Raw genomic sequence first — 72,089 nt, 5'->3', positions numbered from 1 at the left:
CTCTGTCCCTAGATGGCAATACACTGTATGCGGTGCTGGAGGCAGTGGAACGTATAGGCACTTCTTTGGAGCAAGCTCGAACCTCGTTTGAGGGTAAAATTGACAAGGTGGCCAGTGATCTCACCCTTTTGCATGCGGATCACCACAAGCTAGCGGAGAGAACACATAGCCTCGTATGGAGAAGCAGACTTAACTAATTCCAGCGGCGCAGGGAGTTCCTCCCCTGGGACGTGCACTGCGCTCGGGTCATCCCACCACCCAGTGGTGACACCTCAGACAGCTGATGAACTACTCTGGCTTTACCCAACTATTTCACAATTTACTTCTTAGCAACTAGCTGTAAAGTTCCACGTTAACTGTATTATTCGAATAGCTATCGCTGACATACCACATAACTCAATATTGCGTGTGACTGAATGTGCGTTTGACGCTGCTGATCATGCTGTTATGAATGGCGAGCCACGGGCCACTGAGTGACGCCCCCCCCACATGTCCCCTACCATACATGCTGTATGCTGTAGCTGTTTACCCTCAGCGCTCATGCTGGACTAGGGGTGACGCCCAGGCTATCACTACATATCCAGTAACTTACCTACCCCACATTCCCACTAAGGGGGGGCCTTTTTTCTAGAACTGCTTGTGCTGCATAAGTGCACTATTTAGTTTGGGCAGACACCAGTTGTCCCTCTGCTCTAATGGCATTCACTTACGTTACTAATGGGCCTGTTACTGGTCCTCAGTTGTTTCTGTCACTTTATGTATGGAGCCTATGTTTGCCCTGCCTGCTCCCTCCTCGGGACCTGACCGTTGACCCGCTGAGTTTCCCTGTCCCTGGGGTAGAACCACTGGAATGCTGTTCATTCACTGATCCAACATGAATCTCTTTAATCTCCTTACATGGAATGTGCGTGGCATACACACGCCAGCACGCAGATATTCCATATATTCATATCTTAAAAGGCATTCAATACACGTGGTGTTCCTGCAGGAGACTCACCTTGCGCGGCCTGAGGTGGCTAGGCTGCAGCGGCGCTGGCGTGGACAGCTTTATGCGACAGGATTCTCCTCTTATGCCAGGGGGGCACTTCTCTGGATTAAGCCGGGCACCCCTTTTGTAGATGATGATTCTATTGTAGACGACCAGGGGCATTACGTCCTGGTGTGCGGACGTCTTGCTGGCTGGACCGTGATGCTGGGGTCTATATATGCTCCGAATACAGACCAGGCCTCTTTCTTACACACGCTTTCCAACCTCTTGTCTCACTGGAGCGACCTCCCTTGGTTATTGGGGGGGGACTTCAATTGCGTCCTGGATCTCTTGCTGGATCCCTCCTTCTCGTCGATGCCCACTGCCCCTGCGGGTACTGCTGCGCAGGTGCTGCGCAACTGGCTTCAACACTGGCAAATGGTGGATGTGTGGCGTCAACGTCATCCTACTACTAAGGTCTACTCATTCTTCTCTGCACCACACCAGTTAAATGTCCGTCTTGATAGGATGGTATGTACCACTAACTTGTATTCTGCTGTTTAGTGGTCCGACTACTTGGGCCGCACCCACTCGGATCACAATCCACAGCTTCTGCAACTGTGTTGGGACGCATCCCACCCCAGCATCCCCGCCTGGCGACTTCGCCCGGAGCTCCTGGAGGATGCAGCATTTAGGCCCTCGTTGGACAAGGCAATCCCCAAATTCTTTAAGCATAATGCGGGCACGGCATTCTCTGAACTAATTGAATAGGAGACATTTAAGGTCTTTATCAGAGGCCACTGCATGGGCACACAATGGAATTTGCAGAGGTCTCTTGAGAGCGACTTAACCAGGGTGGAGAAATCCCTGATGGGACATGAACGAAGAAAGCCCCACCTCCCACTGGCCTCGCAACAACTAGCAAAGGCCAGGGCAGAACGTATCTCCTTGTTAGAGAGATTGGGCTGTTTAAACTACGCAGCCCACTCGGCTCGCACGCATGCAATGGCAGATCGTTCGGACAGATTGCTGGCTTGGCTCATTTGCCAAGACCAAGAACAAAGTCCTATTATGGTGATCTGTTCGGCAGCTGGGAACAGCCTCCACACTCCCCTGGAGATACACTCTGAGTCACTTTATAGCTCTACGGTGACAGCGGACCTAGAGGAGGACGCCAAATTTTTTTCAGCACTTACCTTGTCCAGACTGTCGGATGACCGACGAGCGGAGCTGGAGGAGCCCCTGACATTGCCTGAGGTGTGTGAAGGTATACGAGCTCTATCAGCAGGACAAAACACTGGGTCAGGACGGTCTCCCGTCCGAGTTTTATATGTCTTTCTCTGCTACACTCGCGCCTCGCCTTCTCTGCCTATATGAACAGGCGCTGCAGGAGGCGACCCTGCTGGCTTCGCAGCGCAAGGCACTGCTGGTGTCGCTCCCTAAGCCAGGTAGGGATCCCTCTGAACTGGGCTCATACAGGCCACTGGCGATGCTCAATACTGACTACAAAATCTTGGCTAAGATCCTGGCTGTTCATTTGGCACACTTGGTCCCGCAACTGGTGCACTCAGACCAAAATGGCTTTGTGCCAGCACGGGACACCTCACACAATATCCGACGCCTATTTAGAGTCATGCACTACTCAACACGAGATTGGCCTTGAGCGGGATGTCTGGTTCTTGACCTGGAGAAGGCCTTTGACTCTCTGGAATGGTCTTACCTATTTGAGTCGCTGTGCCGTCTTGGGATCGGCCCACATTTCCTGCGCATGATCCAGCTGTTGTATACCCGGCTCCGATCTAGGGTTAAGGTTGACACACTTATATCTGATCTGATTGAGGGGGGCAGAGGTACCAGACAGGGCTGCCCCCTCTCTCCCTTGCTGTTTTCTTTAGCGATGGAGCCTCTGGCTGTGGAGTTTTGTAGGGTGGGCAGGCCTGGGGCATCCCATTGGGGGGTGGCCTACACATCATATCTTTATATGCAGACGATCTTCTTTTGCACCTCCGAGATGTGGACAACATCCCTCCTGATGTTGCAGTAATCCTACACCGTTTCGCCGCACTCTCTGGTCTATGTGTCAACTGGGCAAAGTCCTGCCTTTTCCCCTTTGATCCTGGACTTCCAGACCCGGGGGTGCGAATTTCTGGAACAGCTGTCCCCTGGCAGCCCAGGACATTCCGTTATATGGGCATACAGATATTCCACACGGAGAGGGACCTCCACAACGGTAATCTTCGCAGAGCAGTGTCCTCTATACGATCACAGATGACTTTCTGGCAAACTTTACCGCTCTTGGTGGCCAGCAGGATCGCCCTCTTAAAAATGGTAGTACTCCCTCGCCTCCTATACTAATTCTCCAATTTGCCCTACTATATCCCGGCTGGCTTCTTCCGTGAATTGAATGTGGGAATTCATCTGGAATAAAGGCCGTTGTAGAGTGGCATTGAAAACACTTTATCTACCCCTGACCCAGGGTGGCCTCTCGGTTCTGAATATGGAACATTATTACCTGGCTTCCCAGCTTCAGTGGGTGGCACGTTGGCTGGCAGGCCTTCAATTAAACGATACTGCAACTAATTCCCAACCCTGGACACTAACTCGGATATCGCATCTCTTTCACCCACTTACCATGTCGTGGCCTCCTGCGGAGCTGCTACTAAACGTGGCTCACCGCTGTTACCATAGGTCTCTGCGCCTCACAAGTGACACTATTCCTTATGCACCAGCATTGGCCTTACTCGGTGTGCAGCGCGGCGCAACCCTCACAACTACTGGGCCCTTGGCACGCAGCTGACCTGCACACACTGGGTGATCTATATAATGAGGGTGTCTTGTTGCAGTTTGATGAGCTCTTGACGGAGATGGGGCTACCCCCAGGGCAGTTTCTTTTGTATAATTCCTTGCTGAGGGCGCTATCGCGTAGATGGGGGGATATGACCTCCGAACCTCCCACGTATCTGCTAGTGCAATACTTACAAGTTATGGGACAAGGCAGGCACCTGATACAGTGGTTTACTGATGCGCTTCAGACACTTACATTGCATGTCCATACCACTTTGCGAGCCGCTTGGGAGGGTGACCTAGTGAGGCCTTTTACTGACGCCACTTGGTCGGGTGCACTCTCCAGCCATACTAATGTCCCCCGCTATGCCAGATTCCGCCTTATTCAATTTTACATAGTCCACAGAGCTTATCTCACGCCAGCCCGCATTAACAAATATTTTAATCGCACAGACACCGCTTGCCCTCGTTGCAATTTAATCAGAGCGGATTTCCTCCATATGCTCTGGACTTGTCCTTCCTTAAGCACTTACTGGCATGGAGTCACCTCATCCCTATCCACATATACGTCACGTCCGCCGCTGCTAGATTGTGGCCCCTGTCTCTTGGGCCTCTTTCCTAGAACCAAAAAGCAAAAAGAAACCACAAGATTCCTATACTTAGGACTTCTGACAGCCAAGCGTCTCATTACTAAATGGTGGTGTACTGCCATTTGTTGAATTTTGTTTTGACCAATGACTTTGTGTTTCACCACTGCGCATATTAGTTGCTCAATGTTCACCAGTAGCACATGGTATGTTTTGTTCAGTTGAGCCGCCTATGGGCTTTGACATGGCATTAGCCATTACTTTCTGTGTTCAGTTTAGCCGCCTATGGGCTTTGACATGGCATTAGCCATTACTTTCTGTATTCAGTTTAGCCGCCTATGGGCTTTGACATTGCATTAGTCATTACATTCTGTATTCTGCCTATTGGCTTTGTGTAAAGAAATGGCTCCCTGTTGCAGTTACCCCCCACTTTTTGCCTGATACTGATGCTGACTTGACTGAGAAGTGTGCTGGGACCCTGCTAACCAGGCCCCAGCACCAGTGTTCTTTCACCTAAAATGTACCATTGATTCCACAATTGGCACACCCTGGCATCCAGATAAGTCCCTTGTAAATGGTACCTCTGGTACCAAGGGCCCTGATGCCAGGGAAGGTCTCTAAGGGCTGCAGCATGTATTATGCCACCCTAGAGACCCCTCACTCAGCACAGACACACTGCTTACCAGCTTGTGTGTGCTAGTGAGAACAAAATGAGTAAGTCGACATGGCACTCCCCTCTGGGTGCCATGCCAGCCTCTCACTGCCTATGCAGTATAGGTAAGACACCCCTCTAGCAGGCCTTACAGCCCTAAGGCAGGGTGCACTATACCATAGGTGAGGGTACCAGTGCATGAGCACTGTGCCCCTACAGTGTCTAAGCAAAACCTTAGACCTTGTAAGTGCAGGGTAGCCATAAGAGTATATGGTCTGGGAGTCTGTTTTACACGAACTCCACAGCACCATAATGGCTACACTGAAAACTGAGAAGTTTGGTATCAAACTTCTCAGCACAATAAATGCACACTGATGCCAGTGTACATTTTATTGTAAAATACACCACAGAGGGCACCTTAGAGGTGCCCCCTGAAACTTAACCGACTATCTGTGTAGGCTGACTGGTTCCAGCAGCCTGCCACACTAGAGACATGTTGCTGGCCCCATGGGGAGAGTGCCTTTGTCACTCTGAGGCCAGTAACAAAGCCTGCACTGGGTGGAGATGCTAACACCTCCCCCAGGCAGGAGCTGTAACACCTGGCGGTGAGCCTCAAAGGCTCACCCCTTTGTCACAGCACAGCAGGGCACTCCAGCTTAGTGGAGTTGCCCGCCCCCTCTGGCCACGGCCCCCACTTTTGGCGGCAAGGCTGGAGGGAACAAAGAAAGCAACAAGGAGGAGTCACTGGCCAGTCAGGACAGCCCCTAAGGTGTCCTGAGCTGAGGTGACTCTAACTTTTAGAAATCCTCCATCTTGCAGATGGAGGATTCCCCCAATAGGATTAGGGATGTGACCCCCTCCCCTTGGGAGGAGGCACAAAGAGGGTGTACTCACCCTCAGGGCTAGTAGCCATTGGCTACTAACCCCCCAGACCTAAACACGCCCTTAAATTTAGTATTTAAGGGCTCTCCCTGAACCTAGAAATTAGATTCCTGCAACAACAAGAAGAAGGACTGCCTAGCTGAAAACCCCTGCAGAGGAAGACCAGAAGACAACAACTGCCTTGGCTCCAGAAACTCACCGGCCTGTCTCCTGCCTTCCAAAGAACTCTGCTCCAGCGACGCCTTCCAAAGGGACCAGCGACCTCTGAATCCTCTGAGGACTGCCCTGCTTCGACGACGACAAGAAACTCCCGAGGACAGCGGACCTGCTCCAAAAAGACTGCACCTTTATCCAAAGGAGCAGCTTTAAAGACCCCTGCAATCTCCCCGCAAGAAGCGTGAGACTTGCAACACTGCACCCGGCGACCCCGACTCGGCTGGTGGAGAACCAACACCTCAGGGAGGACCCCCGGACTACTCTACGACTGTGAGTACCAAAACCTGTCCCCCCTGAGCCCCCACAGCGCCGCCTGCAGAGGGAATCCCGAGGCTTCCCCTGACCGCGACTCTCTGAAACCTAAGTCCCGACGCCTGGAAAAGACCCTGCACCCGCAGCCCCCAGGACCTGAAGGACCGGACTTTCACTGCAGAAGTGACCCCCAGGAGTCCCTCTCCCTTGCCCAAGTGGAGGTTTCCCCGAGGAAGCCCCCCCTTGCCTGCCTGCAGCGCTGAAGAGATCCCTTGATCTCCCATTGACTTCCATTGCGAACCCGACGCTTGTTCTAACACTGCACCCGGCCGCCCCCACGCCGCTGAGGGTGAAATTTCTGTGTGGGCTTGTGTCCCCCTCGGTGCCCTACAAAACCCTCCTGGTCTGCCCTCCGAAGACGCGGGTACTTACCTGCTGGCAGACTGGAACCGGGGCACCGCCTTCTCTCCATTATAGCCTATGCGTTTTGGGCACCACTTTGAACTCTGCACCTGACCGGCCCTGAGCTGCTGGTGTGGTAACTTTGGGGTTGCTCTGAACCCCCAACGGTGGGCTACCTTGGACCAAGAACTGAACCCTGTAAGTGTCTTACTTACCTGGTAAAACTAACAAAAACTTACCTCCCCCAGGAACTGTGAAAATTGCAGTGTCCACTTTTAAAATAGCTATTTGTGAATAACTTGAAAAGTATACATGCAATTGAAATGATTCAAAGTTCCTAATGTACTTACCTGCAATACCTTTCAAACAAGATATTACATGTTAAATTTGAACCTGTGGTTCTTAAAATAAACTAAGAAAAGATATTTTTCTATACAAAACCTATTGGCTGGATTTGTCTCTGAGTGTGTGTACCTCGTTTATTGTCTATGTGTATGTACAACAAATGCTTAACACTACTCCTTGGATAAGCCTGCTGCTCGACCACACTACCACAAAATAGAGCATTAGTATTATCTCTTTTTACCACTATTTTACCTCTAAGGGGAACCCTTGGACTCTGTGCATGCTATTCCTTACTTTGAAATAGCACATACAGAGCCAACTTCCTACATTGGTGGATCAGCGGTGGGGTACAAGACTTTGCATTTGCTGGACTACTCAGCCAATACCTGATCACACGACAAATTCCAAAATTGTCATTAGAAATTGATTTTTGCAATTTGAAAAGTTTTCTAAATTCTTAAAAGTCCTGCTAGGGCCTTGTGTTAGTCCCTGTTAGCATTTCTTTTAGAGTTTAAAAGTTTGTTAAAAGTTTGAATTAGATTCTAGAACTAGTTTTAGTTTCTTAAAAAGTATTCCAACTTTTAGAAGCATAATGTCTAATACAGATGTGAATGTGGTGGAACTCGACACCACACCTTACCTCCATCTACAAATGAGAGAGCTAAGGCCACTCTGTAAACTAAAGAAAATAGCAATGGGCTCCAAACCTACCAAACTACAGCTCCAGGAGCTGTTGGCAGAGTATGACAGAGCCAACCCCTCTGTGGATGGCAACACAGATGAAGATGATAGTGACTTGGAGGGTGATTCCCCCCCACCAGTCCTATCTAGGGAGAACAGGGCTTCTCAAGCCCTGACTCCAAAAATAATAGTCAGAGATGCTGGTTCCCTCACAGGAGAGACCAACACCTCTGAAATCACTGAGGATAACTCCAGTGAAGAGGACATCCAGTTAGCCAGGATGGCCAAAAGATTGGCTTTGGAAAGACAGATCCTAGCCATAGAAAGGGAAAGACAAGAGATGGGCCTAGGACCCATCAATGGTGGCAGCAACATAAATAGGGTCAGAGATTCTCCTGACATGTTGAAAATCCCCAAAGGGATTGTAACAAAATATGAAGATGGTGATGACATCACCAAATGTTTCACAGCTTTTGAGAGGGCTTGTGTAACCAGAAAAGTGAACAAATCTCACTGGGGTGCTCTCCTTTGGGAAATGTTCACAGGAAAGTGTAGGGATAGACTCCTCACACTCTCTAAAAAAGATGCAGGATCTTATGACCTCATGAAGGGTACCCTGATTGAGGGCTTTGGATTCTCCACTGAGGAGTATAGAATTAGATTCAGGGGGGCTCAAAAATCCTCGAGCCAGACCTGGGTTGATTATGTTGACTACTCAGTGAAAACACTGGATGGTTGGGTAACTGGAAATGAAGTGTATGACTATGTTGGGCTTTATAATTTGTTTATGAAAGAACACATTTTAAGTAACTGCTTCAATGAAAAGTTGCATCAGTATCTGGTAGACCTAGGTCCAATTTCTCCCCAAGAATTGGGAAAGAAGACAGACCACTGGGTCAAGACTAGGGTAACCAAAACTTCCACTGGGGGTGACCAAAAGAAAGGGGTTACAAAGCCTTCCCAGGAGAAAGTGGGTGACACTAGAAACAAAGAAAAAGAGTCCCCTGTAGGCCCCCAAAAACCAGACCAGGTGGGTGGGCCCAGAGACACAACCCAAAACAAAGGTGGGTACCAGGGTAAGAGCTGGGATGCCACTAAGGCATGGTGCCATAACTGTAAACAGACAGGGCACCACACCAAGGACACTTCTTGTCCCAAAAACAAACCCCCTAGCCAAATCCCAGGGGTAACCAGTGTAGCCATTGGAGATGACTCCTCAGATGAGGAGGTCTTCATAGCCTTCAACTGGAAAAAGGGCCCAACAGGTGAGTTGGAGATTCCAGAGGGAAGTAGACACTTCCACCACCTACTGGTGAATGGAATCCCAGCCACTGCCCTGAGAGACACTTGTGCCAGTCACACTATTGTGCATGACAGGCTGGTGTTCTCAAACCAGTACATCCCAGGTGAGATGGCCAGAGTAAGAGTTAGCCCAGACAGGGTCACTGATAGGCCTGTGGCTTTTGTGCCCATAGAAGTGGGTGGGACTTTTAGCTGGAGAAGGGTGGTAGTCAGTACAGACCTCCCCCTTGATTGTCTCCTTGGAAATGACTACCCAGAGGTTAGTCAGAGCCCACGAGAGGAACTGGTCCAGTGCCAGTCCTCTCCCAAGGATTCTGGAGTGCCTGCCTCTGCAGTAAATGCAAGTAGGCCCCAGAAGAAAAAGAAAAGGAAACAGAGTAGGAAAGGTGGACAACCTTTAGCCAAGGTTCCAGCAAGCCAAGGAGATTCTGCTCCAGTAGGGGAGAACTCCAAAAGTGGCTCTGATAAAGTCCAACCTGACCCACAAGAAGTCCTGGGTAGTCAGGCAACTGTTAAGCCTGAGTGGGTGGCTCCTCAGCTAACAGAAAAAAGAGTGGAAGAAGGGTGTTTACTACAAGATATGGTAACCCCCCACTCTAATACAGCAGACAGGCACCCTGAACCCAAAGAAGCCTGTAACTTAGCCCCTTCCCTTGTAGGTGAAGAGCTAAAGGTGTGGTTCTGGGCACTGACAGCTGTCAGTGGCCTCTGCTGGGTGTTAGCCTTTATGGCTGCACTATCCTTGGCATGGTGGTCTGACCCCATGCCAAATAGCAAGTTAGGCCCCCTGACCCTGTTGGTCATGGTGGGGTTACTCCAGCTCTGGGTAACCTCTTTAGGTAAGCTAGGGGTGACCCTGGCTAAGATAAGATTAGCAGAGGTGGATACCTCTAACCCCAAAATAGAGAGAATGGGTGAAGACATAAAAAGCACAGACAAGAGGCAATTCAGACTAGGTCCTATCACTGTGGAAGTGGGTCAGTTCCCCAGAGGGAATGACCTGAGCAGGAGGATGTAAGGCAGAGTAGGCCCTGCAACAAACCAGCCTATTTCCTCTACTCTTCCTCGCCTCCCAGACTAGGAAGACTCTCCCAGCTTTGGCTGAGTCTCCTGGCCTGTGGGCTGGGGGGGGCTTGTGTAAAGAAATGGCTCCCTGTTGCAGTTACCCTCCACTTTTTGCCTGATACTGATGCTGACTTGACTGAGAAGTGTGCTGGGACCCTGCTAACCAGGCCCCAGCACCAGTGTTCTTTCACCTAAAATGTACCATTGATTCCACAATTGGCACACCCTGGCATCCAGATAAGTCCCTTGTAACTGGTACCTCTGGTACCAAGGGCCCTGATGCCAGGGAAGGACTCTAAGGGCTGCAGCATGTATTATGCCACCCTAGAGACCCCTCACTCAGCACAGACACACTGCTTACCAGCTTGTGTGTGCTAGTGAGAACAAAATGAGTAAGTCGACATGGCACTCCCCTCAGGGTGCCATGCCAGCCTCTCACTGCCTATGCAGTATAGGTAAGACACCCCTCTAGCAGGCCTTACAGCCCTAAGGCAGGGTGCACTATACCATAGGTGAGGGTACCAGTGCATGAGCACTGTGCCCCTACAGTGTCTAAGCAAAACCTTAGACCTTGTAAGTGCAGGGTAGCCATAAGAGTATATGGTCTGGGAGTCTGTTTTACACGAACTCCACAGCACCATAATGGCTACACTGAAAACTGAGAAGTTTGGTATCAAACTTCTCAGCACAATAAATGCACACTGATGCCAGTGTACATTTTATTGTAAAATACACCACAGAGGGCACCTTAGCAATCTGTCATGCAAGCAGTCACAGAGCAGTTGGGGAGAGGAAAGTTACCAGGACAGAAATGGCAAATTGATCAGGTTTTAGGGAGAGTGATTGCTGCAAATTACCAAGGAAAAATCGAAATTATGCTGATACCTAGAAAAGAATCTGATTCATTCATACAAATTGGAGACAGAATGGCCCAAATTGACAAAAGTGCAGTGAATGGAGGTTTGGTAAAGAATGAGTCTGCCCCAGCCCTTCTGACAGTGCAAGAAAAGGGAAGCTGTGGCGCAGCAGATAAAAACCTCAGTGCTGATGTGTGGGCTGAAGCCCCAAGTGATCCTCCAGAACCTGCAGGAAATATAACAAAGGGCCTCAAAAACGTCCTGCTGATTATAAAACAGGGAGAGAAAGAGGAAGGGTGCAGTTTAAATGAAAAATGTTATTTGCAAGAAAAGTCATACTTGTTTCTTTTGCAGATGCTACCACGTTTCGCCACTGTCCCTGAGTGTGCTGTGTGGTCCCCCTTCCGGTGTGTGCGTGTGGGGTCGGGGAAGGGACCGAATCCCCAACCTGAACCTGGCTGAGTAAAGTGCCAGCACCATGGATCCATTTTGCGCAAACTGCGCCTTCAGTTCAAGTTCAACTTGTTTGATTGCATTCTTCCACTGGAACTAAGCTGTGTTTTTTTTTTTTTCTTCCCTCTCGTATGGAACTCTGACTTTTGCTTATCTTCCAGCAAACCTTTCAGGTGGACCGTGCCCCTTTACATGAGTAGAACTCATGCCACATCAAATTGCTAACACTGTTGAATTAGAGACTCATTCAGAGAAAAAAAAATTGCTCAGTCTTTTCTATGTAGATGTATCTGATGTGAAAGGTTATGAAATCAATGTGTTAATCCACTTCTATTGCTTTACAGGGATTGCTTTGATCATTCAAATCTGACTTACTGATAATGTTTTTTTTTGTGCTGATGTTTTTTTTTGTTTTTTGTTTTTGTTTGAAACAAGAGATATGTGAAACAAAAATTCATTGGTCAAAGGGCGGAATGTACTGCCATTTGTTGAATTTTGTTTTGACCAATGACTTTGTGTTTCACCACTGCGCATATTAGTTGCTCAATGTTCACCAGTAGCACATGGTATGTTTTGTTCAGTTGAGCCGCCTATGGGCTTTGACATGGCATTAGCCATTACTTTCTGTGTTCAGTTTAGCCGCCTATGGGCTTTGACATGGCATTAGCCATTACTTTCTGTATTCAGTTTAGCCGCCTATGGGCTTTGACATTGCATTAGTCATTACATTCTGTATTCTGCCTATTGGCTTTGACATTGCATTAGCGATTACATTCTGTATTCTGCCTATTGGCTTTGACATGCTGTATCCAGTCTAGCCGCCTATTGGCTTTGACATTGCATTCCTATTGGCTTTGACATGATGTATTTAGTTTAGCTGCCTATTGACTTTGACATGCTATTAGATATTCTGCCTATTGGCTTTGACATGATATTATATATTGCATTTTATATTCAGCTTAACTGCCTATTGGCTTTGACATGATATTATACATTACATTTTATATTCAGCTCCGCTGCCTATTGGCTTTGACATGATATCATATATTACATTTTATATTCAGCTCAGCGGCCTATTGGCTTTGACATGACACTAGACATTGCATTGGATATTTAGGTTAGCTGCCTATTGCCTTTAACATGACATTGCATTTGATATCTAGGTTAGCTGCCTATTGCCTTTAACGTGGAGTTAGACATTGCAGTTGAGAATCCAAGCTGTATTTTTCCAAGCTGTGTTTTTGCACCAGAGAACCAAGATGTTTTTCTCACAGTAGACTAGACATGATAAGAGAGAGTACATGGGTGTTGTTCTCTCTGCTTGAGCTTGGGAACAGGAGTAGTCTTGGAGACCTGGCCAGTCTCCAAAAGGCTTGCTCAGTTTCCCAGGTCTGAGAGGAGGGGGCACACCTTTGTAACGAATGTAACAGGCTGCAGAGGGTCAAATTCGAATCTGCCGGACCTCGTGCTGGAGCTTGGCGCCAGCTGGCAGCAATCCCGTGTGGGTAGATGAATCTCTTTCTCGCGGCTGACAGGGGTCATCAGCTTGCAGACCTTAGAAAGATGAAGCTGTAGATAGTTCCCACACGGTGAAGTATTTGTTTTGCTTTGCATTCAATATCTTATAAATATAACCTGCTGTGTATATTGCAAACTGATATATTTTGTTTGATTAACGCGGACTTGAAAGCTACTAATTCGTCATTCATAAATATTGTGGTTGGGGAAGAATTAACAACAATAAAAGTCTTCTTTGACCTCAGAAGTGCATTTCTGTTGTGTTATGTTAGTGCTTAGAAACTAAATAAGAGGAAAGCACTACAGGTGGCAATCCACCGAACCCCCAATGGTGCTGGCCTGGAGGCGCTCCTTTGTGATATGGGCGGAGGCGGAGGGAGCTGAACAGCGACGTGAGGACGCCCTGGGCATACGCAAGTACCCCCTGTCCAATGGTTGGAATGAAATGTTGGCACAACTGCGCAGGACAGAACACAGCATAGATACTGACGTTGCAGTGCCGCCCAAGGCCGAACTGGTGCAAGCTTGACACTGGTTTATGCCTCATCTATCACCTGGTTGCGTATTGGTGTGCCTTCTCTCATAGGTTCCTGATGCTCCCACTTGATTGTCCCTGGTCCAATGTTCTACAATACCCCAGATACAAGTGGTACCGCAGGGACAATGCCGAATTGAAAGACCACCAGGCTTCGGGACTGGGAGGGGATGGGAATGGGCTCCAAGTTTTGTTGTCAGGTTCACTTGTTTTATGTAATTCTAGCTCTTATCATTGTTGAACTCACATATATAGCATTGGCTGCCTATACAAGGGGCCCCGATTACACCAGAGTTGCATGGATATGGACTTATCTAGTAGTAGTTCACGGACTTTATGTAGTCACAACCGCCAAGAAACTACTTTTCGGTGCACTCTTGGATTTTTGTTACTCTAATACAGCTGTGCAAATGGTTCTTACTGCAATCATCTCATTGTGCCGATCGGATAGCATTGCTTCCTCCTCTAGGACTTCGATTGTGTATACAGTGAAACTACCACCTGTATCTAAACTGTATTAATGTCAATGCATTCTGTATGGTATAAACTGGAGCTATGTTCATTGTACAAAATCTAATTAAAAAATTATATATATAAAAAAAACAAATCAGTGTTTGTGCCTTAAATCACATCAGGTTAAACTATGAACTCAAGTTACAAGATCCTGTTGCTGCTGGTATTTGTCCAGTTGCCCTCTTAGCTTCACAGTAGTGTCCTATTTTGTCCACTTCCGGCTAGCCCTTATATACAGCCCCTCTCCTAAGAAGACGACTGAGCAACATGTTGTGTTGACTTGTAAGTAATATCAGTGACTTTACATGGAATTTTATACAGGTCAATCAATTTAAGAATGTTCATATGTATTTAGAGTGTTATTAGTGGCTGTTGCATTTGATATGAAGGCTATCACATAGTGAAAACATTTCTTGGCAGACTTTTCATCTCAGCGATGCCTGGTGGAATTTAATTATCAACGCATAAAATATTAACCATGAGTTAAGCAGTGTGGAGGGGCCAACACAAACTGTTAAAAGCATAATAATATTAAATTACCTGATATAACTTCTGGAGCTATGACAATATATGCATGGCAAAGTACTGTTACACATACTGGAACTGTGGAGAACTATACTCCTTGTAGATTTTGTAAGGTCTTATCTCTATTGAATCCTGGTAGGGTTTTTTAATAAATATGACACATTATTTTGAATGTTGGATGTTATACTTAGGTTATTCAGACTGAGTACTTACCTCTTTGGAATTTAATTTTATACTCCACAATGTATGCAGCGCAAACATTTTCATTAACACCGCCACAACCATTTTTGGCAACAGCAGGGGATCCACCTATTAAGCGGCACGAGTGGAGGGAATATTTTTTTAACTATATCAACACAATTGAGGATGCAGATGAAGAATTGTGGAAACTCAGAAAAAAAAGAAAATTATTTTACATTCCTTAGGTCTGCAAGATTTGAAGGTGTACAGTTCTAAAGAAAAAAAACGTTGCTCTCCCAGTGACAGTCAAGTGTTCAATAACACAATAGAATACTTGGACAAGTATTATTCTACATCTGTCATTATTGCAATAGATTGGCACATTTTTTTAGTAGAAAGAGTAAAACTGAAATTATTGAGGAATATGTAGCTAATCTGAAAAAGATGATCTTAACATGCAGATTTGGATCTCAAAACAAGAAACTAATTAGAGATCAAATAATCATGCATGTTGTTGGACTTTTTTTCCTTATGCAGGGCCATCCCCAATCTTTTTGCCTCCTATTTTTTTCTGACCTGTTGATGTTGGCTTTATAACTCTGGGCACTTTCCCACTGATAACCAGTGCTAAGGTGCATATGCTCTCTGTGTAAATTGTATTGTTGATTGGATTTCCATGATTGGCATATTTGATCTACTGGTAAGTCCCTAGTACAGCGCACTAGAGGTGCCCAGAGCCTGTAAATCAAATGCTACTAGTGGGCCTGCAGCACTGGTTGAGCCACCCACATTAGTAGCCCTGTAAACATGGCTCAGACCTGCCACTGTAGTATCTGTGTGTGCAGTTTTAAACTGCCAATTCGACTTGGCAAGTGTACCCACTTGCCAGGCCTAAACCTTCCCTTTTCTTACATGTAAGAGATCCCTAAGGTAGCCCTAGGTAGCCCCATGGGCAGGGTGCAGTGTATGTTTAAGGTACGACATATACTAATGTGTTTTATATGTCCTAGCAGTGAAATACTGCCATATTATGTTTTCACTGTTGCAAGGTCTATCCCTCTCATAGGTTAACATGGGGGCTGCCTTTAAATATGATTAAAGCTTAGATTCCCTTTGGGAGCGGATAGACATGTGGAGTTTGAGGTCTCTGAGCTCACAATTTAAAAATACATCTTTTAGTAAAGTTGATTTTAAGATCGTGTGTTTGAAAATGCCACTTTTAGAAAGTGAGCATTTTCTTGCTTAAACCATTCTGTGACTCTGCCTGTTTATGGATTCCCTGTCTGGGTCAGTATGACAGTTGGGCTGTTTGCACCGCTCTCTAGACAGTGACACAAAGGGAGCTGGGGTGTAGCCTGCATATCCTGATGAGCCATCTGTGCTAGGAGGGAGGGGAGGAATGATCACTTGCACCTGAAAGGTCTGTGCCTGCCCTCACACAATGCAATCTCCAACCCCGTGGTGTGTGTCTGGGGCCTGGCCTGGGCAAGGCAGGATTTCACAAACAAGAAACACTTTCCTATGAAGTACACCTACTTCAAAGGCCAAAATTGGTGTAAGAAAAGCACCCAAAACCACAGACTTTAGATCACTTCTGGATATCAAGAGGAGCCTCAGCCTGGAGAAGAGCTGAGGAGAAGTGCTGTCCTGCCTGTGACTGTCCTTTGTGGAGCTATCCTGCAGTTGCTGCTTCTGCCTGGTGAAAGAGGACAAAGACTGGACTTTGTTGTGCATTCCTGTTTGTAAAGAAATCTCCAAGGACTTGTCATGAGCTTTCCTCCTGTTGTTGAAGTCTCAGGGCGAACAAAGACTTCCCCTGCCAGCACCTAGACTCTCTGCTGAGACTCCTGTCCTGCCAAGTGGTGCCCTATCCAGTTCCTGGGGCCTTGACAGGTGAAGCTGGCAGACCAAGATTGAAAATCCATGCACAGACCACCGTGCAGGGAAATTTCTGACGCAACCTCCGAGACGCGGCTGAAGAAACTCCGCGCCACCGCCTTCACTGCTGAAATCGACACTCCACCTGCAGCGTGGCAGGAAGGTCGATGCACATGGCTGGAGAAACGACGCACAACACTGCTAACAGAGGCTGGTAACATCGCAACCCACACAGCATGGTTTTGCTGATACCGTGCGGCATGATTTTCAACGCAAACCTTTCTGGGTGCAGAAAAACAACACAACCGCTGCCTGGACCCGAGTGCTTGCCCGGATTGATGCATCACTTTCCTGAGGAGGAGAAAAACGACGCACGCCGACCTGGCCGGAGAAGGAGAAACAACACACGGTCTTGCTTGCAGGTGAGAAATCGACGCATTGCTAACCTTTTTCGACGCACACTCGCCTGTGCATGTTATTTTGACGCTACCCAGGTACTTTTCAATGCTAACAGTGTTTGTACTGTTTACAAAAGGATTTAAGACCCTTTTGCTTTTACAATTAATAACTTGACTTATGCATGTTGGATTTTTGTGGTTTTGGTCTTGTTTCGTTTAGATAAATGTTTCCTATTTTTCTAAACCTGTGTTGTGTCATTTTGTAGTGTTTTCACTGAATTACTATGCGTGTTGGTACAAATAATTTACACCTAGACTCTGAAGTTAAACCTGCCTGCTTGTGCCAAGCTACCAAGGTGGTGAGCGGGGGTTAGCTGAGGGTGATTCTCCTTTACCCTAACTAGAGTGAGGGTCCTTGCTTGGACAGGAGGTAACCTGACTGCCAACCAAAAAAAACATTTTTAACACATGTGAAAAATGAACATGTGCAGGAAAGATTGTGGGTACATGGTGAATCGCAGTTGGGTGATGTTGTGGCATTGGTAAAAAAAAAAAGCTGAAATATTCAACAAGTGCTCGAATGCAGTCACCAGAAATATTAAAGATGATCAGAAAGATGTAGTTAATAAAGTTAAACATATGGTAAATAAGGAGTCATAAAGCCAAACAGAGCACAAGAAAAGAGAAATGAAAACCACAGAGAAAATATTACAGATGTTGCAGTAAGGATCATCTTGCATATGGTAAGAAATGCCCCGCTTGTAATAAGAAATGTGGAGAATGTGGTATCAAGTGACATTTTGCTAAAGTGAGTAGGAAAGGAAAAAATAAGAAGAAGGTAGCATTAGTCCAAGATAAATCAGAGTCAGGTTCTGGGTCAGAAATATTAGGAGGAGAAGGCAATTCTAATGATTATGATTGTGTTTTAAGCATCAAAGGAACCAAAGGTACTATTGACATGAGTGGTAACCATCTGAGTAAACCATCTAGGAACAAACCTGTTTGCAAAATAAGTTTAGGGGTGTTGAAATACTTATTTTTGCAGACTCTGGTTCTCCTTACACCATAATTGACAAGAAGTTATGGGGAGAAGAGTTCAAAGGAGTTTTAGTAACATTCTTAAATCCCTCAGATGTATCTCCAGAAAATTTTACTGGAGAACCTACGTCTGTGCTAGGATACAGGAAAGTTACCTTTGAATTCAAAGGAAGGAAAGCATTAGGAAAATTGTACGTTGCAGAGGAGGGTCCATCCATGTTGAGGTGGACTGACCAGAGAGAACTGGATATTATTTTAAACCCTAACAGTATTGAACAAGTTTTAGTCATGAGTGAAAGTTATGGAAACCAATTCAAGAATGAATTTCCTGAGGTATTTTCAGGGAAAATTGGTGCACTTGAGGGATTTATGCATAAGATTATTTTTTTTAAATGCCATTCCTACGGTGTACAAGTCAAGAGACATTCCTTGGATTCTAAGGCAGGAAGTGAAGGACGTGATTATAGAAGAAGTAGATGCTTCTGAATGGATTGCTCTATTGGTCGTAACTAGGAAGGCTAATGGCAAGACCCGCTTCTGTGTAGATTTGAGAGAACTCAAGAAGAGCATTACTGTAGAGAAATTTCCATTACCCAAGATTAATGAAATGTTGGTATTGACAAACTGTATGAAATGGTTCTCGTCAATTGATTTATCGTCAGCATACCATCAGATAAAACTTCATGATGAAAGCAAAAGTTTAACAACTTTTATGACTCCACAAATTTGTTACAGGTATGTTTGCATGCCGTTTGTGCTTGCTTCGGGTCACAACAGTATTCCAAAAACTGACAAATACGCTGTTTAAGGACATGCCTGGCATAATATTCTTCCAGGATGATATATTGGTTATGGAGGAATCCAAAAGACAGCATGATGAAAGGATTAATGAGGTGTTAGGGAAACTGTGAGAACGTGGTTACACAGCAGAATTTGTTATATGCAAGTTTGGAGTGCAAAACCCTTGATTATGAACTTACTGTTGATGGCATAAAACCAAAGAAAACATTGTCAAATGCAGTAAAAATGCACCAACTCATTGTGATAAGGATGAGTTATGATTGTGTCTTGGGTTGGTGGAATTGTATGCAAAATTTGTAAATCATTTTTCAGAAACAATATATAATTTAAGACAGCTGTTACAAAATTTGAGTGGACTGACAGACTACAAAATGATTTTGAAAATATCAATGGAGAAATTTGTGAAGCCAAACACTTATGTGGGTTTGATCCCAAACTTGTGTGTATAAGTACTACTGATGCAAGCAACAAAGGTATTGGTGTGGGAAACCGTAGGATTTGATATCATGGGACTTTTTTTACCAAATGAAAGCTGGTACATATTAGTAGCTACTAACTATTTTTCTAAGTAGCTTGAGGTCCAATTTTGAACAAGGCTAATGCTGAAAACATGATTCTGCTCATGGATTAACTGTTTCAAAGGGAGGGTCTTCCCAAGAGAGTGATTACGGAGAATGGATTGCAATTTAAGAATGGGGAAATAGAAGAAATAGAAAATGTTTTGAAGAGGATGAAACTGAACACAGTGACCTCTGTTTACCATCCTAATGGTAATGGAGAGGTAGAGAGATGTAATTGAGTGATAAAAGATTCATTTCAATTAGCCAAGAGTAAAAATCTTAATTGGAGGTTGGAAATCAAGAAGATGGTGTGGATGTATCGTACTACCCCAACAGTTACAGAATACAGACCGTTTACTATTATGAGAGGGAGAATTCCATTCACTAATGATAATCATGGTTGGTTACTCAATTCTAGACAGAGGTCTCCTAAGGAGGTTAAGAAGAATATTTTGGAAGCTCAAGAGAAATATAAAAGGTATAAAGATAAGAAGTGTGGTGCAAAGGATGTTAGTCTGAAGAAGGGAGATGTGGTGTGTGTGTGAAATTGCCATTTAAAATTAGGAAGAGAGAAAGCAAATACTCAGAACCCTTAGAAATTTTAGAAATCTTTACCAGTGCTGCAAGACTAAGTGATGGACGTGTGTGGCACTTCAGTTGTTTCGTGAAGTGCAGTGAAACTGTGAAGGCTGGGAGTAACGTGTAAGAGAAGGATTACGATTGGTTAGAATCACATATAGCTGATGACAAAGGAATTCCACATCAGTGGGAGACAGATGATAATAGATCTGATGAAGCCATCCATCAGAATGATGTAGATAAGGGATGAATCTCACAATGATGAAGAGGTACAAGACCGCACTGTCAGGAATTGTTTCCAGCAATAAATCGGGTAGAGAAATCAAACGAATAATGTATTTAGAAGATGATGTTACTTATGCTTTCTTTTTACACACATAGAATATGTATTTTCCCTTGTATAGACTTAAGTTGTCTTATTAGTGCTAATTTTTGTATAGTTAAGTCAATGGGTGAGAAGGGTTTTTTTCTCCTCTTTTGTTTTCTTTCCTCCATTGAGGAGGTGTGTTGTGTTGACTTTTGAGTAGTATCAGTGACGTTACATGGAATGTTATATAGGTCATTCAATTTAAGAATGTTCATACGTATTTAGAGTCATATTAGTGGCCGTGTTGGTCCTTACTTGTGACGTATTCTTCAAATAAAGGAATTATTTCATCCTCACGTGTCCGGCGTGTACATAACACTACACATTGCCCCCATACATCCACAACAGGCTTTTCCAGTCAAGTGACCATGATTATAGAAGAGTCGGACAAAAGTGCCCGCCCTCCAGTTTACTTCAGACACGCTGTCTCTGTATCTTTCCTTTACACTAGTGTGCCCTTAGGCTTCAAAGCACAACATAGTCCTTCCCTCCGGTACTGTTGGAGGATTAAATATAGTCCAGCTATTACAAATTCAAAAGGCTACATACAGAGTACATTCAAGCCGCCATAGTTATGCGTAAGTTTAGCACCAGATATGGAAAACGGAATAGCCATCTTGAAGTTCCTCTTTTCCCGATTACGGAGTATAAAAAAAAAATATTCATTTGGCCAAATGACTGTTCCTACGCTTACAATTCCTCTATGTGCGTATGTTCGTATAGAATTATTTAATTGTTCACATAGATTTTTTTTTTTAAATGCGTATTTTTTTGTCCCAAAACAATGAATATATGCATCTTATTATATCATTAGAAAATAGAAATGCTTTTAACAAACAGTTTTGGACGGCCGTTCTGAATGTTCAAATCAGTGTATGTTGTTCTTTTTCAGTGTCAACATGTTTCTTTCCTTCGTCGCCATTAACGTAAACGTCATATCCGGCGGGCCTACGTCACCGCTGCTTGCTGCTAGCCTACCCCTTCTCTCTTCAACAGTCGCCATTTTGTGTGTTGAAAGTGAAGGAAGGAGTTGATCGAGTTGAGCATCGAAACACAGAGTGGCCTAGTGTTGGCCAAGACACGGTAAGCTAGGGTGTCCGACACCGATGGGTTGGGTCGATGATATATGCCCACAGAGAAAGTAAAGGGCGGGAAGCGAGGTAGAGTTACTTGGATCGTATTTAGCGAGCTGTTCCCGAGTCCGAGGGTAATAATGGTAAAACGCAATCGTTCGAAAGGGGTGTTGGGTGTGTCATGGAGTAAAGCTGAGAAAGACTGACCCTTGGATGCGGGAAGGCTGAGATCGCTGACATTTCCGCGAAGGCGATGGGTGTTGACTGCCCTAGGCACATTTAAAATTGAAATTAGGAGAGTCGGTGGTAGTGTGACTGAAGGCTGACTAACGCAGAAATGCTAATCTTCCTAAGGTAGTTTTGGTGGGCGCGTGCGAAAGAATAATAGAGGAGAGATATGGCACATACGGTGAAGGGGTAGGAAGTCTCGTAGAAACAGATCCAGGGCGGGCATAGTAAAGCCAGAGGCCTGAGAATGCAATTTGGAGTGAGACTCGGGGAAACTAATAGTGCGAAATGGGGGACAGGATAGAGACGGGAGTCCTGAAATGCAAATACAGCCAACGATAAATGACCTGAGAATGTAGAGGGTTGACCTAAGAAGGCGAATGTGCAAGGAGGACTGACCTAGCTTATCTGGGGAGAAAATTGGGTTGACTGGACAAGGATAATGTAGGGAAGGAGGAGGAAGTTGGCATGTAAGCAGACCTTGAGAAGCTTCTCGTCCACTTATCTCCCAAAGAGAGTGGGACTGAGTTAGCCTGAAACTGTGGGGTGAATCGGTTTTTAATATTTATCACTGAATCACTACTGGAAGCCGGCGATACCACCATTTGTACGGTTTGAACTGCAAAACATGTATTTAACAAACAAGTGTACAACTTGTGAACTTTTATTTTTAAAGATGCAATTTGTTTAACTTTCGCATATTCACGCGAATGTTTTGCTCCAAACGTCTCCTTTCCTTTTGTCAGCGCATACTAGTGCTTTGAAATCTAGACTTGCAGTAGTCTTGGGAATCTGCCTAAGAATATTGTCTTAATGTTTAGCCTCAGTTTTCAAATTCCTTTATATCCAATCCATAAGTTTTGATGTTTTCCTTGCCTTATGTGTATATATAGACGATTAGCCTGCTAACGCACACTTTGTTTTTTTAATCAAACCCAGGACCCGTGAATAGGCGTGGTGGTGCCCCTGGCTAAGAACTGGTGTAGTGGAAAGGTGAGGGTGGTTGTTTATGAGCAGGATCATTGCCAACATTGCAAGTGGTTATGGTCCATGTGTTAGATTGCCCCATGTATTATGCACTCAGCTTTGAGTGACTGCATGTTGCTCTTTCACAGGGACCTCATCCACATGCAAGCTTAGTTCCCTCAAGTGCAAATGTGGTGGTGTATTTTACGTCTAGCCTAGACAACACACTGTCTGCAAGACCTGTTGGATTTAGTATAGGGCTTTGCTCCCGCCTGCCGCTTACGATATGTTGAAGGTAGTGTTGTTCTTGTTTTGCTGCCTTCTAACTGGTTTGTCAGCAGATAAGTCACTTCCTGTACATGGCTAAGTAGCACCAGCCAATTAGTTCCATTGGACTGACTATTTTTCTGTTTTCCTGCCTTGTGTTTGTCAGTAAGCACTCATGCTCACACATGCTGTCTGTTTTCTGCGTTTGCCCTTCGCTTGGTCCTTACTTTACATCTTCGGTAGTTGTGCGTGTGTTTCGTACATATTTTTTGTGGCTTTAGATAGCATGAAATGGACCCAGGACTGAATCTTCAATAGCGGCTCTCCTTGGTAGAACTGATACTACAATAGTCATTGCACTTCACTATGTTAGTGGGGGCCCAAAAATCATAACTTCTTGCACCAATCAATGCACATTTAAACTCTTATAGCTAGAAATTTTGTAGATTCAGCTGAGAGGAGTTTGTGTTTATAAGAGCCTTGTTTGTAATAATATTCTGACAGCCTTGCTTGGCCTGCAAATGTGTAATGCACTGCTCTCCAAGGGCTGAAGGATAATTGTCCCAAGGCACAGCTGATGCAGTTGGCCCCACAGGGACATCTAGCCACGACCAGTGGTATTGCATTTTCTGCTAATGCGCAAACACAGCTAATTTCTGTTGAAGGTTTGCTGTGTGAACAAACAGTTTACTTCTGCTAAAGGTTTAAAGTATGGCATGGCTAAATATTTCAGCCATTTCCCTGAGGACCGGGTACTTCTCCAGCTGTTTCCGGGTTAAGGGGACATTATAAGCTTCTGACATCGGAGGAAGTTCTGGCAGTGTTCTGTGACACTGTACTCTGAATGCTTTTGGCTCCACATGGACATCTAGCCACAACCAGTGGTATTTCACCTTCTGCTGTTGACGCTATAGGTACACCACGTAACAACCTGCAGCACAGCACCCTTGTGACACTGACTCTCCAGTTGAATGATATTTAAAAGGCCTGCTAGGCCTCAAAATGTGTAATACACTGAACTTGGGGGCTGATTATATGGTTAGACTGCAATGTTGTTTAGCATTCTTTTTATGTGATTATGGCCTCTAGGGGCTGAATATATGATTGCATGACCATGTTTCTTCCAAATGCTATTTTTTACTGTGGTGCTTTGTAGGGGCTGTTCAGACCATTAGTCTGATGCTGTGTGTGAAGGAATGCACAAACAGTTTATTTCTGATAAAGGTTTATTGTGCTGCATGGCTAAATATCAATAAGGTCCCAAATGCAAGGTTGTCAATATCATTTAGAGCACCAACAGCTCTAACTCTTGCTGATGCAAGAGTTATTGCAAAAAGAGCAGATGATGGACTGAATACTGAACAATGCAAACATTCGCCTCCAGTCACACAGATCTGGTTTTAATGAGGATGAATGTTTGCATTGTACCGCATTCTGTCCATCATATGTTCTTTTTGCTTTTGTTGCACTAAGTGGGAAGGATATGCCCAGATGTGGGTCCCCTTTCTGCTCCACTGGCTTCAAGCTTTCCTCGCTGATGAGTGGTGATACCCAGAAACCAGTTCCAGGATGCTTGTTTCAGGTCCTGAGACGACCTGGTCTGGCAGTTCAGGTTTGACTGTCTCATGTGAAACAGCGTCGAGGCTGATTTGCATATGCCTAGGTCCAAACTGGGTTGGCGTGGTGGGTAAAAAGAAACATTGGATTAAACCCAGGTCTTGTGACGGGTTGAATGTTGGCATTGTTTAGCATTCTGTTCATCGTCTGTTCTTTTTTCTTATGTCAGATGTGAGCATGGGCCACATTCCAAGCTTTATCAGTTCGCATCTCCTGTCACTGCTGTTGTAAATTCCTTTTGGGGTGTCCTTTTGTTTACATTTTGACTGGTGTTTTAGGGTAGCAGATTGTGTCCGTTTGAAACTGCTCTCTATTAGCTTATTGAAGACATGCTATTAAGAACACGTTTATTTTCGATTCCGTTTTGTCAATTGTTCTTTAATGAGCTTTGCCCATGAAGAAAATAAGCCCGTATCACGTCGTTTTCAGCACTAGCAACACTTTTATATTGCATTCTTTCCTCTCTGCTTCATTTCCTTTTTGTCTTTCTTTCCTTCTTTCTGTCTTGTCCTTTCATTCATTTTTTTCTTAAAAGCTTGAGGCGGGCAGGCAGTGACACAGGAGTTGGCGTTTTATGGCCCTAACTTTTTTTTTTCTCACCTTTGTTTTTAAATGGCAAACTCCTCCCAGCAGCTTCCCAAAGTTTTGCAAAAACTATGACAGACATGCTAAAAGGATGTCAGATTATGGATTTATTAGCATTGCCAGCGCTTGTTGTATAGGTGTTTAAACTTGCAGCCCATATACTTGCGTTGAAAAACGTGAGAAACAGAAAAAAATTGACATTTCTAAACCGGTCAACCTTACTTAGTTTCTGTTTCTAAAAAACAATCCCATAGAGAGATTTTATTTGGTGCCTGTTTGCGATAGCCATATAATACGTTCTTTTGGAACCACTCAGAAAAAAAATGTTAAATCAGTACAATTCTGCATTGAAGAAATAGCTCATAAGAAATGGAAAAGTATTAATCAAGTACGATGAACGAAGGCTGAAAATGGGCCATTTGAGAAAGAGAGAGGTCTGACGGTAGAAGATGGCGATTAAAAACTTGTGGGCAAACGGTTCCAGACAGCCTCGTGTGGGTACTATAATATATTTTGATTGCCTTGAGATGTCTCATTTTTTGTTGTCTTAGAAAGCTTGTGGGCTTTGAAATAAATCTGGGTCAGCAGCTCGAGTGGCACGGCTGCCACCGCCGCTGGGCGGGTCTGTGGTCTCAAACCTGGAGCAGTATGCAGTGTCTTGTCACTGGGGTGATAGGTTTCCGGAGGCAGATTCATGGAAACCGGTAGAGCTAGTCTTCCCTCAAGGGACAGGCACACTCGAAGCCTGCTCATTTGTAGACTGAGTCCGTGTAAGCTCGCAGCGCCACATCTAGTCCGGTAGCTAACCTACGTGTATGAATGAGCCTGTCACTGGAGCATTGTCTAGTTACCTGTACCTGTTCTCGCGTGGCTGCAGCTCCGTTCTGCCCGAGTCCGGTTTCCGAAACACGTCCTGCGTTTCAAATAGCATTGCTCTCGGTAAAGAGACCCCGCTGGACTGCGTTCGCGTCTCCCGTGACTACCTCGAAAAGTTCCGGTTCCTGGCGAAGCTGCCATTTCCTTGGTTGAAAGAAAAAGCGTGATTATCAAACTGGCTTGCGCCGAATTCAAGGGCCTTCTGAGTAGATGTGTGCACGTAATTAAACTGACCCTATTTTTTTTTTTTAATACATTTCCCGTCCTGCCTCGAGTGATCCTTTAAACAATTTAGGCTTTTGCGCAAACTCGAATTTCCTTCTCTGGTGCCCACATTGTAGGATGTGCTTCTTAGGCAACCGTTGATTCTGCCCTCCTGCTGGGGTGGGGTTGCACTTACCTCCAGACACATTTGTATGTATAAAACCACCTGCGCTGTGGGACCGTTGTTTTCCTTTTACTCGGCGAAGCGTCTTTCATGTCTAAGATGTCAGGTTTGAGTCCTTTCAGAATCCCAGTGTCTGAGCCTTGACTTAATTATGGTCTTCAAAGTCTCAGAATGAACATTTACTTATTGTTCACGGCCTTGAATTCATAACTCAGCTCTCGCTGATCCATGGACTTAGAATTCGGTTTTCGTGGCCTTAACGTCCAGTTAATTGTTAACGGTTGCATTATTGGACTTTGCCGCCTACGGTTTTCCTAGATTTCTTTTTTCAAGGACTTAGTTATGTCCAGCGTTAGACGGGACCTTTTGATTTTGCGCCATTGGTCTGTTTTCACTCACATTTTCTTCTGCCACTACAGCATACTGATACTGTTGTAAGAACGGTATTTCTTCGCCCGGAAATCAAACCTTGTAGGCGGCTTCTGTGCTAGGAATCAATCGTCGTTCTCTAGCATGCGTTATTTTCACCACATGCTTACCTGCCCTAATCAGCCATTCTCCTGCTCCTCTAGGCTCATATAAAAGGGAAGTTTAGTCCTGTGCTCATAAGTGGGAAGAGGACTTTGCAGTGATTGAGGCAAACCGTTCACAAGCTGAAGAAAGCCTGCTGTTTTTGGGCTTCCGCAAATACCTTTTTAAAAGGCTTCATATTGAGCTCAACGTAGCATGTTGGTTTGACATTGCTTAGTATTTTGATGAAGTTCATGGCAATTGATGATTTCTAATATGCACCGTGATTTAAGCTATGTACCATAGTTTTCTTAACAGCTGGATTGATTAGCATTCTTTTCAATGTACGCTCACAGATCCGTGCCTTAGAAAAACACTACACAACTTTTTAAAATATGCAGCTCACTTTGTGGAATATATTTCTCCCACCCCCCCAAGTCTTGAAGACCTGCAGTGGTTGACGGCAAATGTCTCTTAGAAGGAGTGAAAATGCACCGAAACCATTGAGTGAGGAATTGTGATCGACAGGTCACCAGTAACTCAGTCTGCTGGGAGCTGGCGGGGGGAAGCGAGTATGTATGTGGGTCTTTGTGAAGCAGCTGCATATTGACAATGCTGTACCCTGTGCTGGCAGCAGTTGTCAAGCGAGCATCGTGAGTTGTGTAAGGTGTCAGTGGGTGCAGGCAAGGCTCGTAATGAGAGAAATCCACGTCAGGCGAGTTTTTGGTGACATCACAGATTTAGGTTCGAAGTAAATTTAATGGCTGTGGCAGAGATTCTACCTACAGCCTGTACCTAAGGGTACTAGATTCAAGGTTAGCCCTGGAGTTAATTTCTAATTTTAAGAATTAGACTTGCTTGACAAATGACGGGAGGTGTAGCAATTTAGTGGCTGCTTATGAAAATGACCAGGGTTATTTTCTTTCTGTCTAGCCTTGAATAGACAGACTTGTGTAGATAATATGTGGCCCAGTTATTCATTGCCAATCCACACACGAGGGTTTGATGAGAAAAATAATTGGGGAATTACTAATGTCTGCCGCTGTGAGACAAATCTTTTAGAATCCGTCAAGGTATCTAATTCACATTATTCTGTACTTCGCGAAATCCCAGGCTGATCAAGTAGTAGATAGTATTTAAGAGCTAATGACGGGGAAGATGGGACCTGCTTAAGGTATTTTCCACCAAACTAAGGTTGTGTTTAAAATGTCTCGAGCTGTCTGAAGTGGACGCGACAAACCCTACTAGAAAAGATTCAAGTGAATTATGAGTACAGCTAAGACAGGGACCTATTTATGAGTTGTTCGAGAATTTTGGACAGGGCAGAGCCATTGTTCTTTAGCATCACACAGGTTCTTCTTGGAATCCTGAAGTGTTTTTTTTTCCCCTTATTAATTAAGAAATAGCATGATTTTAAATTAAGATGTGATTAAGTTTAGGCATTTGGGATGAGAGGAGGGCATTGGTGCAATTTGAGCAAAGCTAAATCATGACGAAAGCCCCGCTGCACAACAGCAAAATGCCAAGTGCGTTTTTGCTTTTACCTACTTAGTCCATTGAAGGCTGTGCTAAAGCATATCCAAGAACGTTGGCGTGGCTAGAGTTCACTTTTATATAAGAGCTCCTGTTTAGGTTCATACTTTGTGTTGAACTTCACCCTGAATTGGTTTTCCTGTCCAAGCTGATAGTGCTGGCATGGAAGGATAGTGCCTGTTTTTCAGTAGTGTGGAGTTATCATATTTTTGCTATCCTGATCCCAGTCCATTGTAGTTAGTAGATTTTTTTCTCCCAGGCCAGCAGTCATGAGTATGGTTCATTATACGTTCATTTTTGTTGTGTTCAATGTGACCTGCTGTATTCTGTGCACTAACCAATAAACTGTTCCAGTTTCTTCTAGGACAAAATGAGTGGTTGTCGTGTTTTTGTTGGGCGTCTGAGTCCTCATGCCCGGGAGCGGGATGTGGAGAAATTCTTCAAGGGATATGGCCGCATCAGAGAGATTAATCTGAAAAACGGCTTTGGCTTTGTGGTAAGCAAATTGTTGGAACAATCTAAATCTTGCATTGTTTGTTTTGTGATCTATCTTGAAATTAATATCAGAAAATGCAGGAACTATTTTTGCCACAGCCTGTGCATGACCCAAGTGGATAAAGCATATGCTGGAGTATCACTGCATGACCAGTCCACATTTAGAATGTGACAGTTGCTTTTTAGAACCACCTGTCAAATGCTTGATCTGTTTGGAACCTCAGTCATTTATAAAAGCCCATAAGCAGGTACTGAGCCCCTGTAGGTACTTAAAAACATAATTACTAGCAGACAAATTTGTCTGAAATGCTTAACTGGGTTAACTCTAGACACTTCTGTTAGTTAATAGGCAAAGCAGAATCACTTCTGACTCTGGAATATGTTGTCCAAGAAGGTGCATGGGTTAATTTGTTTTCCACCCTATATATGTGGTACATCCTTCTCTGTTCAAGCAGCCAAACTATGGAATTCATTACCTCCAACTATAAGAGCCACAGATAACATTCTTGTCTTCAGAAAACTACTCAAGAGTTGGCTCTTTCCTTCATAACCACCATATTCAAACAATTATGGACTGCAAATGGCTATGTTGATAAATATTTTTTCCTGATTATGTGCATATTTCTAGTTATGTATAGTTCTTTAGAAAATATGTATTGCTGCTATGTCATAACAATAAAATACACACTCTTTAAACCTGTTTAAGTATATTTACCCATGGTTCTAATTATGTATTGTATGTACATATGTGTGTGTGTGTGTGTGTATGTATGTTCTGTGCTTGGCATGTTCGTGGGTCCTGGGTGGGTTGTTATACTAGATATCTATGAATCCCAGCTCTCACCTTAACACACTTACCTACCCATCATCATATGTCATGTCTCTATCAATCTATCCTCCATTCGCATTCTGACTCATCCCAAATCCATTCTACTACTTTCATCTCCTAAATAACTCTGCCTAACCTCTTCCCTCCGCTTCCACATCTAACTCACCAAACTTCACTCTATTACCATGACCTCCCAAACAACCCTACTAAATTCGCCCTAATTTATCTCACCATGCTACTATGATCTCCCTAACCCTTCCACAGACTCTTACCTCCTCCATCCCCCTTTACTCATCCCAAACCTTTGGGATGAGTAAATGAGGGATATACTCCCAATTAAAATTTCTGGATTTCTTTCCTCCTCCAGTCAATCTAACAAACAAACTCTTATATCCGCTGCTCAAATAAACTCATAATACTAAAAATGTACTCATATTTCCAGATACTAATCATAACTAATTCTTGTTGGGTGCCGGAGTGGCGTGCTACTTGCCGAAAAGCGATTTGACGCCTCGTCAGGGGTAGTAAGCGCTATATAAATACTATTACAAAGGGACAAATTACAAGGTTTCTTGACAGAATATGGAATGTGTTGCAGACCCTATGCTTGAAAGCCCAGAGTACCAGCTTTGTTGGAGAAATAGTTATGAAAGCTTCCAGTGCTGGTGGGCCAAATAATCTTTTGACCGCAATCTTTGCTGCCAGCTTGTTGTAGTGAACCTCTATGTTCTGCCCATTTTTAGGACAAGCCTATTAGACAGCACATGTGCTAACTGTTGGGAGGCCTATTTTGGGTACCAAGAACATAAATAATAGTGACATGGAGCCCGTCCATTGCTCAACATTTGTTGGCTTTCCTAGTCATTCTCATCTGCCTATTGTCTATTGGTGTCATAGCTTGACAACTTTGTTTGTTCTGCCTATGGAGCATTACCTAGTTAGTTTCTGTGATTAACTGGGATCGCTGCTTCTAACGCCTTCCTGTCAAGCAATATTGTTTTTTTGTGAGGCACTTCTTTAGAACTGCCTCCTTTGTGTACGTCTCTTCCCATGCGCTCCCCGTTGATTTGTTGCCCATTACTTTCCCCTCCCTCGTATGCTTGCCCGTGCCCCTATTGCTTTTTCTCTCCTGCATTGCTTTGGCATTCCTTATTTTGTTTAGCCGTTTCTCTCTGCCCACCCTCGTGTTATTTCTGCACCAGCACCCCATTTATAACATTTAACCTCCTCTTCCCCCCCCCCCCTCTCCAAAAAAAACCACACAAACTTTTGTACATTTTGTTCTCTTTAGATGCCGGTACCAACTCTGATTTGTAACAGACCAAAAAACACCCATGTCCTTCAGTAGAAACATGCATACGTTGTGTGTATGCACATATAATATGATGGTGGCAGCCTCGATCACGGGCATTTTTAAACTCTATTTTGGTGTATTTATTTTTACCTTTTAGTCACATTGTAAAGCATCTCACTAGGCACAGGGGTCTCCAAAGCTTTCAGTACAAGGGCCACATCGTATATTTTATACATATTTGCTGGTTGGAAAAAAAAAAATCAGTTTGTCAATCAATAAAAGTTAAATCAATGAATAAGGTTTACTTTGATCTTTTTTTTTTTTTGTAATAATCATTTGATGTGTTTTAGAACAAAAGAGAAATGTGGCAGTTACAAAGAAACACTGCCATGCTTAAACGGAGATGTTTTACAGTTGAGTACAAATGTCAAACATTGGCAAATGCTCTGACAAAATAATCAGTTACCTAACTGTAGATACGAAAAGCAGGCCGTTCATTTTTTTAAATACAAATTTTGCAAGTTTACATTAAGAGAATTTGTTCAGTTTAGTAGCACACAATAAGAAAAATAAACACTCCAAAAAAGAACTTCAGCAAAGAAATTCCAAATAAACTTGAGCTGTTAATAATGGTTGAACAAAAATAAGTTCTGTTGCTTTTCAAGTTTCTGTAATAAATGGACACTGGACTCATTGACATTGCTTAGCGTATTGATTGAAAAAATATTTGTATGTGAAGATATGGAGTCTTGCATCGGATTTAGGGTGGGCCCGCCAAACTTTTTTTCTGCTACAGGGAGCCTATTTGAGGAAAAGTGGTCCATGCCTCATTTGTTGGCCCACAGCTGTATGAAAAGGGTCATTGTTGAATAGAAGAGTGCTGGGCCATTGGAGCAACGTATCTGTTATAAGTTCTGCCCTAGAAACTTTGAGTTTTTGGAGGATCTGGCATACACGACATTGCTGTTCAAAAAATTTACAATGGGGAAAAGTCATCAAAAGGTTCTGCTGCACACAAAAAATTGTGTGTATATATATCCCTTGGATCATTAAAATCCAAGGCTTTGGAACACAGAGGGTTGGCTAAAATCTTGTAGAGGGCTGGATCTGGCCCACAGACCATAGTTAGGACCCCTGCACTAGACCAAGAAGTACCAGGAGTTCCATTGTAGTTGCAGATGAAGCTGTGTTACTGGTTTGTCAACTTCAGTTTTATATTTGACCAGGGGAACCAGAACTTGCTTTGGGGATAAGCTCTTGAACTTTGAAATTCCAGTTGGCTTACTTGGAATACTCAGACACTCTACACAGATATCTGGGACGAGGAGGATTATAATAGTCGTAGCACACTAATAGCAAGGATTCAGGTTGAAAAGGGTGTGCAGGACAGGTATGCTCTCACCTCATTAAGTCACTGTATTTGACATTCCGAGTTTTATCTCAATCCTTGTGCACCAAAAGTGGGCAACCTTCATGTTCTGTGCCTAATGTATGCCCAATGAGCTGGTCCTTACTTTTTGTACTGGTATAGGTCCCCAAAGAAAGATCCCAGCTCTCAGGGCATACAGTAAAAATCATTGTTTAACAATGGACAGATAAGATTAAGACAATGCTTTTTCCTAGTCCTCAAAAAAATCCAGTTTTTTTCCTAGTACTTTTATAAAAAGTACTCTTGTAAATACTTAAAATTATTTTTTTTTAAATGAAAGCTTTTTAAATCTCAGCGGGGATAGCCATTGCTCTTCACTTAAAACACATCTCTTGGCCACAGCAAATGCATTAAATAGGTTTAACTGGAGATTGGTGGCCTCTTTTGAGCCATTTGGGCCACGTGGAGAACACTAATTCCTCCGAGCTTTCACTGGTGCCAATCTGTTGGACTTGGATTTCAGTGAATTAGTCAATCTTGAAAAGCTGTTGCTTAAACTCATCTGTTTCTTTTAGTCCAGAGCTGCAGATCTGTGGCTATTGGGTTTAATCTCTTGGATTTTAATGGCCAAGAATCACTACCTGCTTTATTAGGTTTTCTTTTTCTGTTAGTTGTAAAGCAGTAATAAATGTTAATGACTATCTTTCCAAACCATCAGTTTCTTGTTTATCCAACTCTAGTCGAGACATAAACATATAACATTGGGAGAAATCAGTAATTTGAGTAATTTTTTATTTAAAAAAAAAAAAGGTATTAAAAGCAAAAATAGCTGAAATTTACAAACATGACAGAATACTTGTTTGCTGCAACTTCTATGTTGCATGCCCTTTCGTGACTTGCTTCTGCAGATGCTTTCCTACACACGTCAATCCTTCCTCCTGAATATTTTCTGGGAATGGTGTGGAGTTAAGCTGTGTATAAACCTACCCTGGAAGATTAAGCCCCAGATGATGAAAGTAGTGCAGGATAGTGGCTACTTACTACACGTGTCCATGGGCTAACTTTAACTTAATGCACCTATTAACGTAACCAGTCTATTTTTTCTCAAGATATGTCGATTCTGCTCCACATCGTCCTCTGTTTAAGGGCCTTCAACCTCTTACATCGTTTCAGTCTTGCCTCATTAAAGAACATAACATTGATACAGCAACAGTCAACAACCAGCTAGCCTTCCTATTGTGTGGATGATTTGCCTTTGACCCTGTACAGTGTTAATACAACAAACAAAATCACAGCAGAGATGACTAGTGTTAATTCATCTCACTTCTAGTATAAGAAATATACATACTCTGAACCTCATTTGAAGGGTTGCTAAAGTAAAATATAAAAAAATGTATTGAAATTACACAGTTTGACGATGGATGTTCATCACCAAGCAGGAAATAACTGAAGAGATCTATCACACCGCAGGACAATTCGAAAGACTTTAATCTAGTCCACCACTGCAGGCCCCAGGTATCTATATAGTGACCGGTTATTTACATCTCACGATGACACTCAGATATGAGATGATAGTTAAAATACCCATCATAACAGATCTTTCCACTTCACTCCTGCTCCAAACATGGCAGCTCTGGACCATAACTAAACAGTCTTAGGTTGGACAACCTAGTGCAATAACCAGCTAAGCAGGCTGCAATCACACATACCATAAAGGGACATGCAGAGCTGCTCAAAGCTACCAGCACACTGAGAACCAGAAACTGCTTCTGTGTCTCACGCCTCATCATCCACCATATTGCTACACGCTGTGTCCCATAACACAATAGTTGCACTTCAGTGGTCCTCACTCACGACATGGAAATACGTAGCACATAAGATACAATACAATTAGGCTACAATATTCCTGATCAAAAGCTCATGACAAGACAACCAGTATCACAAGTTATTTCCTTTTCTCCTGTTTTCTGCCATTCGGGGGGGGGGGGGGGGAGACAAACGTTTATTTGCATAATATCTGAATGCCTATGGTGTTTTGTGACTGTCCTACAGCTCCATTAATTTGACATCGGTGTGCTTATCATATCAATAAGTGGAAATGCAGCAACTATTTTTCTCAAATCTATACATTTAAAAATTGCAGACCGTCTCCAGTTGTCATTGCTGAAATGTGATTTAGTCTGTTATGCATCGATCTAACCTACTACTGAAGTGTTCTTGCTTCAATTCATAACTTTCTCAGATGTGTGTAAATCTAATCAAACGATTTGCATCCGCACACTTGTAGTAGGCTATGTAATTGTAGTTAACATTTGCTTTGTTTTTCCTGTGGTCTTTTAGGAATTTGAAGATCACAGAGATGCAGAGGATGCAGTCTATGAACTTAATGGCAAAGAGCTATGCAGTGAAAGGTGAATTGTTCTCCATGTGTACCTCACTGGTTTCCATGTTTGCTACAGTTTGTTTCGCTCAATGGCCTTTATATTTTTATTTTTTTATTATTTTTTACTGTGGTATCTTGGTGTTGTGGAAGTAAAAATAGATTTTTTAGACAGTCTTGAGTGATATATCTCCTTAAGTTTAATCTCATAAATAAGATGGAGCTTAACTTCTGTGTTCTTGACCTGAGCCCCTGTGGAATTTGTATTGTATGCCTATTTTTGAGACCCCCCTTCCTCTGTTTATGGCTAATCCTTGAAAAATGCCCTGGTACTGCAGGGGATGTTTGAACGCAGCATAAGCAAATATTGTTTTGTCTAAGTGAAACTGAGATTAGAAATCACCCTACTCTGCAGACGTTTAAGCCTTGACTGGGTGACAGTGGATGGATGTGAATTACATACAGATGAAGGGTTACGAAGCAGTTAGTGACCCATAGGGACTTCAGAGAATGCCGCCCACCCACCATCTCTCCCCCCCGTCACCCATAACTACACCCGTTTGACAAATTGTGCAAAACTTTGCAGACCTCCTAACCCTGTTTCATTTTGGGCGGGGGACAAAGATTTGCGGCTTTTGGTCGGGGGGGGGGGTGTCCCATAAACAAGCCTTGGATCTAGTGCATTTTAATGGGCTTTTGCATTTCGCATTCAACAAAAACTGTTCAGCTGGATTTTTATGAAATATGGTAGTATTGCATATTAGGAGGCACAGATGATTCTGTGGGGGTACTGCAGGTAAATAGAGTAGGTAAATGTTTAGTGATGGTGTAAGGAAATGCCTCCTTGGCATGGTTACCCCCTGACTTTTTGCCTTTGCTGATGACTTGAAAGTGTGCTGGGACCCTGCTAACCAGGTCCCAGCACCAATGTTTTCCCTAAACTGTACCTTTGTCTCCACAGTTGGCACCACCTGGCACCCAGGTAAGTCCTTTGTAACTGGTACCCCTGGTACCAAGGGCCCTGATGCCAGGGAAGATCTCTAAGGGCTGCAGCATAGGTGAGGGCATAGGTGCATGAGCACTGTGCCCCTACAGTGTCTAAGCTAAACGTTAGACATTGTAAGTGCAGGGTAGCCATAAGAGTATATGGTCTGGGAGTTTGTCAAACACGAACTCCACAGTTCCATAATGGCTACACTGAAAACTGGGGAGTTTGGAATCAAACTTCTCAGCTCAATAAATGCACACTGATGCCAGTGTGCAATTCATTGTAAAATACACTCAGAGGGCATCTTAGAGATGCCCCCTGAAAACATACCTGACTTCCAGTGTAGGCTGACTAGTTTTTGTCAGCCTGCCACACACCAGACATGTTGCTGGCCACATGGGGAGAGTGCCTTTGTCACTCTGTGGCCAGGAACAAAGCCTCTACTGGGTGGAGGTGCTTCTTACCTCCCCCTGCAGGAACTGTAACACCTGGCGGTGAGCCTCAAAGGCTCACCCCCTTTGTTACAGCGCCACAGGGCATCCCAGCTAGTGGAGATGCCCGCCCCTCCGGCCATTGCCCCCACTTTTGGCAGCAAGTCTGGATGAGATAATTAGGAAAACAAGGAGGAGTCACCCACCAGTCAGGACAGCCCCTAAGGTGTCCTGAGCTGAGGTGACCCTTACTTTTAGAAATCCTCCATCTTGTGGATGGAGGATTCCCCCATAGGATTAGGGAAGCCACCCTCAAGGACAGTAGCCATTGGCTACTGCCCTCCCAGGCCTAAACACCCCCCCCTAAATTCAGTATTTAGGTGCCCCAGAACCTAGGAAACTAGATTCCTGCAACCTTAACCAGAAGGACTGCTGACCTGAAGCCATGCAATGAAGACGGAGACGACAACTGCTTGGGCCCCAGCCCTACCGGCCTGTCTTCCAACTTCGAAGAAAACTGCAACAGCAACGCATCCAACAGGGACGAGCGACCTCTGAAGCCTCAGAGGACTGTCCTGCAACCAAGGACCAAGAAACTCCAGTGAACAACGACCCTGTTCAACAACCTGCAACTTTCTTGCAACAAAGAAACAACTTTAAAGGCTTCACGTTTCCTGCCTGAAGCGTGAGACTTTACACTCTGCCTCCAATGCCCACGGCTCGACCTGCGGAAAACCAACACTACCGGGAGGTCTCCCCGGCGACTGGAGCCCGTGATTAGCCATAGATGACCCCCCTGAGCTCCCACAGCAACGCCTGCAGAGGAAATCCAGAGGCTCCCCCTGACCGCAACTGCCTGTAACACGGGACCCGACGCCTGGAACCAGCACTGCACCCCCAGGACCTGAAGGAACCGAGCTCCAGTGCAGGAGTGACCCCCACGCGACCCTTTGCCTAGCCCAGATTGTGGCTACCCCGAGGAGCCCTCCCTGTGCATGCCTGCATTGTTGAAGAGTCCCCCAGGTCTCCCCATTAATTTCTATACAAAACCCAACACCTGTTTGCACTCTGCACCCCCGGCCGCCCTGTGCCGCTGAGGGTGTAATTTCTGTGCCTGCTAGCCCCCCCCCCCCCCCCCCCCCCAAAAAGGACGCGGGTACTTACCTGCTGGCAGACTGGAACCGGGGTACACCTGTTCTCCATTGAAGCCTATGTGTTTTGGGCACCTCTTTGACCTCTGCACCTGACTGGCCCTGAGCTGCTGTTGTAACTTTGGGGTTGCCTTAGACCCAACTTTGAACCCTGTAAGTGTTTTACTTGTGAACTTAACGTATACTTACCTCCCCCAGGAACTGTTGATTTTTGCACTGTCCACTTTTAAAATAGCTTATTGACATTTTTGTCAAAACTGTACATATTGTGATTATTCAAAGTTCCTAGAATACCTGAGTGAAATACCTTTCATTTGAAGTATTACTTGTAAATCTTGAACCTGTGGTTCTTAAAATAAACTAAGAAAATTTATTTTTCTATGTAAAAACCTATTGGCTTGGAGTAAGTCTTTGAGTGTGTGTGTTCCTCATTTATTGCCTGTGGGTGTACAACAAATGCTTAACACTGCCCTCTGTTAAACCTACTGCTCGACCACACTACCACAAAATAGAGCATTAGAATTCTCTTTTTGCCACTATCTTACCTCTAAGGGGAACCCTTGGACTCTATGCATGCTATTTCTTACTTTGAAATAGTACATACAGAGCCAACTTCCTACAAAAGTCCTTAGGCCTAATGATTTCACTACATTGAAAAATAGTATATACAGAGCAAACTTCCTACAGATGATTTCTCAACTTCGTGTTATCTTGTGCACTGTACTACTAAAAGTAGCAAGGAAGCCCAAAAATAAACTAGACTGCATATACAAAGGTTCAGATTTACTACATGAGCAACTGCAAGACCTATTGATGGTCACATGCTAGTGGATACCAATAGATAATAAATAGAATAAATCTTAATCTACATAAGTTTTCTTTGCATGCTGTCTGGCTCAAAAAATAAAGCTGTGCACAACAAGCCAAACAAACTATATGGAGTACATGATTATTGGCCATTAAGAAAACTAAATCTTACATTTTATGACAACGATCAGCTTTCCTTCGCTTTGGGCTTCATGTGTAGCACAATCCTACTAAAAGTAGCAAGGAAGCCCAAAAAATAAACTACACTGCATACGTAAAGTTTCAGAATTAGTACATAAACAACTAAAAGACACATTTATAGTCGCATGATTTTGTAAACAAATACGATAGGTAAAAAGAGAAAAATCGCAACTGATTGCCAGTGTATTCCTTCTTACTCCACTCAACACTATTCCACTGTGTGCCACTCCATTCTGTTGCACTGTATGCATCTTCAATCTTTTCCTCTTCACTGTACGCGACGCCACTCTATGCTGTTACTCTACCCCACAATACACCACTCAAGCCTAAACCACTACACTGTACACCGTTACACTTCACGCCACTCCACTATGCTTTTACACTTTGTACCGCTCGAGTCTGCGTTGCTCAACTCTACACTGTTCCACTTTATGCAACTCTAATCTACGCTACATAAGTCTACACCACTTGTGTACTCTTCCACTCTATATAACTCCACTTCAAAAAACTCTGTACCACTTTACTAGACTACTCTATCCTGTTGCACTCCACTGTCCGTATTTTCACTCCGCTCTGTGCCTGCACACTGTCATAGAGTATTGTACAATAGTTTCCAACACTGTGTGGCACAGCACTCTACTCTAATGGATGAGACCCCACTCCAAATGTAATAGTTTCCTTGACTTTACTCTGCGCCACTTCAAAGTATGCGACTCCACTGTGCACCACTCCAGTCTGTGCTATTTCATTCTGCCACTCCGCTCTTCTACACTCCACTATACAGTATTTACTGTATGCTACTCCACTTTATGGTAATCCACTTTATGCCACTAACTCCACTCTATAAAAGTCTACTACACTCCATGGCATTCTATGACATTCTGCTCCACTTTATCCCTGTACAGCTCAGTGTCCACCTCTTTGCCCTCACACTCCAATGTACAACACACTATTTGACTATACACATTTCTATGACACAGCACCTCACTCTAGTTTATAACTACCTATGCTACGCCAGTACTCTCCACTCCATGCCACTCTTCGATACACTAATAACCTCTACTGTACTTTACTCCATACCATGTTTCTCCACTCGACTACTGTACAAGACTTCCTCACTCTGTAGTATTATACAACAATCCACTCTACACAGCTCCACTGTTTCACACACAGCTATACTCTATGCATCACCCCATGCCTCTCTTGGCGCTTTACTCCCGTGAATACCCCTTCACTCCACTGTAATATACAGTATGCCACTGTATAACACTAGCCTGATACTCTAGACCACTGACACTGTACACAATTCTTGATATGCCATTGTACTCTAACACTATGCTATTCCACTGTACAACACTGTATTGTGCTCGTCTAAAAAAAGAAAGAAAAAAAACTAGACTATATGCCGCTCTACTGTCACTTTCCAGTACTGTATGACACCCCAGTACACTCTACTGAACAACAGTACTCCAGTTTGACATTGTACTCTGCTGCACTCCATGCCATTATAGTCTGACACTTTACTACACTCTATTCAACACCAGTGTAGTTCACTGTCCTACGCTTTATCCCACTCTTAACCACTGTTCTATACTCCGCTTATGCTGCTCCACTGTTGACACTACTTCCATGTATCCAACTGTGCTCTACCACAGTGTACTCCACTCTATGCCACTCTACTTCACTGTGTGCCTGTGCACTGTACGAACTTCTGCTACCCCAATCCAGTATGATGCAGTACTCCACTGTACTCCGCAACACTACACGTGACAATATTTCACTGACAGTACTTCACCCTATTCCACTCTAAAACTCTACTTCACTGACAGTTTGATGCCCTGCTCTGTTCAACGCACCATTCTGTTGTACAGCCCACTGCTCCAGTCTACAATAATTGATTCCACTAAATGAGACCCCAGGACCAGGCCTCAAAAAATTATAAATATATTACTAGACCTGCAGGTCGGGTAACTCAAATGATTTACTCGCTTTTACTGTAATGTACTTGACCGTTAAATGGGTCTCAAATTGTGTGATCCTAAGCAATTAGTTTAGTCACCTTTTTCTTCATTCTCACATACACGTGCACCTTCAAATATGTGAGCTCAGCATTTTTGCTATACAAAAAACTTTAGTTTGATTTACATAGACATGTTTGCTCCATATATGATAAAAATCTAGTCCACATATAGGGGACAAATGATCCATGACTTACCTCTTAGTTTAATAATAGCATTAGCATCATGGCAGGAATGTTTCTGTGTTTATGTTCAAAGACTCACTTTTAATAAATATATTACAAAGCATGATGTGGTAGCGCACTGTCATTTACAGAGAGTACATTTCCAAGAAAGGTCCAAAAACCTTCTGTAAGGAAATGCCTCCTTGGCATGGTTGCCCCCTGACTTTTTGCCTTTGCTGATGCTATGTGTACAATTGAAAGTGTGCTGAGGCCTGCTAACCAGGCCCCAGCACCAGTGTTCTTTCCCTAACCTGTACTTTTGTATCCACAATTGGCAGACCCTGGCACCCAGATAAGTCCCTTGTAACTGGTACTTCTAGTACCAAGGGCCCTGATGCCAAGGAAGGTCTCTAAGGGCTGCAGCATGTCTTATGCCACCCTGGAGACCTCTCACTCAGCACAGACACACTGCTTGCCAGCTTGTGTGTGCTAGTGAGGACAAAACGAGTAAGTCGACATGGCACTCCCCTCAGGGTGCCATGCCAGCCTCTCACTGCCTATGCAGTATAGGTAAGACACCCCTCTAGCAGGCCTTACAGCCCTAAGGCAGGGTGCACTATACCATAGGTGAGGGTACCAGTGCATGAGCATGGTACCCCTACAGTGTCTAAACAAAACCTTAGACATTGTAAGTGCAGGGTAGCCATAAGAGTATATGGTCTGGGAGTCTGTCAAACACGAACTCCACAGCACCATAATGGCTACACTGAAAACTGGGAAGTTTGGTATCAAACTTCTCAGCACAATAAATGCACACTGATGCCAGTGTACATTTTATTGCAAAATACACCCCAGAGGGCACCTTAGAGGTGCCCCCTGAAACTTAACCGACTGTCTGTGTAGGCTGACTAGTTCCAGCAGCCTGCCACACCAGAGACATGTTGCTGGCCCCATGGGGAGAGTGCCTTTGTCACTCTGAGGCCAGTAACAAAGCCTGCACTGGGTGGAGATGCTAACACCTCCCCCAGGCAGGAGCTGTGACACCTGGCGGTGAGCCTCAAAGGCTCACCCCTTTGTCACAGCCCAGCAGGGCACTCCAGCTTAGTGGAGTTGCCCGCCCCCTCCGGCCACGGCCCCCACTTTTGGCGGCAAGGCTGGAGGGAACAAAGAAAGCAACAAGGAGGAGTCACTGGCCAGTCAGGACAGCCCCTAAGGTGTCCTGAGCTGAAGTGACTCTAACTTTTAGAAATCCTCCATCTTGCAGATGGAGGATTCCCCCAATAGGGTTAGGATTGTGACCCCCTCCCCTTGGGAGGAGGCACAAAGAGGGTGTACCCACCCTCAGGGCTAGTAGCCATTGGCTACTAACCCCCCAGACCTAAACACGCCCTTAAATTTAGTATTTAAGGGCTACCCTGAACCCTAGAAAATTAGATTCCTGCAAACTACAAGAAGAAGGACTGCCTAGCTGAAAACCCCTGCAGAGGAAGACCAGAAGACGACAACTGCCTTGGCTCCAGAAACTCACCGGCCTGTCTCCTGCCTTCCAAAGAACTCTGCTCCAGCGACGCCTTCCAAGGGACCAGCGACCTCTGAATCCTCTGAGGACTGCCCTGCTTCGAAAAAGACAAGAAACTCCAGAGGACAGCGGACCTGCTCCAAAAAGACTGCAACTTTGTTTCAAGGAGCAGCTTTAAAGACCCTGCAATCTCCCCGCAAGAAGCGTGAGACTTGCAACACTGCACCCGGCGACCCCGACTCAGCTGGTGGAGAACCAACACCTCAGGGAGGACCCCCGGACTACTCTACGACTGTGAGTACCAAAACCTGTCCCCCCTGAGCCCCCACAGTGCCGCCTGCAGAGGGAATCCCGAGGCTTCCCCTGACCGCGACTCTCTGAAACCTAAGTCCCGACGCCTGGAAAAGACCCTGCACCCGCAGCCCCCAGGACCTGAAGGACCGGACTTTCACTGGAGAAGTGACCCCCAGGAGTCCCTCTCCCTTGCCCAAGTGGAGGTTTCCCCGAGGAAGCCCCCCCTTGCCTGCCTGCAGCGCTGAAGAGATCCGTTGATCTCTCATAGACTAACATTGCAAACCCGACGCTTGTTTCTACACTGCACCCGGCCGCCCCTGCGCTGCTGAGGGTGAAATTTCTGTGTGGGCTTGTGTCCCCCCCGGTGCCCTACAAAACCCCCCTGGTCTGCCCTCCGAAGACGCGGGTACTTACCTGCAAGCAGACCGGAACCGGGGCACCCCCTTCTCTCCATTCTAGCCTATGCGTTTTGGGCACCACTTTGAACTCTGCACCTGACCGGCCCTGAGCTGCTGGTGTGGTGACTTTGGGGTTGCTCTGAACCCCCAACGGTGGGCTACCTTGGACCAAGAACTGAACCCTGTAAGTGTCTTACTTACCTGGTAAAACTAACAAAAACTTACCTCCCCCAGGAACTGTGAAAATTGCACTAAGTGTCCACTTTTGAAATAGCTATTTGTCAATAACTTGAAAAGTATACATGCAATTGAAATGATTCAAAGTTCCTAATGTACTTACCTGCAATACCTTTCAAACAAGATATTACATGTTAAATTTGAACCTGTGGTTCTTAAAATAAACTAAGAAAAGATATTTTTCTATAACAAAACCTATTGGCTGGATTTGTCTCTGAGTGTGTGTACCTCATTTATTGTCTGTGTATGTACAACAAATGCTTAACACTACTCCTTGGATAAGCCTACTGCTCGACCACACTACCACAAAATAGAGCATTAGTATTATCTATTTTTACCACTATTTTACCTCTAAGGGGAACCCTTGGACTCTGTGCATGCTATTCCTTACTTTGAAATAGCACATACAGAGCAAACTTCCTACATTGGTGGCAGCGGTGGGATACAAGACTTTGCATTTGCTGGACTACTCAGCCAATACCTGATCACACGACAAATTCCAAAATTGTCATTAGAAATTGATTTTTGCAATTTGAAAAGTTTTCTAAATTCTTTAAAGTCCTGCTAGGGCCTTGTGTTAGATCCTGTCTAGCATTTCTTTTAGAGTTTAAAAGTTTGTAAAAGTTTGAATTAGATTCTAGAACCAGTTGTAGATTCTTAAAAAGTATTCCAACTTTTAGAAGCAAAATGTCTAGCACAGATGTGACTGTGGTGGAACTAGACACCACACCTTACCTCCATCTTAAGATGAGGGAGCTAAGGTCACTCTGTAAAATAAAGAAAATAACAATGGGCCCCAAACCTACCAAAATACAGCTCCAGGAGCTTTTGGCAGAGTTTGAAAAGGCCAACCCCTCTGAGGGTGGCAACTCAGAGGAAGAGGATAGTGACTTGGAGGACAATTCCCCCCTACCAGTCCTATCTAGGGAGAACAGGGTCTCTCAAACCCTGACTCCAAAAATAATAGTCAGAGATGCTGGTTCCCTCACAGGAGAGACCAACACCTCTGAAATCACTGAGGATAACTCCAGTGAAGAGGACATCCAGTTAGCCAGGATGGCCAAAAGATTGGCTTTGGAAAGACAGATCCTAGCCATAGAGAGGGAAAGACAAGAGATGGGCCTAGGACCCATCAATGGTGGCAGCAACATAAATAGGGTCAGAGATTCTCCTGACATGTTGAAAATCCCTAAAGGGATTGTAACTAAATATGAAGATGGTGATGACATCACCAAATGGTTCACAGCTTTTGAGAGGGCTTGTGTAACCAGAAAAGTGAACAGATCTCACTGGGGTGCTCTCCTTTGGGAAATGTTCACAGGAAAGTGTAGGGATAGACTCCTCACACTCTCTGGACAAGATGCAGAATCTTATGACCTCATGAAGGGTACCCTGATTGAGGGCTTTGGATTCTCCACTGAGGAGTATAGGATTAGATTCAGGGGGGCTCAAAAATCCTCGAGCCAGACCTGGGTTGACTTTGTAGACTACTCAGTAAAAACACTAGATGGTTGGATTCAAGGCAGTGGTGTAAGTAATTATGATGGGCTGTACAATTTATTTGTGAAAGAACACCTGTTAAGTAATTGTTTCAATGATAAACTGCATCAGCATCTGGTAGACCTAGGACCAATTTCTCCCCAAGAATTGGGAAAGAAGGCGGACCATTGGGTCAAGACTAGGGTGTCCAAAACTTCCACAGGGGGTGACCAAAAGAAAGGGGTCACAAAACCTCCCCAGGAGAAAGGTGGTGAGACAGCCAAAAATAAAAATAGTCAAGAGTCTTCTAAAGGCCCCCAAAAACCTGCACAGGAGGGTGGGCCCAGAGCCTCTTCACAAAACAATCCTGGGTACAAGGGTAAAAACTTTGATCCCAAAAAGGCCTGGTGTCGAAACTGTAGTCAGTCTGGACACCAAACTGGAGACAAGGCCTGTCCCAAGAAAGGTTCCACTCCAAACTCCAATCCAGGTAACACTGGAATGGCTAGTCTCCAAGTGGGATCAACAGTGTGCCCAGAGCAAATCAGGGTCCACACTGAAGCTACTCTAGTCTCTGAGGGTGGGGTGGATTTAGCCACACTAGCTGCCTGGCCCCCTAACATGCAAAAATACAGACAGCAGCTCTTTATTAATGGGACAAGTGTAGAGGGCCTGAGGGATACAGGTGCCAGTGTCACCATGGTGACAGAGAAACTGGTTTCCCCTGGCCAATACCTGACTGGAAAAACTTATACAGTCACCAATGCTGACAATCAAACTAAAGCACATCCCATGGCAATGGTAACTTTAGAATGGGGAGGGGTCAATGGCCTGAAACAGGTGGTGGTCTCCTCAAACATCCCAGTAGACTGTCTGCTTGGAAATTACCTGGAGTCCTCAGCATGGGCTGAGGTAGAACTAAAAACCCATGCTGGGTATCCCTGAACTGGTGTGTGTAAAAACAAGAGCACAATGCAAGGCACAGTGTGAAAAAGTAGAGCTGGAGTCTGGAAAAATGGCCCAGCCTACCAAGAGAAAAGGAAAGTCAGTTGGGAAACCAACTGCAACACAGTCAGAAAAATGGAACCTCTCTTCTCAGGAAGAAGTTCTGCCCTCTGAGGGAACTGAGCCTTTGGAACTTGAACCTTATCAGGTTGAGCTCTTAGGCCCAGGGGGACCCTCAAGGGAGGAGCTGTGTAAGGGACAAGAAACCTGTCCCTCTCTTGAAGGCCTTAGGCAGCAAGCTGCTGAAGAGTCCAAGGGCAAGAAAAATGGAACACATAGGGTCTATTGGGAAGATGGACTCCTGTACACTGAGGCCAGAGACCCCAAACCTGGTGCCACTAGGAGAGTGGTAGTGCCTCAGTCGTTCAGAGAGTTTATCCTGACCTTAGCCCATGATATTCCCCTTGCTGGGCATTTGGGACAAACCAAGACGTGGGAGAGGTTAGTCAACCACTTCTACTGGCCCAATATGTCCCAGAAGGTTAAGGAGTTTTGCCTCTCCTGCCCCACCTGTCAATCCAGTGGTAAGACAGGTGGGCACCTCAAGGCCCCCCTCATTCCACTTCCAGTGGTGGGGGTCCCCTTTGAAAGAGTGGGTGTGGACATAGTTGGTCCACTAGAACCTCCCACAGCCTCAGGAAATATGTACATCCTAGTAGTAGTGGATCATGCTAATAGGTATCCTGAAGCTATTCCCCTTAGGTCGACTACTGCCCCTGCAGTAGCCAAGGCCCTCATTGGTATCTTTACCAGAGTGGGTTTCCCTAAGGAGGTGGTGTCTGACAGAGGTACCAACTTCATGTCAGCATACCTAAAACACATGTGGTATGAGTGTGGAGTGACTTACAAATTCACTACACCATACCATCCACAAACTAATGGCTTAGTTGAGAGATTCAACAAGACATTAAAAGGCATGATCATGGGGCTCCCAGAAAAACTCAAAAGGAGATGGGATGTCCTCTTGCCATGTCTGCTTTTCGCTTACAGAGAGGTGCCACAGAAGGGAGTAGGATTCTCACCCTTTGAACTTCTGTTTGGCCACCCTGTAAGGGGACCACTTGCTCTTGTTAAAGAAGGCTGGGAGAGACCTCTTCATGAGCCTAAACAAGACATAGTGGACTATGTACTTGGCCTTCGCTCTAGAATGGCAGAGTACATGGAAAAGGCAACCAAAAACCTTGAGGCCAGCCAACAGCTCCAGAAGTTTTGGTATGACCAAAAGGCTGCACTGGTTGAGTTCCAACCAGGGCAGAAAGTCTGGGTTCTGGAGCCTGTGGCTCCCAGGGCACTCCAGGACAAATGGAGTGGCCCTTACCCAGTGCTAGAAAGGAAGAGTCAGGTCACCTACCTGGTGGACCTGGGCACAAGCAGGAGCCCCAAGAGGGTGATCCATGTGAACCGCCTTAAGCTCTTCCATGACAGGGCTGATGTGAATCTGTTGATGGTAACAGATGAGGATCAGGAGGCAGAGAGTGAACCTCTCCCTGATCTTCTGTCATCAGACCCAAAAGATGGCACAGTAGATGGAGTGATCTACTCAGACACCCTCTCTGGCCAACAGCAAGCTGATTGTAGGAGAGTCCTACAACAGTTTCCTGAACTCTTCTCCTTAACCCCTGGTCAGACACACCTGTGTACCCATGATGTGGACACAGGAGACAGCATGCCTGTCAAAAACAAAATTTTTAGACAATCTGACCATGTTAAGGAAAGCATCAAGGTGGAAGTCCACAAGATGCTGGAATTGGGAGTAATTGAGCGCTCTGACAGCCCCTGGGCTAGCCCAGTGGTCTTAGTCCCCAAACCTCACACCAAAGATGGAAAGAAAGAGATGAGGTTTTGTGTGGACTACAGAGGGCTCAATTCTGTCACCAAGACAGATGCTCATCCAATTCCTAGAGCTGATGAGCTCATAGATAAATTAGGTGCTGCCAAATTCTTAAGTACCTTTGACTTGACAGCAGGGTACTGGCAAATAAAAATGGCACCTGGAGCAAAAGAGAAAACCGCATTCTCCACACCTGATGGGCATTATCAGTTTACTGTTATGCCCTTTGGTTTAAAGAATGCCCCTGCCACCTTCCAAAGGTTGGTGAATCAAGTCCTTGCTGGCTTGGAGTCCTTTAGCACAGCTTATCTTGATGATATTGCTGTCTTTAGCTCCACCTGGCAGGATCACCTGGTCCACCTGAAGAAGGTTTTGAAGGCTCTGCAATCTGCAGGCCTCTCTATCAAGGCATCCAAATGCCAGATAGGGCAGGGAACTGTGGTTTACTTGGGACACCTTGTAGGTGGAGGCCAAGTTCAGCCACTCGAACCCAAGATCCAGACTATTCTGGACTGGGTAGCTCCAAAAACCCAGACTCAAGTCAGGGCATTCCTTGGCTTGACTGGGTATTACAGGAGGTTTGTGAAGGGATATGGATCCATTGTGACAGCCCTCACTGAACTCACCTCCAAGGAAATGCCCAAGAAAGTGAACTGGACTGGAATGCCAACAGGCCTTTGACACCCTGAAACAAGCAATGTGCTCAGCACCAGTTCTAAAAGCTCCAGATTATTCTAAGCAGTTCATTGTGCAGACAGATGCCTCTGAACATGGGATAGGGGCAGTTTTGTCCCAAACAAATGATGATGGCCTTGACCAGCCTGTTGCTTTCATTAGCAGGAGGTTACTCCCCAGGGAGCAGCGTTGGAGTGCCATTGAGAGGGAGGCCTTTGCTGTGGTTTGGTCCCTGAAGAAGCTGAGACCATACCTCTTTGGGACTCACTTCCTAGTTCAAACTGACCACAGACCTCTCAAATGGCTGATGCAAATGAAAGGTGAAAATCCTAAACTGTTGAGGTGGTCCATCTCCCTACAGGGAATGGACTTTATAGTGGAACACAGACCTGGGACTGCCCATGCCAATGCAGATGGCCTTTCCAGGTTCTTCCACTTAGAAAATGAAGACTCTCTTGGGAAAGGTTAGTCTCATCCTCTTTCGTTTGGGGGGGGGGGGGTGTTGTGTAAGGAAATGCCTCCTTGGTATGGTTACCCCCTGACTTTTTGCCTTTGCTGATGCTATGTTTTAATTTGAAAGTGTGCTGAGGCCTGCTAACCAGGCCCCAGCACCAGTGTTCTTTCCCTAACCTGTACTTTTGTTTACACAATTGGCACACCCTTGGACTCTGTGCATGCTATTCCTTACTTTGAAATAGCACATACAGAGCCAACTTCCTACACCTTCCCACTAGCTTGCAACTTTACTGATAAAACTATATAGAGTATTAACAATCTGTGAAAATTGGGTTTAAAAAAAACATTATTTTGAACATCACTAGGTAAAGACTTGTGAGTTTTTGTACTTTTTAAATATATTTTTTTCTTATTTCTTTAGGGTAACGATTGAGCATGCCAGAAACCGTAGAGGGAGAGGCGGCTTCGGCGGTGGAGGAGGAGGAGGTGGTGGTGGTGGAGGCGGTGGTGGAATGGGTGGCAGGTTCCCTTCAAGATTCAGCTATCGTCAGTCCCGCAGTAATGCGCCCAGGTACATTTTAATTGCTATTCAAACTATAAATACGGTGCAGCCACTCTTTACACTTCAGTCCTTGTTTAGGGTCCAGTGGACTTGGGTCAATGAAATGACATGTTTGTAAATTTAATACAAAGATATTGCTACTCCCTTTACTTGGAACCTGCCTTATTTTAAACTTTGCCCAAAAAAACCTCTCTGGTCAGTTTGCGACCCACAGTCATTTTCCATCTCTCGGTTATCACATTCACATTTGCGCTAGTGAGTCCGGTCATGCATGTGAGAGGCTTTGCTCGATCTTTTGCATCATTGCCACAGTTCTCCCATAGCAACTTCAGTATGAGGCTGTTATCAAGACTCAAAACCTGAGCAACGTAAGCAACACAGAATGTCACCTTTCATTGATTATTGGCTTAAATCTGGCAGCGTGATCGGCAAAGCATTCTCTTTGAAGTATCAGTGGTTAGTTACAGACCTGCCGTCCAGCTCCATCCAGGGCTAGAATAGAAACATTTCAAAACGCAAGCACGCTCCCTCCGTTTATGCTCCCAGACTCTGGACTCGCCTAGTTCCAGCCCAGGAAGAAAATACTGTTCGGCACCCAGAAACCCTTCTGTAACCCTGGTCACTGTGGACGGTCTGCAAGCCTGGCCTGCACTTCTCCTTGCATTAGAGGTCCCCATGTCCATGCTGCGCACGGTGATCGGCTGCTTCCCGAAGCTGGGATTGTGCTGCTCTTAGTCACCCACCGCAATCCCTCCAGTTCATTTCTCTAGCGCTCTCCGCCTTTCAGTTTGATTGGTAGCAGGCTGCAGTGTCTGCCATTCTTCTTGTTGCCGTCCTCCACGTATTCTGATGATCCATCCCTCTGCCACGTTCAGTCCCCATGTTACCGCAGAGCCCAGCGTGCTGGGTAGTTCTGGGGCTCATCGATATGAGTCACCCAATGCTGCTTATGCCCTCCCAATGCCTCCACTCCCACCTTCCCTGGACCGTAAACTGTAAAACTGTAAACTTCGTACTTGTATAGCGCGCTACTTACCCGTTAGGGTCTCAAGGCGCTGTACGCATACCGCTGTGGAACCCCTCCTGGCTTTTCCCTGTGAGGTGCCCACTCCTGGGCAACCTCCAAGGTGAAGCCAGGCATCCCAGCGCTGTTGGGGCCGTTGTGGAGATTAAGCAAGCTATTGCCCAGAGTTAGTGGGACCCATGAATTAGATTAGGCATGATGCGATAATTATCAGGTCCGAGGAAATTGAGCCCAAGACCCACCGAGGCGGGAATTGAACCCTGGTCCCGGGCCAGATTTCTGCATCAGGGTCTGCCGCTCTAAACATTGAGCCAGACTTCTCCAGTCCTGGACCGTCAGAACCATGACCTCTTGGCACAGTCTGCTCTGCTGTATCCCGTCCCCTAGGTTCCTCCTGCCTCTCTGCGCTACACCGGTACCACCTCATTTCATCAGTGCCACCTGTGCCCCCTCCTGGCACCTGTCGTCTACCTTGTACCGCCCTCTAGTCTGTTATAACCTTGCCCTTTGCCTTTCATGCCCCCTGGCTTTGTCCCTATGCTTCCCTGGATCCCCTCGCCCTCCTCGGTGCCAGTATCAGACTCTTGTAAGACTGAGGCGGGCGAGTGCCCACTTGTGCTGTTCTTTCAGGGGCAGCGAACTTAGCACTGGACAGCACTTGCTGTGGTAGCCCCGGGAGCGTCTTCCATGGATGCTGCTGTCCGTGGGGCACAGAGGGTTGAATCTAAATGGCGCCACCATTAGCATTCCTGCGGTTGGCATTCCGATGACGCTTCCCTCCAGCAATCCTATGTTTGTCTTCCTCCCAGATGTACCCCTGTGTTCCTTTCCTCAGCTTATTGTGACGCGCTCTGAAGTGTGGTTTACCTTGGACAGACTGCTGTCAGCCTGCTGGATTGTTTCCTAAGCTGCACGATTATTTTTTCTGTGCATCACTTTGCCCCGATCTTGCTTTTCTACCTGTTTTTTTTCACTCTGGTTGTTGCCAACGCCTTCCCTTGCTCCTCTCACTTTAATGCCACCCGTCTAGCAGTGAATTCAGCAGCAGGCTGCAGCCTGGATCTCCTGCTGGATTGGGCAGTTTGTCAGTGGTCATCTGCTGCCAACTCAGTGTGACGATGCCAGTGTCACCCACCTTTAAAAGTTGGTTTGTAAAGATTAGGTCACAAATTAGTTGACCAGGTCTCCGAAATGTCAGGAAAAGCTTAAGCAGAGCACACACTCGATAAACATGTTCTCTTTCCTGAATTTGGCCGTTTTTATTTTTACACTATTCGTTCTCCAGGATCTGCTTTCAGACGACCATTAAATATCCAATCTATTTTTGCAAATATTGTAATACCAGAGTGGGTCGAATGATGGCTATTTGGTCATATTTTTGTTATGCTCGCCTAAAAAAGCAGGGAGCGTATGGGTGGGAGCCGATTTTAAGGGAGTCATGCAGTGATTATAATCGGCCACAAACGTGTTTTTTTTTTTTTTTTTTAAATTAGTGTAGCACTTTACGTTACATTGATGCTTTGAATTTTCTCTATTAGATATGGACCTCCCGTTCGCACAGAACACCGGATTATTGTGGAAAATCTTTCGTCTCGTGTTAGTTGGCAGGTGAGCTTACATACTTGTCCTCTCGGACTTGCCTCTTGATATTAAGTTATGTATGACCCTGTTCGTTTCAGAATCTTCTACGTTATTTGTAGTGCTTGGCTGAATGTGCTTAATGTGTGGTTTTATAATGTTTCCTATTTCAAAGGAATTCTATGGAGAGGCAGTGCAATAGGGGAAAAACAAATATTGAGTACAAGTGTCCCCCTGGAAATGGCATGTAAAGGTCGTATTACCCTGGTCTTCGGGGTGCTTCCTCGAGGCACTGACCCATACACGCTTTTGATTTTTCAGTATTTCTATGCTCATCTTTAAGTGGGAGTTTAGAGGCAAACAAGCTGAGTGGGCATTCACTGGTGACAGTTGTGCAAAGCACATTACAGCCGGTTTAAACCTTACCGAGCCTCTGGCCCCTTCAGTTTATGTGCTGTGCACGACTCGGATTCATGCCTGATTTGTAAGACTTATTGTTTGATTCTTTGCAACACACAAGTAGCTTGGATCTTTCATTTCTAACATTTTAAATTGGACTACCCAGTTTCAGAATGCATTGTCTTCTGATTGAGCTGGTTTGCATAATTTAACTTTGTGGCTTTTGAGATGTTAGATGGTCCCCAGTGGGTTAACGCACACTATTTCCGTGCAATGCATTTACTGAAATAAAAAAAAACACAAACTCCAGGTAATGTCCTTGTGGTTTGGTGATGTTTTTATTTTTATCTTTTGAAGAAATTGTGCCTCCCTCCACCCCCAGCTCCTTAGTGATTTAGTATTACCTAATTTCCCAAGTTCTGACAGATCTTACTTTTCAGTTTATGTTGACTTGAGTTTCCATCTGTACCGTTCTCGTGAGTCTCCCCGTTCCGCACCCGTCCGTCCTTCTTGCAAAAAAAAAAAAAAAACGATTGAGTTTGGAGGAGAAATTGGAAGATTATATTTGCAGTTGAACATTTCCCATTTTAGTTTAGTCCTGCATAGTTGAGTGTTTGTTTTTAAACGAATTTGGTCATCCTGATTGGTTCTGTTATTACGTTTGCCCTCTTCTGTGGTTGCTAATGGGTTCGTTTTGTATTACCCTCCGAGTGCCCATTTTATTAAGGTCGATTCTGTATGTTCTGTCCCACAGCCACTTCTAAAAATATGCATATTAACTTCAACGAATGGAAGAGCTGGCTCGATATTGTGTAAATAAGTTGTATCATATGCTAATGAATGTTTAAATGTCCACGGAAGCCATTAACTCGTGCAAAGTCACAGGAACGCTCGAAAGGACTTTAATAGGGCTTGGAGTTTTGGACTGTAATCTGAAGGCGTACCACAGTCTGGTTCCAGAAGCTTCCCCTGCCTTACTCCCAAACCGTTACTCAGTTGCGACGATACGTCTGTTATTCATTTCCTCATTTTCTGCAGTTTTTGTCATGCGCTCTGCAGCTGTCAACAGGTAAACGGTTTTGCGACATGCTCTTTCCAAAACAGCATAGCTAGCTCTCTGACCTCCACTTATGTGATCTTTGCTTCACACAAATGAAACTTAAAACTGAATTGTGCCAAGTCTCTTCAGAAGATTGGAACACTTACCAGCAGTCGACTTAACTCAATGGAGCCACTTTGTAGAGTAAAGGTGAACTCCATCGTCCTTCCTGGGTTAGTGGGCATTGGGGTACTCCCATGTACCACCTCTAAGTGCCCATATAGAACTCCAACTTTATAGGATACGTTTCTGTGGATGTTTGTTTCGACACGGATTCGGTAGAACATTTATTAAAGTTTTCATTTGTTTTTTGTTTTTTTTAAATTACAGTATTGTCATGATATTTTAAACAATTGCGGAGGATCACATGTTTTGATTAATGATGGATTCTCTAACAATTAAAAAAAACTTGCCTTTCAAATACAGAGCTAACTAAATTCAATGTGATTTAAAACATTTTATCCAATACAAATGCTCTATTGTACATTTATAAGTTTTCATTCCAGTGATCCTCGGCATATTGGTATTGTGTTAAGGATGGCTCAATTATTAGTCTGTTGGTACTGGTCTGGTCCACAGAAATCCAACTCCAGTTAGGATGTAATTAAAAACAATCCTTTCTGGAGTTTGACTGCTCTGGGTCAAACTTTTGCTCCCAAATATTTGATTTCTGATTTCAAAAGTAAATGTGTGTTTTTCTTAATTTCCTATCAAATTATTTTTCGTTAGTTACTTCTCTTCACATTCGAGCATTTGCAACTGTTTTAATATAAGACTTCAATTCTTACTGCATTGCACAGCACCTAAAATGTAATTAAACCAGGTTATTGAAGCTGCTAATTAGGATTTGTGAAGTGAATCTGTGCAGAAAAGTTGTGCGGAATGTATTTCTGTGTACATTTGTAAACCCGGTTTCAAAACATTGTGCGTTTTAAGATGTTGATAGTGCTTGAATGCAATGAATTTAGACATTTGTGAACCTGAGCCATCCTTTGTAGTAAATGCCTAGACAATTATTTTTGTTTGTATTTTTCCCTGAACCATATATCTAACCAAGTGCATTTTGAACCTCTTTTAACAGCCTTTCTTTGGGTTAACCCTCATTTCTCTTGTGTGGAGGAGCGCCAAGAGTATTGGGTTTCCTATTGGCTGCAATTCTAGGGCTGGGCCTGTTCTGAAGTTTCCTTTTGGTTCCTATGATCCTCCCGTTTTGGCGTTCTGTATCTTGGTTGGCCCAGGTGTGAGCAAGATTGGCTAGCACAGGTCATCCTCAGGTTCTGTAGCCACTTCCGGAGCTTGAATCACGTGGTTTCAGGGTTCCCCTCAGGCTTATACTGGGGATCTGCCACATCCCCCCTGCAGCATGTTGGTATGATTCATTCTTCTACTGTTCACATGTAAGTGGGAATTTCTGTAAAGGAAGTGCTATTTGACCAGCTAGTATTTGGACAGGCAGCTCTTTGCACAAGGTACCTGCTTAAACCGTCTGATCATGCAGGTATCTTGCTGTAAATAGCGTGGGGCTCGTAACTGCTACACATATGGTACATGTTTAAAATGTATATTCTAAACTAAAATTGACAGCTAATATTTTTTTCAGCATTTATCAGTCCATAATAAAATTATTCTATTTGCATATTTAATTTCGGGGCATGTTAATGGTGTGCATTTTAACTTTTTCTAGAATATTGTCAGTCAAACATCAATGGGTTGTTTGGAACAGCATTGTCTTCTGTTCTCTTGCTGTCCCTTAAACATTTGCTCACGCTAAACATTTCAGTTAATGGTTGTAATCAGTTGGGCATTCGTTGGAAACGTTTCCAAAAATAACTTAAAAACAAACTTCCAGTTTCAGTTTAGCTGCAAGAGCCCGCTGTCTGTCATTTGTAGTTTTATTATGAGAGGTTGAGCTTTTAAAAGTCAACCTCACTTTAGTCGACCAGATTATTATTTTTTTTTTATTTATAATAAGGATGATTTGCTTTACCATTTTATCTAACCTTTTGCATTTTAATGCAGGACTTGAAGGATTTCATGCGAAAAGCTGGCGAAGTGACGTATGTGGATGCACACAGGAATAACCGCAATGAAGGGTTTGTTTGTTTTCCTTTTTCTGATTTTCTGCTGCTCTAAACTGTTGGCCTAGATAAGGAGACATTGTTTATTGAGGGATAGAAACAATGTATTTTTTAATATACTCACATAGAATGCATTTAAATACATTTGATTTAAAATACATTTTTTAGTTATGATCTTATTACACAATCGAACCTTCTTCGGTCAATGTTGGAATTTTTTTTTTTCATTTAACCAAACTTTGCCAGTCTGAATGGAAAATGACCATTAAGCCAAATTCAGTCAATATGCTTACAGAGCACCTGGCCTTGGACATAGGATGTTTTTTTTATTACAAATAAAGAGAAAATGAGGATAACGCTTCTGCTGTCCAGCAGGGCAGTACACGCTCAGTTTCATTTTATTGTCATTTGTAAGCAAAACCTTACCTTTTCCAGACACCACACCATGAGAAGCAAGAAATCACTTACTGACTTTAGATTTTTTTCCAACTTAACAGTACAGTGATAAAGCAAAGATAAATGGTAAAATAAGGCAAGCACCAGACCCTTGTGCAATAAACTTACTATCTTTCATATATACCCATACTTAAATCATTCCCTGTTGTCAGGCTGGAAATACCTTGGTAACATCAGAGAGCAGTAAACTGTTAATGGCCATTGGCAGGTCCTGTCCAGCGCACAAGGCTTCTTGCTGCTGCATTTGTTAAACGTTTCCTTCTAAGGCACACAAGATGAGGAGATTGGCACTGTATGTTTTGGAGAAAAATAAATCTCCCCCAAAGGGGATGCCTTCTCATCTGGGGATGATTCTGTGAAAACTGCTTGTAGGAAGTTGGCTCTGTATGTGCTATTTCAAAGTAAGGAATAGCATGCACAGAGTCCAAGGGTTCCCCTTAGAGGTAAAATAGTGGTAAAAAGAGATAATACTAATGCTCTATTTTGTGGTAGTGTGGTCGAGCAGTAGGCTTATCCAAGGAGTAGTGTTAAGCATTTGTTGTACATACACATAGACAATAAATGAGGTACACACACTCAGAGACAAATCCAGCCAATAGGTTTTTATATAGAAAAATATATTTTCTTAGTTTATTTTAAGAACCACAGGTTCAAATTCTACATGTAATATCTCATTCGAAAGGTATTGCAGGTAAGTACTTTAGGAACTTCAAATCATCAAAATTGCATGTATACTTCAAGTTATTCACAAATAGCGGTTTTAAAAGTGGACACTTAGTGCAATTTTCACAGTTCCTAGGGGAGGTAAGTATTTGTTAGGTTAACCAGGTAAGTAAGACACTTACAGGGCTTAGTTCTTGGTCCAAGGTAGCCCACCGTTGGGGGTTCAGAGCAACCCCAAAGTCACCACACCAGCAGCTCAGGGCCGGTCAGGTGCAGAGTTCAAAGTGGTGCCCAAAACACATAGGCTAGAATGGAGAGAAGGGGGTGCCCCGGTTCCGGTCTGCTTGCAGGTAAGTACCCGCGTCTTCGGAGGGCAGACCAGGGGGGTTTTGTAGGGCACCGGGGGGGACACAAGTCCACACAGAAATTTCACCCTCAGCAGCGCGGGGGCGGCCGGGTGCAGTGTAGAAACAAGCGTCGGGTTTTCAATGTTAGTCTATGAGAGATCTCGGGATCTCTTCAGCGCTGCAGGCAGGCAAGGGGGGGATTCCTCGGGGAAACCTCCACTTGGGCAAGGGAGAGGGACTCCTGGGGGTCACTTCTCCAGTGAAAGTCCGGTCCTTCAGGTCCTGGGGGCTGCGGGTGCAGGGTCTCTCCCAGGCGTCGGGACTTTAGGTTCAAAGAGTCGCGGTCAGGGGAAGCCTCGGGATTCCCTCTGCAGGCGGCGCTGTGGGGGCTCAGGGGGGACAGGTTTTGGTACTCACAGTATCAGAGTAGTCCTGGGGTCCCTCCTGAGGTGTTGGATCGCCACCAGCCGAGTCGGGGTCGCCGGGTGCAGTGTTGCAAGTCTCACGCTTCTTGCGGGGAGCTTGCAGGGTTCTTTAAAGCTGCTGGAAACAAAGTTGCAGCTTTTCTTGGAGCAGGTCCGCTGTCCTCGGGAGTTTCTTGTCTTTTCGAAGCAGGGGCAGTCCTCAGAGGATGTCGAGGTCGCTGGTCCCTTTGGAAGGCGTCGCTGGAGCAGGATCTTTGGAAGGCAGGAGACAGGCCGGTGAGTTTCTGGAGCCAAGGCAGTTCTCGTCTTCTGGTCTTCCGCTGCAGGGGTTTTCAGCTGGGCAGTCCTTCTTCTTGTAGTTGCAGGAATCTAATTTTCTAGGGTTCAGGGTAGCCCTTAAATACTAAATTTAAGGGCGTGTTTAGGTCTGGGGGGTTAGTAGCCAATGGCTACTAGCCCTGAGGGTGGGTACACCCTCTTTGTGCCTCCTCCCAAGGGGAGGGGGTCACAATCCTAACCCTATTGGGGGAATCCTCCATCTGCAAGATGGAGGATTTCTAAAAGTTAGAGTCACTTCAGCTCAGGACACCTTAGGGGCTGTCCTGACTGGCCAGTGACTCCTCCTTGTTGCTTCCCTCCAGCCTTGCCGCCAAAAGTGGGGGCCGTGGCCGGAGGGGGCGGGCAACTCCACTAAGCTGGAGTGCCCTGCTGGGCTGTGACAAAGGGGTGAGCCTTTGAGGCTCACCGCCAGGTGTCACAGCTCCTGCCTGGGGGAGGTGTTAGCATCTCCACCCAGTGCAGGCTTTGTTACTGGCCTCAGAGTGACAAAGGCACTCTCCCCATGGGGCCAGCAACATGTCTCTGGTGTGGCAGGCTGCTGGAACTAGTCAGCCTACACAGACAGTCGGTTAAGTTTCAGGGGGCACCTCTAAGGTGCCCTCTGTGGTGTATTTTACAATAAAATGTACACTGGCATCAGTGTGCATTTATTGTGCTGAGAAGTTTGATACCAAACTTCCCAGTTTTCAGTGTAGCCATTATGGTGCTGTGGAGTTCGTGTTTGACAGACTCCCAGACCATATACTCTTATGGCTACCCTGCACTTACAATGTCTAAGGTTTTGTTTAGACACTGTAGGGGTACCATGCTCATGCACTGGTACCCTCACCTATGGTATAGTGCACCCTGCCTTAGGGCTGTAAGGCCTGCTAGAGGGGTGTCTTACCTATACTGCATAGGCAGTGAGAGGCTGGCATGGCACCCTGAGGGGAGTGCCATGTCGACTTACTCATTTTGTTCTCACTAGCACACACAGGCTTGTAAGCAGTGTGTCTGTGCTGAGTGAGGGGTCTCTAGGGTGGCATAAGACATGCTGCAGCCCTTAGAGACCTTCCTTGGCATTAGGGCCCTTGGTACTAGAAGTACCAGTTACAAGGGACTTATCTGAATGCCAGGGTGTGCCAATTGTGGATACAATGGTACATTTTAGGTGAAGGAACACTGGTGCTGGGGCCTGGTTAGCAGGGTCCCAGCACTCTTCTCAGTCAAGTCAGCATCAGTATCAGGCAAAAAGTGGGGGGTAACTGCAACAGGGAGCCATTTCTTTACACTGCTCTACAAAGCACTTCAGTGAAGGCAGCGCCAAAATTGGAAACCTGTGGTTTCCAGAGCTGGACTTCAACTAAAGTACCTGGAGCCACCACACCACAGGAAATAAAAAACTGGAGTTTCTTCTGGAAAATGCTCCAGGAAAGTCTAATGCCGAACCTGTGCAAAAAAGTGTGAATCGGCTCCTTTTACATCCTGTCTGAACTGCTGTTCTCGCCAGTGACTTGTAAGCCATCCTCGTTGATAAAGTCAAAGTGATCAAAAACATTCCCGTTTGACACTTATCCAATAAGTGTTGTCAACCTTTAACGACCAGGCCTATGCCACTGACGGCGCCTGCGGCAGTAAAACGCCGAGGATGCCTCTCCTGTTGACAAAACATCTTTCATAGTCAACAAACGTAGGAATGATGCCCTCTAGCTCGTTTGCTGTCTATTAGATTTGTCTACACATCTTCCCATAAAGTGACTGCAAGCTTACCCACCTGCATTCCGTTCTCTGAGCTGGAGGAAGGCTGGTCTTGCACGGCTGGATGTGAGTTACTTGCGAGTTTGAGGAAGAAGCCTTAGATGAAGGGGAAATCTACCGGGATTACTAATCATCCGTAGACCTTTCTAGCTGACAGGCCAGCTCAAGCTTAGGGACCTCATTGTTAATGTAATTGACCAGAAGCCATACAGGTTCCTGTTGCATTTTTGTCAGCTTGCAGCGGATGAAGGACACCTTTTCAAAGACTCCTTCCTCAAGCAAGCCCTGCCTCCAGCATCTCCATCACCATGTATGGACGCACTTTCCAGAGCTGTCCCACTGCTGCTTCCCCCACCATCTCTTAAGGACATTGGGAGCAAAGGTTCATTATATTCTGTGTTTTCTTATTTGGAAGAAAAATATGAAATCCCTCAAGGACACCACAAGGTAATGATGAATGCGATGGCACTTATAGCCAAGGATTGTGACAATCCAGATGACAACCTGTTTTCATGCTATGATCCAGAGAGGGCTAAGAAGTGTAATTTCTCCATGGCCTGAGTGGAATAGCACTGCTTCCTTTAGGACTCATGTTTGGTCAGGAGGCGGAAAATTGAGAATGCTAGCTACAGTTTCAGTTGTGATACACCGTTTGGAGAAATACGGAGTCTCGGATTCAGCACCTGCCTCCCTTACAAAGCATCCAAAGCCAGAGCCTGTTATGATGGCGGCCCAGCATAGATCAGAGAGCCCAATCGTGTCAATCTCAACGCCTCAACATACAGCTTATGACTAGATGCTTTGGGTTATAATGTCAGTCTATGGCAGCACCAATCAGAGCAGCAAATGCAGTGTACGGCCGTTATGATCACCTGACGGGGCAACTAATTGACGTCATCCCAGAGGACAAAGGAGAAACTGCAAAGCCAGTCAGGAAAAAGAGAGCAAGAGCATCTGCAGCCATCATTGATGGTGTACGGGGAAGATCTATTGCGGGCATCTGTAAATTGGCAGGAGCAGCAGTTCTGAGTAGGCAGGCATATCGCTGGGGTTGTCAGATTTCCGTCCAGAGTTCTGAGCGAAGGTCTTAGTCTGAGAAAAGATCCTAGATGTGCCTTTTGATTGTTTTTGAAAGCTTTCTGAATATTGATCTAATGCCTTGCGCCAGTTGCTACCTTCTTGAGATAACACAGTCACAAAGTGTACCTGTACTTTGATGACTAGCTTGTCAAGGCACCATCAAGGAAAGAGGCAAGAGCTTCTACAGATGCCTGCATCAATCTATATTACAGATCAGGAGTACAATATTCAGGGCTGCCATTAAACATTGACAGATTCTCTATGGAATCCCAGACAAAGCTTCAATTCTTGGGAGCAGCATTGGACATGCAATTGGGAAAATCGTTCCCCCTCTAAGCAGAGCAATGAATCTCTAAACCATGGCAAAGACCCCTTCTACCAAATAATCAGTGAGACCTGTCCAGACTGGACAGTCAATAGAAGCTCAAAAATGACTCGAGGTGACCGTCCAAGTCAGAACATTGCTAAAGCATACTCTGCGATGTTGCCGTTTCCACACATCCCAAGGCAGACCTCCCTTCCTGTCCTCCTTTAGACACATAGATGCATCTGTGGAGGTCTCGGGAGCTCATGCAGTAACTGGACCAGCTCCCTCTGGTCAGATGCATAAAAGAGGAACCATAACAGTATCCTGGATCTTAAGATTGGGCCTACCGTCGTTTCTCCCAAGACTGAAATCAAGTGGTCCTCATCGAGGCAGAAAAACACATCAATGTTTTACACTGCCAAGCATCATGGTCTGAGGTCACACCATCTCTCAAGGTGCGATTGCCATGGAGCTAAGCCATCTTTCTAAGAGGTCGACATTCTTAGAACATCTACCAGGGCACCAAAACGATCAGGCGGACACACTCAGTTGAACAATATCAAACTGCTATGAATGGGTGCTCCACCAGGACTAAGTGGACTACGTCTACAGTGGGGTTACCAGATACGTGGTTTGTCCCCCACTCTTTAGCAGCTGGAGGTGCCACTGCTAAGCCTGCAGGTTTTGGTAGCTTGAAACCATGGGCAGTGCATTTTTGATTAAAGGTTCCAGGTCTCTGCATACTCATTTCCTCAGTTTCCCCTGATCCCTAAGGTACTGATGAAGGCTAAGGCTGCACCGAGATTCTCATTTCCTGAGCTCCTGACGCTAGCACTCTGGGAGATACTATTGATAATATGTACTCCAGGCTCCTCTCCAGATACGAGAGAAGCTCCATCACAACTACTTAGAAGTTGGTGATTTGGATTTATGCATAAATGGAAGAACATACTAGTGCAGGAACGAGCTCCAGCAACCACAAAGACCTAGAAAATCCAGTAGAAGTGTTTGTCCGGTGCAGCCCACCTCAAATAGTTCAATACCTGTTGTTCCTAGCCAAGAGTAGTCCTAAATACTCGTCACTACAAGAGGGAATTGGCAGAAGTATCTAGATTTAGAACACCCATCATCAACTTTGTTCTCACAAAGTCTCCTGAAACAGTTGATGAAAGGAGCAGGTCCACTCTATTGTGCACTACAGTGCCCTTGGAGCCAGTTTATGCGGCTCCACTTCGAGCCAATCTTTTGGGAGACTGTGCTTCTCCTGGCACTTACATTGGCAAGGAGAGTTAAAGATTCAACGGACAGTCATCTTAAGGCTCAACCGTAAATTCATGCCTGAGGTTGCAGTTGACTTTTGTCTGAATTAAGCAGTCACACTAAGCTCATTCTTCGGGGACTCAACAGCAGAGTGACCATTGCAGCCTCTAGACGTATGGAGATGCTTTCGATTCTATATGTTCAAGACAAAGACTGCACATTCATCAGGCTGTTAGTACCCGGCCAGCCAGGAAGGAATATCAATCAACCTGCATCACATTCTGCCAAAGCAAAGCATCTGGTCCAGGGAAGAGCGTGCTGCATTCCACCAGAGGCATTGAGTCGCCTGCTGCATTCTAAGCGTGTGTCCAGTACAAGACCTTTGCAGTGCAGGTGCCCGGAAGAGCAGGCACATGTTCACAAACCACTACTGCATGGCTATGAACGCAGCAGCGGACTCTGCAGTGTCTCAGTGAAGGTGAGCCACCTTCCATGTTTATTTTTAGGTAGTGCTTACTATACTGATTCAAGCATGTGAATGTATGAAAGATAACAATACTTCTTTTCAAGCTAGCCTCTTTCCAAACTTTGTGACATAGATGTGGCTTTGAAAATGCCTAGTTTTGAACTTAATTGTTACTTGTGAATTCTTAGCGCACACACACTCCAATTCTAGACAGACTTTTTGGCTTTCAGTGGTTTTTACATTTTTAAAAGAAATCATTTGAAAAATCTTTTTACCGAATGCTGAAAACCACCTGCAACTAGCACTTTCAACGCCAAACGTTTGGTTAACATCCTTAAATAAGACTGTAGCCTTGCCAGTGGCTGTTTTTATTACCAGTGAGATCAGAGTTATGCCCACAGGAATCGTACTTGGTGTTCTATTCTAATTGAGTAGTCCTCTGAATTGGTCCTTAATTTTCTAAATTCGGTTCAGAATTCAATGACTAAGTTTACCTGGGGATGGAAATTTGAATAGTCTCGACTCATTATTGTTTTGACAAGGAATATCATCTATTTTTTTCATTCTTTAAACTGTCCCTTCCTAAAGCTTCTTTTCTGCTAATTTCTACAGAGTTGTTGAGTTTGCTTCCTATTCCGATATGAAGTCTGCAATTGACAAGCTGGATGGGACCGATCTGAATGGCCGCAAAATTAAATTGATTGAAGACCGTAAGAAGCACAGGTATGTAAAACCTCTGACACCATGTTCAGAATGGCTGCGAAACAGTACATTCTGAGTCAGATAGGTTGACTTTATCCTTGTTAAGACAGTTTGTTTTTCGCTGTTAGTAGTCAGGTCCCTTGTCATTGCGTCACTGTTTAAAACAACCTTTTCTTGAAAACTAGGCGACTCAGCAGTTTTTTGTGGGCCATGCCCCAGCCTTTCGTTTTTGATTTCTTCTTTTTATTACAATTTTCTCATTGGTTGATAGAAAATGTATTTACTGTAGGAAGTTGGCTCTGTATGTGCTATTTCAAAGTAAGGAATAGCATGCACAGAGTCCAAGGGTTCCCCTTAGAGGTAAGATAGTGGCAAAAAGAGATAATACTAATGCTCTATTTTGTGGTAGTGTGGTCGAGCAGTAGGCTTATCCAAGGAGTAGTGTTAAGCATTTGTTGTACATACACATAGACAATAAATGAGGTACACACACTCAGAGACAAATCCAGCCAATAGGTTTTTATATAGAAAAATATCTTTTCTTAGTTTATTTTAAGAACCACAGGTTCAAATTCTACATGTAATATCTCATTCGAAAGGTATTGCAGGTAAGTACTTTAGGAACTTCAAATCATAAAAATTGCATGTATACTTTACAAGTTATTGACAAATAGCTGTTTTAAAAGTGGACACTTAGTGCAATTTTCACAGTTCCTGGGGGAGGTAAGTTTTTGTTAGTTTTACCAGGTAAGTAAGACACTTACAGGGCTTAGTTCTTGGTCCAAGGTAGCCCACCGTTGGGGGTTCAGAGCAACCCCAAAGTCACCACACCAGCAGCTCAGGGCCGGTCAGGTGCAGAGTTCGAAGTGGTGCCCAAAACACATAGGCTAGAATGGAGAGAAGGGGGTGCCCCGGTTCCGGTCTGTTTGCAGGTAAGTACCCGCGTCTTCGGAGGGCAGACCAGGGGGGTTTTGTAGGGCACCGGGGGGGACACAAGTCCACACAGAAATTTCACCCTCAGCGGCGCGGGGGCGGCCGGGTGCAGTGTAGAAACAAGCGTCGGGTTTTCAATGTTAGTCTATGAGAGATCTCGGGATCTCTTCAGCGCTGCAGGCAGGCAAGGGGGGGGGTTCCTCGGGGAAACCTCCACTTGGTCAAGGGAGAGGGACTCCTGGGGGTCACTCCTCCAGTGAAAGTTCGGTCCTTCAGGTCCTGGGGGCTGCGGGTGCAGGGTCTCTCCCAGGTGTCGGGACTTAGGATTCAAAGAGTCGCGGTCAGGGGAAGCCTCGGGATTCCCTCTGCAGGCGGCGCTGTGGGGGCTCAGGGGGGACAGGTTTTGGTACTCACAGTATCAGAGTAGTCCTGGGGTCCCTCCTGAGGCGTCGGATCTCCACCAGCCGAGTCGGGGTCGCCGGGTGCAGTGTTGCAAGTCTCACGCTTCTTGCGGGGAGCTTGCAGGGTTCTTTAAAGCTGCTGGAAACAAAGTTGCAGCTTTTCTTGGAGCAGGTCCGCTGTCCTCGGGAGTTTCTTGTCTTTTCGAAGCAGGGGCAGTCCTCAGAGGAGGTCGAGGTCGCTGGTCCCTTTGGAAGGCGTCGCTGGAGCAGGATCTTTGGAAGGCAGGAGACAGGCCGGTGAGTTTCTGGAGCCAAGGCAGTTGTCGTCTTCTGGTCTTCCGCTGCAGGGGTTTTCAGCTAGGCAGTCCATCTTCTTGTAGTTGCAGGAATCTAATTTTCTAGGGTTCAGGGTAGCCCTTAAATACTAAATTTAAGGGCGTGTTTAGGTCTGGGGGGTTAGTAGCCAATGGCTACTAGCCCTGAGGGTGGGTACACCCTCTTCGTGCCTCCTCCCAAGGGGAGGGGGTCACAATCCTAACCCTATTGGGGGAATCCTCCATCTGCAAGATGGAGGATTTCTAAAAGTTAGAGTCACTTCAGCTCAGGACACCTTAGGGGCTGTCCTGACTGGCCAGTGACTCCTCCTTGTTTTTCTCATTATTTTCTCCGGCCTTGCCGCCAAAAGTGGGGCCTGGCCGGAGGGGGCGGGCAACTCCACTAGCTGGAGTGTCCTGCTGGGTTGGCACAAAGTAGGTGAGCCTTTGAGGCTCACCGCCAGGTGTGACAATTCCTGCCTGGGGGAGGTGTTAGCATCTCCACCCAGTGCAGGCTTTGTTACTGGCCTCAGAGTGACAAAGGCACTCTCCCCATGGGGCCAGCAACATGTCTCGGGTTGTGGCAGGCTGCTAAAACTAGTCAGCCTACACAGATAGTCGGTTAAGTTTCAGGGGGCACCTCTAAGGTGCCCTCTGTGGTGTATTTTACAATAAAATGTACACTGGCATCAGTGTGCATTTATTGTGCTGAGAAGTTTGATACCAAACTTCCCAGTTTTCAGTGTAGCCATTATGGTGCTGTGGAGTTCGTGTTTGACAGACTCCCAGACCATATACTCTTATGGCTACCCTGCACTTACAATGTCTAAGGTTTTGTTTAGACACTGTAGGGGTACCATGCTCATGCACTGGTACCCTCACCTATGGTATAGTGCACCCTGCCTTAGGGCTGTAAGGCCTGCTAGAGGGGTGTCTTACCTATACTGCATAGGCAGTGAGAGGCTGGCATGGCACCCTGAGGGGAGTGCCATGTCGACTTACTCGTTTTGTCCTCACTAGCACACACAAGCTGGCAAGCAGTGTGTCTGTGCTGAGTGAGAGGTCTCCAGGGTGGCATAAGACATGCTGCAGCCCTTAGAGACCTTCCTTGGCATCAGGGCCATTGGTACTAGAAGTACCAGTTACAAGGGACTTATCTGGATGCCAGGGTCTGCCAATTGTGGATACAATGGTACATTTTAGGTGAAGGAACACTGGTGCTGGGGCCTGGTTAGCAGGGTCCCAGCACTCTTCTCAGTCAAGTCAGCATCAGTATCAGGCAAAAAGTGGGGGGTAACTGCAACAGGGAGCCATTTCTTTACATTTACCCATTAATAAGGTACTAGGGTAAAGTGACCAGATTTGGAGGATCCACAATTTCTAAATGCCTAGTGCCTTTCTGACATGACTACTTAATTGAAGAATGTCTTTTGGTCTGGCTGTCTACGAGGGCATTGAAAGACTGAAAGAGAATGCTGCTTGAATGTGGCAAACGTTCCACAAAAGCCTCCTTAGCCTTCTGCAGGTCACAGCCTGGAGGACTTCCTGTGCTTTCCCAGACCTACTCTGTCAAGTGTAGCATCCAGATCATGTCTGATCGACATAAGCTGGATATTGAACATCTCGTAGATATTGAGGGACCTCGAGACTCTGTGTTCACCTTTGATTCATTAAAGACCAACATTCAAAGCACTGACGTACTCTTTGAAATGGGGCGTTAAAACTCTCCCTGCTAGGTTTTACTTTTCAGGGCCAGGCCAGGTTTTGGCTAGGGAAGTAGCACGCAGTATACACAGAAGCCAAGTGCTACTGTGCCATGCTTGGCTTAGGCTTTAGAATTTTACGATAACAAAGCAAACTGCCTATTTAAATGTGTAAATACATCTGCTGACATAGTTGGAGTCGTTTAGTCTCTAAACTGTAAAAGCAGTGAATTATTAAAATAAAACAACAAACACTTGTGTTTCTACTCCGGAGCCCATTTTAGTAGAAGCATTAATGGGCTTTCACAATCACAGCAGGCGTTAAACAGGCATTTTCAATGCAGTAGGCCCCACATTTGCTTGAGTTACGGCTGTTGGCATTGTACATTCATAACTGGACTCCTCTTGCCACAGAAATTGGTCTACCCTACCCAGCCTCATAATTTTGTAAAAAAATTTAGATCATATTTATTGTGTAAAAATTGTATACGTTAAAATTTCTTGGACTGTGGTAGTTACACTGATCTGTGTAATCGGTCTGCTCATAGAATCCGAGAGCCACCATTGCATATTTTAGTCTTTCACACTAATAAGTAGTACACCTAAATGTCAGGTTATGCTAGCATTAGGCCAAACAAACATGCACTACCTGTCCTCTCCTAGTCCATATAGGTATCTTTTCACAGTACTCGTGTTTCTTTGTGGTTCTTTGGGTTACGCCTGCGGGAGGTAGCTTTCTCATTCTTGCCTTGAATGTTATCCGCAAAGTTGGAATTAGGTGTTGTAAGGAAATGCCTTCCTTGGCATGGTTACCCCCTAACTTTTTGCCTTTTGTTGATGCCAGTTATGATTGAAAGTGTTGGGACCCTGCTAACCAGGCCCCAGCATCAGTGTTCTTTCACTAAACTGTACCTTTGTTCCCACAATTGGCACAGCCCTGGCACACAGATAAGTCCCTTGTAAATGGTACCCCTGGTACCAAGGGCCCCGTGGCCAGGGAAGGTCTCGAAGAGCTGCAGCATGTATTATGCCACCCTGGGGACCCCTCACTCAGCACATACACACTGCCTCACATCTTGTGTGTGCTGGATGGGAGAAAATGACTAAGTCGACATGGCACTCCCCTCAGGGAGCCATGCCCACCTCGCACTGCCAGTGGCATAGGTAAGTCACCCCTCTAGCAGGCCTTACAGCCCTAAGGCAGGGTGCACTATACCACAGGTGAGGGCATAGTTGCATGAGCACTATGCCCCTACAGTGTCTAAGCCAAATCTTAGACATTGTAAGTACAGGGTAGCCATAAAGAGTATATGGTTTGGGAGTTTGTCAATTAAGAGCTCCACAGTCCATAATGGCTACACTGAAATCTGGGATGTTTTGTATCAAACTTCTCAGCACAATAAATGCACTCTGATGCCAGTGTGGGATTTATTGTAAAATGCACCCAGAGGGCATCTTAGAGATGCCACCTGAATACCAGTCCGACTCCTAGTGCTAGGCTGACCAGTTTCTGCTAGCCTGCCACATCCATATGAGTTTCTGGCCACATGGGGTGAGTGCTTTTGTCACTCTGTGGCCAGGAACAAAGCCTGTACTGGGTGGAGGTTCTTCTCATCTCCCCCTGTGACACCTGGTGGTGAGCCTCAAAGGCTCATGCCTGTTACAGCGCTCCAGGGCATCCCAGCTAGTGGAGCTGCCTGCCCCACTGGCTACTGTCCCCACTTTTGGCAGCAAGGCCGGAGGAGATGAGAAAAACAGGGAGGAGCCACCTATCAGTCAGGACAGCCCCTAATGTGCCCTGAGCTGAGGTGACCCCTGCCTTTAGAAATCCTCCATCTTGAGTTTGGAGGACTCCCCCAATAGGGATGTGCCCCTGCCCCCTTCCCTCAGGGAGGAGGTACAAAGAGGGTGTAGCCACCCTCAAGGAAAGTAGCCATTGGCTACTGCCCCCTGACCTAAACACACCCCTAAATTAAGTATTTAGGGGCAACCCTGAACCCAGGAAAGGAGATTCCTGCAACCTTAAGAAAGGACTGCTGACCTGAAAGCCCCACAGAGATGGAGGAGACACCAACTGACTTGGCCACAGCCCTACCGACCTGTCTCCAGACCCCCCAGCTCAAGTTCAGGAGAACCAACACTGCAGAGAGGACTCTGAGGCGACTCCAGCGACGTGGACACCCTGAGTTGACCTCCCTGCACCCCCACAGTGACGCCTGCATAGAGGATCCAGAGGCTCCCAATGACCGCGACTGCCTGGTAACAGAGGAACCAGACGCCTGGACCAAGCACTGCACCTGCAGCCCCCAGGACTGAGAGGAACCACCTACCAGTGCAGGAGTGACCAGCAGGCGGCCCTTATCCTAGCCCAGTCGATGGCTGGCCCGAGAAGCCCCCCTGGGCCCTGCCTGCATCGCCTAAGTGACCCCTGGGTCCCTCCATTGCTTTCTATAGCAAACAACCCCCTGCTCCCTGAGGACGCAGGTACTTACCTGTAAGCAGACTAGGACCGGAGCACCCCGTTCTTCATAGGCGCCTATGTGTTTTGGGTCCTCCTTTGACCTCTGTACCTGACCGGCCCTGTGTTGCTGGTGCTGTGGCTTTGGGGTTGCCTGGAACCCCCAACGGTGAGCTTCCTATGCCCAGGAGACTGACTGTGTAAGTGCTTTACTTACCTGAGAAATCTAACCAAACTTACCTTCCCCAGGAACTGTTGATTTTTGCACTGTCCACTTTTTAAGATGGCTTATTGCCATTTTAACCAAAACTGTATGTACTGCTGTTTTTAAATCAAAGTTCTATACTTACCTGTGTGAAATACCTTTCATTTTTTGTACTTACCTCAAATCTTGAATCTTGTGGTTCTAAAATAAATCAAGAAAAGGTATTTTTCTATATAAAATCTATTGGCCTGGAGTTAAGTCTTTGCGTTTGTGTTCCTCATTTGTTGCCTGTGTGTGTACAACAAATGCTTAACACTACCCTCTGATAAGGCTTCTGCTTAACCACACTACCACAAAATACTCTATTAGTATTATCTAATTTTGCAACTATCAACCTCTAAGGGGGAACCCTTGGACTCTGTGCACACTCTCTCACTTTGAAATAGTATATACAGAGCCGACTTCCTACAGGTGTTTGCTAGCATTTTATGATGGGTAGGTAGGTCTCCACATGCCATGCTGTAAACCCATCACTTGACAGAAAATGATGAACGTTGTTGGGTGATTGACTAATCTTATTTATTTTACCCTTACAGCAGGTCACGTTCAAGAAGTTATTCAAGGTCTCGCAGCAAGTCCAAGTCTGCAAACTCATCACGATCACGCTCCCGGTCTAGATCTGCCCGTTCTCCTCGGTCTCGATCTCCTCGACCCGCACGCTCTCCTCGACCTGCACGATCTCCTAGCCGATCTCGTTCTCGCAGTCGCACACCTGAAAAGAAATCACAGAAAAATAGCCATGCTGAACCCCCTGTCGCATCACCGTCTCCTCGCCCGTCTAAAAGACGATCTCGCTCGCGGTCAAGTTCAGCAGATAGCCGTACTTAAATGTTTTTGGAGCAGTGGATGAGCGTTTTAATTTCTGATTCCCATTTTTGATAGTTTCGAGGAGCTGGGGAGGCTCTGAATGGGGGGCAAGGGGGAATGTTCAAGGGATGATAAGAACTAACTAGTGAAGGATCCAAACCTTTTAACATTACCAAAGTGTCTGTGTGCAGTTCTAGTATTAAAGTAAGTTAGGTCTCCATGATTGATTCCCTGGGTCCAGTGGTTGAGCCCTTCTTCCTTTCCTTCATCCTGCCCCAGTCTACAAGTAGATAGCCTCAGAAATGTAAGAAAAATTTGGCAAAGCGGTATTTCAATTCTTGCATAAAAAGATCACACGCCTTGCATCTCTGTTCTTACCAACCATTTTTTCCGATAAGTGTCAGTTTGGCAGCTTTCAGTGCATCTTAGCTGTAAGATTCCCCTCTTGCTGGATAAATGTAAAAAAAAAAAATACAATAATAATAATAATCCACAGGATAGACCACTGGCTCTTCATATTACGATGGTTGATAAGTTCATATTTCATACAGAGCATGTTGCGATGCCATTCCTAATTCCATGATGACCATCTCAAATACATTCCTGAATTGGCATATTTCAGATTTTTTTTAGATTTTTTTTTTAATCTCCACAGCACTTGTAGTCTAGGAGGGTAAAACACCAAAATATTGTGGCTTTGCTTCTACTTGATATGTTAATGGAAATAAAGCCCACACTGAGAAACTCGGTTATCAAAAAAATAAGATACGTCAGTGTAGAGCAGTTTCTAAAAGGCACTGACTACATTTTGGTAATGTCTAAGGGTTAGTGAAGCCGTCTTGTTGAAATGTTCAGAATGTGCAATTATTTTGATCACTATGTATTTCTACTGCAAATATTTGCTGTCTTTGCAAGCATAGTTCATTGTGATTGGTCTTTTGTTTCTTTTTTTTATTTCGATTTTGTGGGTGGGCAGAAAGCTGTTGTAGTTTGTAAAACTGAGACCTATTTATGTAAAAGCGTAGAAATCTTAGTGAAATAAATAAATCCCCCTGCTTTGGCCTATTTTATCCATGCGTTACATTTATTGTACTGCCTTTGTTTGTGTGAAAAGCAATGTAATCACTTGGAGATTTTGGGTATCACTCACACACTTAAGTTACATTCGTCTGACATTGTTTGGTAACCTACAGTGACCAAGAGCATCTTAAGTGTTTTTGTTTCCCCGCCTCACTCCAGAGTTCTGTGCCACTGGCAAGGGCCACTGAACCGAGCCTCAGATCAAGTCTGCAAAGGCCCAGCTTTTTCTTTTCTTCATCCACCAATACCCACCTGCCTTATTGCCAAACATGCCAATAATTTTAAAAGGAAGCCATGTGAATGCATGGTGACTTGAGTACTTTCAAGTTTTGCAGCCTGATATTGAGGAATATTGTGTTCGCATCCTGCTCGTTGTGTAATGTATTTTTTTGTGGCCAGTCCAATATTAAGCCTGCAGTTGGTGTTTGCACTGGGATATAAAGCTCATGCCTCCTGCTCTGTTTTGCAGAAATGATGAGAAAAAAAACTTTAAACTATGGTGAGCCATTTGCACAGCAGCGTTTGAAGGCCGAGAATCAGCTGACTCCAAAAAGGAGATTGAGAAGGCCAGTTGAACTGTTGTGATGGTGACTGTCATCTTCACTCATACTTAAGCATACAAAACCACAAAATGCACAATCTTCACATCAAGATAAATAAATGTTTGTCTTTTTTTCCTGGTCTGGAGATTGCAGTAAGCATGCAGCTGTTTAAGTGTTTTACTGCTTCACCAGGACATTGTATATATACACCCAGGCAACAATGTTTACCCCCAATGTCCTTAGCGCTTTAACTCTCCAGCGCGAACCATAGTCTAGCAGTCCAAGCACATCTCTTGATAGGTGGTGTGAACGATTCTAAAAGGTGCAGGGCTGTTCACAAATCACTGTCCAGTTAGTGATATTCTTCAAAATAATACCTTTCTTTAAACTGTAATATCTGTCTGCGTTTTGAAGATGTCTGCAAAGCTTGGAGTTTAGTCAAATTGAACATAGCTTAATCTTACAGGCCAATGTTGGCCTAAAGTCACTAGCTGAGTTCATTAGATAAGGAAATACATGTATAGTCTATTGTTGCTTAGTGAGTCACAGGTCTCTCTGGGTATTCAACATTATTGATGGCTATCGAGCTGTCTTTGTTTAAATACTTTACAGTTGACGTTTGTGGGGAGGCACTGGATTTTTGAATCTGCCTCTCACGCAGTT

At 45.0% G+C, this 72,089-nt stretch overlaps 1 protein-coding gene across 2 annotated transcripts; it reads left to right on the top strand.

Annotated features, from left to right (window-relative positions):
- Positions 1-21,283: 21,283 nt before the first annotated feature.
- On the top strand, positions 21,284-70,874 carry LOC138260411 (serine/arginine-rich splicing factor 5-like). 2 transcript variants are annotated; one of them, XM_069208867.1, is made up of 9 exons: positions 21,332-21,420; positions 22,578-22,631; positions 28,735-28,876; positions 34,708-34,778; positions 48,823-48,972; positions 51,526-51,595; positions 55,083-55,156; positions 62,834-62,944; positions 69,534-70,874. In XM_069208867.1, exons 3-9 carry the CDS (start codon positions 28,751-28,753, stop codon positions 69,823-69,825), a joined length of 894 nt encoding a protein of 297 aa, XP_069064968.1. In that variant the 5' UTR covers positions 21,332-21,420; positions 22,578-22,631; positions 28,735-28,750; the 3' UTR covers positions 69,826-70,874. The 2 variants fall into 2 exon arrangements, with proteins under 2 accessions (XP_069064967.1, XP_069064968.1); XM_069208866.1 differs by lacking the exon at positions 22,578-22,631 and having other exon boundaries at positions 21,284-21,420.
- The last annotated feature ends 1,215 nt before the right edge of the window (positions 70,875-72,089 follow it).

Source organism: Pleurodeles waltl, chromosome 9, assembly GCF_031143425.1.
Source record: "Pleurodeles waltl isolate 20211129_DDA chromosome 9, aPleWal1.hap1.20221129, whole genome shotgun sequence".
Lineage (NCBI taxonomy): Eukaryota > Metazoa > Chordata > Amphibia > Caudata > Salamandridae > Pleurodeles > Pleurodeles waltl.
This window is presented reverse-complemented; position numbering and strand designations above follow the sequence as displayed.

What these genes read in the sequence shown, in the direction of transcription:
- LOC138260411 (XM_069208866.1), top strand. Translation starts at nt 28,751, where the DNA reads ATGAGTGGTTGTCGTGTTTTTGTTGGGCGTCTGAGTCCTCATGCCCGG. An exon ending in AGGAATAACCGCAATGAAGG is followed by an intron (nt 55,157 to 62,833) that starts GTTTGTTTGTTT and finishes TAATTTCTACAG; the next exon opens with AGTTGTTGAGTTTGCTTCCT. An exon ending in GAAGACCGTAAGAAGCACAG is followed by an intron (nt 62,945 to 69,533) that starts GTATGTAAAACC and finishes TTACCCTTACAG; the next exon opens with CAGGTCACGTTCAAGAAGTT.